General features: G+C 48.9%; 4 protein-coding genes and 3 pseudogenes across 4 annotated transcripts; 4 read left to right on the plus strand and 3 right to left on the minus strand.

Moving 5' to 3' along the window:
- Positions 1–25,839: 25,839 nt before the first annotated feature.
- On the minus strand, positions 25,840–26,887 carry LOC127309168 (RING-H2 finger protein ATL1-like; annotated as a pseudogene).
- A 1,718-nt stretch (positions 26,888–28,605) lies between these two features.
- On the plus strand, positions 28,606–30,239 carry LOC127309796 (uncharacterized; annotated as a pseudogene).
- A 9,323-nt stretch (positions 30,240–39,562) lies between these two features.
- LOC127309797 (uncharacterized) lies at positions 39,563–41,071 on the plus strand (annotated as a pseudogene).
- A 1,811-nt stretch (positions 41,072–42,882) lies between these two features.
- On the minus strand, positions 42,883–47,376 carry LOC139832715 (uncharacterized). Its single transcript, XM_071822534.1, has 3 exons — positions 46,332–47,376; positions 44,481–44,949; positions 42,883–44,266 (listed from the first exon to the last, which is right to left on the minus strand). The coding sequence occupies exons 1-3, from the start codon at positions 47,374–47,376 to the stop codon at positions 42,883–42,885; spliced, it is 2,898 nt and encodes a 965-aa protein (XP_071678635.1).
- Positions 47,377–50,363: 2,987 nt separating this feature from the next.
- Positions 50,364–50,990, plus strand: LOC139832716 (uncharacterized). Its single transcript, XM_071822535.1, has one exon. It carries the CDS (start codon positions 50,364–50,366, stop codon positions 50,988–50,990), a length of 627 nt encoding a protein of 208 aa, XP_071678636.1.
- A 162-nt stretch (positions 50,991–51,152) lies between these two features.
- LOC127309798 (uncharacterized) lies at positions 51,153–52,549 on the plus strand. Its single transcript, XM_051340522.1, has 2 exons — positions 51,153–51,818; positions 51,977–52,549. Exons 1-2 carry the CDS (start codon positions 51,153–51,155, stop codon positions 52,547–52,549), a joined length of 1,239 nt encoding a protein of 412 aa, XP_051196482.1.
- Positions 52,550–52,899: 350 nt separating this feature from the next.
- LOC127309799 (uncharacterized) lies at positions 52,900–54,036 on the minus strand. The gene has a single exon (XM_051340523.2). It carries the CDS (start codon positions 54,034–54,036, stop codon positions 53,209–53,211), a length of 828 nt encoding a protein of 275 aa, XP_051196483.1. The 3' UTR covers positions 52,900–53,208.
- Between the last annotated feature and the right edge of the window lie 17,057 nt (positions 54,037–71,093).

The following is a 71,093-nucleotide window of genomic DNA, read 5'->3' on the forward strand; positions in this document are numbered from 1 at the left end:
GCGCCCCTCGGCGTATCGCGCCCCTCGGCGTATGACACGCTATGCCGAGGGTGGCCCTCGGCGTATCGGCGGCCCTCGGCATAGGTTGAGGGTGCGACCCCGTCCCGTCGCCCCGCGGCCATGCCCTAACTGAACCTTGACGGCGTGAAGCCTATGCCGAGGGCCACCGTTGGCGTAGCTGAAGCCAATTTCTCCCGCCGAATCCTCCCGCCCCTCCCGCCAAAATGACGTCAGCTGTCTAGCCTATGCCGAGGGGCACCGTCGGCTTAGCATCCATCTTTTTTTTCCTTTTTCCCGCCCATTTCTCCCGCCCAATCTTTCCCGCCAATTTTTCCCGCCATTTTCTCCCGCCAAATTTTTTCTCGCCGTTTCAGCCCCTCGCCTCCCTATATATACCCATGTGTTCTTCTCCAACAAAACACCACCACCAGCATGGTGTGGTGTTGTTTGTCTAATGTTGTACCCCCGGGGTCTTTCGGCTACACGCACATGCGCTGACGGCACTTAGGCATGTCCTGGACGTATAGGGGCGTAACTCACCTGGGGTGAACCGGAGGAAAACCTTAGATAGCATGGATCCATACTTGCCACCACATGACCTAAAACAAAGGAAAAAGTCCATTGCTAACCCTAACTCTAACCCTAACCCTAACCCTAGGGGTAGATTTGCGGGTCCCCGCCCCTAGGGTTTCCCTAGATACAAACCACCTGAGCGTCCGAATCGCCGGAAACTCCTGCTACGGCTCATCCGGGGCCTATGTCATTCCAAACCTATGGTTTCCATGTGCATATGTCCTAAACAAAGCAAAGAAATTAAAAAAATCCATTGGTGAACCCTCGCACCAAAAAAGCTATAGGGGTAGATCTGCAAGGTCCCCGGCCTAGGGTTTCCCAAGATACAGATCACCGGAGCGTCGGAATCGCTTGAAAACTTGCATTTGTCCCTAACATATGTGTACAAGTGTGATGTAAGGTTTGTCTAACCTTGCATGTACCCCGCGTTGACGATTTCCGCATACATGGGCCGACACTTGGTAAAATCCAGGATTTGTATGTGGAAACTCCTGCTACGGCTCATCCGGGGCCTATTTCATTCCAAACCTATGGTTTCCATGTGCATATGTCCTAAACAAAGCAAAGCAAATAAAAAAATCCATTGGTGAACCCTCGCACGGAGAAAGCTATAGGGGTAGATCTGCAGGGTCCCCGCCCTAGGGTTTCCCAAGATACAGATCACCGGAGCGTCGGAATCGCTTGAAAACTTGCATTTGTCCCTAACATATGTGTACAAGTGTGATGTAAGGTTTGTCTAACCTTGCATGTACCCCGCGTTGACGATTTCCGCATACATGGGCCGACACTTGGTAAAATCCAGGATTTGTATGTGGAAACTCCTGCTACGGCTCATCTGTGGCCTATTTTATTCCAAACCTATGGTTTCCATGTGCATATGTCCTAAACAAAGCAAAGCAAATAAAAAAATCCATTGGTAAACCCTCGCACGGAAAAAGCTATAGGGGTAGATCTGCGGGGTCCCCGCCCTAGGGTTTCCCAAGATACAGATCACCGGAGCGTCGGAATCGCTTGAAAACTTGCATTTGTCCCTAACATATGTGTACAAGTGTGATGTAAGGTTTGTCTAACCTTGCATGTACCCCGCGTAGACGATTTCCGCATACATGGGCCGACACTTGGTAAAATCCAGGATTTGTATGTGGAAACTCCTGCTACGGCTCATCTGTGGCCTATTTTATTCCAAACCTATGGTTTCCATGTGCATATGTCCTAAACAAAGCAAAGAAAATAAAAAAATCCATTGGTAAACCCTCGCACGGAAAAAGCTATAGGGGTAGATCTGCGGGGTCCCCGCCCTAGGGTTTCCCAAGATACAGACTATCGGATCGTCGGAATCGCTGGAAAACTTGCATATGCCCATAACATATGTGTACTCGTCCGGAGTTCTATGGCTTTTAGGGGAAATGAGTAGGAAACGGCCCGTTTCACCACATAGTTTGTCGGAACGAGGCCATATTTGGCACGTGCGTGGGCCTTAGGATGGGAAGCAAGGCCCCGGTCGCGGATTTCCAATCCGAACCACGGGCGACGGTTTTTCCATTTTCGGGGTGCCGGAAGGGCTTTTTTTTGTGAAGCAGCTACATGGTGCGCATTTCAGTATCGCGCGGGACCTCTGCGCGGCGGTAGGATACCTCCTACGCACCACCTATCACATGCCATATGCGCGCGGAAGCCATCTGGGAATCCCACCCGCTTCCTGCGGTGCCCCGCCGAATCCGCTGGAAACTGTCCGGATTTGAACTGGGGCGACACTTTCCTTCGCTCAATAAATGGAGGGAAAAATGTTTTTAGGTCTAGGACGCGTCATTTTATGTGCTAAATGTTTTCCGTTTCGCGCGTTGCCGGACGGGTGCACGCGCGCGCCCGGTACGGCCATACCGCATGTCCCGGCGGCCCCGTTTTGCGCAGTTGGCAAAGCAAACGGAGCCAAAAAATCGAGCGGAGCCGCGTGGCGTCATTTTATGTGTCCTAGTGACCACTGCAAAAGACGGAACTGGGATACGGCAATTATCTTGGAGAACCCTTCACGAACAGGGCTATCTCGTACCGAGTTCTAGGGCAGTTAGCGGTAATGATTTGGAAACGGCCCGTTTCACCACATAGTTTGTCGGAACGAGGCCATGTTTGGCACGTGCGTGGGCCTTAGGATGGGAAGCAAGGCCCCGGTCGCGGATTTCCAATCCGATCACGGGCGACGGTTTTTCCATTTTCGGGGTGCCTAAGGGCTTTTTTTGTGAAGCAGCTACATGGTGCGCATTTCAGTATCGCTGCGGGACCTCTGCGCGGCGGTAGGATACCTCCTACGCACCACCTATCACATGCCATATGCGCGCGGAAGCCATCTCGGGAATCCCACCCGCTTCTGCGGTGCCCGCCGAATCCGCCGGAAATCGTCCGGATTTGAACGGGCGACACTTTCCTTCGCTCAATAAATGGAGGGAAAAATGTTTTTAGGTCTAGGACGCGTCATTTTATGTGCTAAATGTTTTCCGTTTCGCGCGTTGCCGGACGGGTGCACGCGCGCGCCCGTTCGGCCATACCGCATGTCCCGGCGGCCCCGTTTTGCGCAGCTTGGCAAAGCAAACGGAGCCAAAAATCGAGCGGAGCCGCGTGGCGTCATTTTATGTGTCCTAGTGACCACCGCAAAGACGGAACTGGGATACGGCAATTATCTTGGAGAACCCTTCACGAACAGGCTATCTCGTCCAGGAGTTCTATGGCTTTTAGGGGAAATGAGTAGGAAACGGCCCGTTTCACCACATAGTTTGTCGGAACGAGGCCATATTTGGCACGTGCGTGGGCCTTAGGATGGGAAGCAAGGCCCCGGTCGCGGATTTCCAATCCGAACCACGGGCGACGGTTTTTCCATTTTCGGGTGCCTAAGGGCTTTTTTGTGAAGCGGCTACATGGTGCGCATTTCAAGATCGCGCGGGACCTCCGCGCGGCGGTAGGATACCTCCTACGCACCACCTATCACATGCCATATGCGCGGAAGCCATCTGGGAATCCCACCCGCTCTCTGCGGTGCCAGCCGAATCCGCCGGAAACTGTCCGGATTTGAACTGGGGCGACACTTTCCTTCGCTCAATAAATGGAGGGAAAAATGTTTTTAGGTCTAGGACGCGTCATTTTATGTGCTAAATGTTTTCCGTTTCGCGCGTTGCCGGACGGGTGCACGCGCGCGCCCGGTACGGCCATACCGCATGTCCGGCGGCCCCGTTTTGCGCAGTTGGCAAAGCAAACGGAGCCAAAATCGAGCGGAGCCGCGTGGCGTCATTTTATGTGTCCTAGTGACCACCGCAAAAGACGGAACTGGATACGGCAATTATCTTGGAGAACCCTTCACGAACAGGGCTATCTCGTCCGGAGTTCTATGGCTTTTAGGGGAAATGAGTAGGAAACGGCCCGTTTCACCACATAGTTTGTCGGAACGAGGCCATATTTGGCACGTGCGTGGGCCTTAGGATGGGAAGCAAGGCCCGGTCGCGGATTTCCAATCCGAACCACGGGCGACGGTTTTTCCATTTTCGGGTGCCGGAAGGGCTTTTTTTGTGAAGCAGCTACATGGTGCGCATTTCAGTATCGCGCGGGACCTCCGCGCGGCGGTAGGATACCTCCCTACGCACCACCTATCACATGCCATATGCGCGCGGAAGCCATCCTGGGAATCCCACCCGCTTCTGCGGTGCCCCGCCGAATCCGTGGAAACCGTCCGGATTTGAACTGGGCGACACTTTCCTTCGCTCAATAAATGGAGGGAAAATGTTTTTAGGTCTAGGACGCGTCATTTTATGTGCTAAATGTTTTCCGTTTCGCGCGTTGCCGGACGGGTGCACGCGCGCCGGTGCACGGCCATACCGCATGTCCCGCGGCCCCGTTTTGCGCGATTGGCAAAGCAAACGGAGCCAAAAATCGAGCGGAGCCGCGTGGCGTCATTTTATGTGTCCTAGTGACCACTGCAAAAGACGGAACTGGGATACGGCAATTATCTTGGAGAACCCTTCACGAACAGGGCTATCTCGTCCGGAGTTCTATGGCTTTTAGGGGAAATGAGTAGGAAACGGCCCGTTTCACCACATAGTTTGTCGGAACGAGGCCATATTTGGCACGTGCGTGGGCCTTAGGATGGGAAGCAAGGCCCGGTCGCGGATTTCCAATCCGAACCACGGGCGACGGTTTTTCCATTTTCGGGTGCCGGAAGGGCTTTTTTTGTGAAGCAGCTACATGGTGCGCATTTCGGTATCGCGCGGGACCTCCGCGCGGCGGTAGGATACCTCCTACGCACCACCTATCACATGCCATATGCGCGCGGAAGCCATCCGGGAATCCCACCCGCTTCTGCGGTGCCCCGCCGAATCCGCCGGAAACCGTCCGGATTTGAACCGGCGACACTTTCCTTCGCTCAATAAATGGAGGGAAAAATGTTTTTAGGTCTAGGACGCGTCATTTTATGTGCTAAATGTTTTCCGTTTCGCGCGTTGCCGGACGGGTGCACGCGCGCGCCGGTACGGCCATACCGCATGTCCGGCGGCCGTTTTGCGCGATTGGCAAAGCAAACGGAGCCAAAAATCGAGCGGAGCCGCGTGGCGTCATTTTATGTGTCCTAGTGACCACTGCAAAAGACGGAACTGGGATACGGCAATTATCTTGGAGAACCCTTCACGAACAGGGCTATCTCGTCCGGAGTTCTATGGCTTTTAGGGGAAATGAGTAGGAAACGGCCCGTTTCACCACATAGTTTGTCGAACGAGGCCATATTTGGCACGTGCGTGGGCCTTAGGATGGGAAGCAAGGCCCCGGTCGCGGATTTCCAATCCGAACCACGGGCGACGGGTTTTACCATTTACGGGTTGCCGGAAGGGCTTTTTTGTGAAGCGGCTACATGGTGCGCATTTCAGTATCGCGGGACCTCGCGCGGTGGTAGGATACCTCCTACGCACCACCTATCACATGCCATATGCGCGCGGAAGCCATCTGGGAATCCCACCCGCTTCTCGCGGTGCCTCGCCGAATCCGCCCGAAAATCCGGATTTGAACTGGGGCGACACTTTCCTTCGCTCAATAAATGGAGGGAAAAATGTTTTTAGGTCTAGGACGCGTCATTTTATGTGCTAAATATTTTCCGTTTCGCGCGTTGCCGGACGGGTGCACGCGCGCGCCCGGTACGGCCATACCGCATGTCCCGGCGGCCCCGTTTTGCGCAGTTGGCAAAGCAAACGGAGCCAAAAAATCGAGCGGAGCCGCGTGGCGTCATTTTATGTGTCCTAGTGACCACTGCAAAAGACGGAACTGGGATACGGCAATTATCTTGGAGAACCCTTCACGAACAGGGCTATCTCGTCCGGAGTTCTATGGCTTTTAGGGGAAATGAGTAGGAAACGGCCCGTTTCACCACATAGTTTGTCGGAACGAGGCCATATTTGGCACGTGCGTGGGCCTTAGGATGGGAAGCAAGGCCCCGGTCGCGGATTTCCAATCCGAACCACGGGCGACGGTTTTTCCATTTTCGGGGTGCCGGAAGGGCTTTTTTTTGTGAAGCAGCTACATGGTGCGCATTTCAGTATCGCGCGGGACCTCCGCGCGGCGGTAGGATACTGTTATCACCAGAATTTGACCGAGTCGGAGGTGGGCCGTGATCAAGATGGACTTGAAGATTATTATTGAAGATTATACGTGAATCGGCCTTGTATATCAAATTTGGGCTAGTTTGCCCTTGTATCTGTAATATAGGAGGATACGTGTCGATTTAGCTAGAGTTGGGCCCGTGCCCGGTTGGGACTGTTCCCACGTTAGAAAGTCCGCTGGACTATAAATATGTATCTAGGGTTTATGGAATAAACAACAACACAACGTTCACCCCCAAAACAAACCAATCTCGGCGCATCGCCAACTCCTTCGTCTCGAGGGTTTCAATCAGGTAAGCGACATGCTGCCTCGATCGCATCTTGAGCTCTAGGCGGCACAAGCCCCTCGTTGTTCTTGCGTTTCCAGTTCTGAAGCGTCTTTGATGGCGGGCAACGTAGTTATCATAGATGTGTTAGGGTTAGCATGGCTCTTCGTATAAACATGCTTACGTAGTGCAACCCTTGCATATCTAGCCGTCCTCACGCCTATCTCAGGCGTGGGGGCGGCACCCTGCTTGTTCATCGTTTAGTGGATCTGATCCGTTGCGATTGCTCCTTGCTCTGCAAGGATTAGTTTAATATCCGCAATAGTTAGGCCTTACAAAGGGGTGGAGGATCCAGCGGCACGTAGGGTGGCGTTCGCAAGTCCTAAACAGGATGTTCCGAGGATCAACTTCATGTTGGTTTTTAGGCCTTGTTTAGGATCGGCTTATGAGCACCGTGCGTGGCCGCGAGGCCCAACCTGGAGTAGGATGATCCGATTATGCGGTGAAAACCCTAAATCGCCGTAGATCTCATTAGCTTTATCTTGATCAAGCAGGATCACCAGGTATTCGCGCACCCCGCACGGATCATGGGTGGATCGGCTCTTTGAGCCGATTCACAGGATAACCTGAGAGCCGATCGAGGCTCGTATTTAATGTTTACATGTATGCCCTGCAGGAACTAAGCGAGGCATCCCCATCACCTTCCTGACCAGGTATAGGTCAGGTGGCACGCCCTTGCACTTCGCATCGCCGCGTGTGACCAGAAGAGCATTGCGGGCCGTCGCTCGGAGGGGTCTCAGCCAGCCGCAGCTCTAGGCTCTTCCCGGCTCTACGGTGTTGACAGGCCGCTGCCCGCCGGTGGGTTTCGGACGTCAACACATTCTGGCACGCCCGGTGGGACTATCATCTACATCAACCACCTCGCCATCTACATCTGGGATGGCGGGCGGCACGCCAGTCACGTGCGATGAGATCAAAGCCATCCTTGAAGCTGAACTCATCGGCTCCTCTGAGAAGACCCGGCCACACGATGTCAAGATCGGTAGAGACCCACATCCGGGACCCGGCGTCGACGCGGTGGATCTCAGCCACCCCATAGGTCAGCCAAAGTTTTCCTTTGGTGACAATATGGCAGGGTCTGCAAGCCGCCATGACAGAGAGAAAACAGAAAGCAGCCACTCCCGCGGCAAGGATGAAGAGGGAGCCGATCCGCACGACCGACCTCAAGATGAGGATAGGCGGTACCTGGCAAGGGAGGGGATAAGAAGCATGCAGTATAAACACCCACTCTCCGGGCGCTTCCTCAACGAATACGAGCAACACCACGACCGACGTCGGCACTACGACGTAGATGACGAAAGGAATTTTCGGTCTGATACCGAGGTCAGAAGGTACTGCCAATATGGTAGAAGCAACGCCGGGTACGATCGTCGCGCTGAAGGAGGGCCAAGGGGGCAGGGTGACACGGATAAGCACTGGGACTGCCCGTTCTTCAAACATTGCTGGGACTCAGGAATGAGCCGATTGCCAACAATCGAGGACTGCCCAGAATGCAAACAAAGGAAGAAGGGTGCCGTTAACATGTCTGTGTTCAGCCGTCTAGGGCCTTTCCCGCCTCGGAACAAGCATGATGAGTCCGCTCAGGTAGAAGATCTCGAGGAGTTAGAGGACGGTGGTGAAGAATACAAATATCATCAGCCCAGGTGGTGCCCTGATGGGCTCAGCCGTTCCCAGAAGCGAAGAGTTCAGCGTCTGCGTGGTCTGGAAGAAGCTGAAAGATTATACCTGCACACGCTAAGGAAGGCGCGGCCGGATTTGGCCGCCAAAATCCTGCGAACCCTGGACAAGGAAAGTCAGCCACAAAGAAAAGAGTGGCGCCCCAAACAAAGGAGAGCCGATGATGAAACATCGGCTGGAACGAACATGGTGTTCATCCTCCCTTCAGAGTTCAGTGCCCCAGGGTTGGACGAGACATCCGTGGCACAACTTGACTGCGGCCCACGGCCGGTTATCTTTGAGAAGCCACGAGATAAGAGCTACAGGCATCTGAAGGCCCTATACCTACGAGGGTATATCGATGGGAGGCCTGTGAATAAGATGTTGGTAGACACCGGAGCGGCAGTTAACATCATGCCGTACTCTATGCTACGTCGGCTGGGACGTTCGAGTTCGGATCTAATCAAGACTAACGTAACATTGAGCGACTTCAACGGCCAAGCATCTGAAGCACAAGGAGTTCTGAATGTGGATCTGACCGTAGGAAGAAAAACTATCCCTACGACGTTCTTCATCGTTGATAGCACGAGCAGTTATGCTGTGTTGCTGGGAAGAGATTGGATCCACGCCAACTGCTGCATTCCCTCCACGATGCACCAATGCATAATACAGTGGGATGGTGATGAGGTAGAGGTCGTCCAAGCCGATGATTCGGCCGAAGTTTCAACGGCTGGCATGAACGTATGGGAAGCGGCAGGCCAAGAACCCCTCTCAGGCATCAACTTGGACGACTGCGAGCGCATCGATGTGACAAAGGGAAGGGTTAAGCTAGTTTTATCCACTGGCCTGACCATGTAGTTGAAGCCAAGCGATGTGCAACTTGGCGAGGCTAATCCTTGTGATCGGCCCCAAGGGTCTATGAAGGAACATTACAAAACCTTCACCGAGCAAACAATGTGGAGGCCGATTCCAGTAATCGGCCGTGAATATCCTCACCATCCATACTGCCTGGGTTCAACACATTCATGATCCAACAGGGCCGATATCATCAATTCTCTTGACAGAATCGGCTCGGTGGGGCGCCCAAGTGGATAAAACACGAGGATATGCAGTAGAAGCGTCCCATCCTGTGGCGATGGGTATTGGAGTATGGGGGCCGATACACAAATCGGCCGGAATTCAAAACAATTTTTAAGCATAAGCCGATGTGCAGACATCGACTTAAGGGTCAATGGAGCGTGAAATGGGTCTTCCTTTCAAGGGCCCCTAATTCTCATTGGCAAGCCCTCAAGATCAGCGGCGTTAGAAGGTCTGAAGGTCGTAGCTCCGGTTAAACGGCAAGTCGGGGTAGGGATGAGCCTTCCTAAGACTGCGAGAACAGCAACGAAGAGCCGATAGTTATTGGAGTCGGCTGATGCTGCATTACAAGTTGGAAGCCGAGGGTGACCGATGTGGTGGGCTCATTGTTGTTCTCGCCCGACTAAGGCCCGGGGGGCAGCTGGCCCCGAAGGATCCTTTGCTACGCAGACCAGTTTCGTTGGAATCGGCTAACTCTGCATCACAACGGGCCTGAAGAATGGTGCTGTTGTTACAGGAGTACCAGTCTCAGCTTCCAAGCCGATTCAGCGACAGTCCCAGGTTTGGTCTCGGGGTCTGTCGTCAGGGACCAATGCGTTGCCAACAATGTTGGAGCTTTGGTTAAGCTAACAGCCGACGGAGTCAGAAGAGGTATGTTGGCTTTCGAAGGAAGGAAGGTAATCGGCTTTTGGTGCGTCCTTTCGGTTATCCTCGCCTCGGTAAAGCTCGGGGGGCAGCTTGCCCTGAAGGATCCCTTGCTACAGAAAGCCGATTCCGTTGGACATCGGCTAACTCTGCATCACAACTTGTCTGAAGAAGGGTGCTAATGTGGCAAGGTTATTCAGTTTGGTAGGCAAGGCGATTCAGCGACAAGCCCGGGATCGTATCGCTCGACTATCAACGGATGAAGAGTGATCAATTGGTTGGCCCCGCACAATAGCACTCTCAGGCGTAGTCAGGCCCAGGCCTGTTTGCCTGGATTACGGGTCTTCATCTCCGTTTCCACCCCGGCTGAGGCTCGGGGGGCAGCTTGCCACGAGAGGTCCTTTGCTATAAGAAGGCCGAGTTCGCTAAAATCGTTTGGCTCTGCGTCTCAGTTTGATTTGGAGCAATGGTTGCTGAAAGAGGACAGAGCAGGATTATGAAACGTTACTACAGAGGTAATGCCTGTCCTGCAGAAGTGGCAGCTTCGGCGTTTAATTTGATCCGGCAACGATCTTAGGTCGCTTCTAGAGACAAAAAGGATCTGGAAGGGAAGGATGTGGCAGAGGAATGTCTAAAGGCCTAGGGTTTGCACGCTTATGGCTGGGCCCGGTTTGACCAAGAGCTTGGGTCCGGATGAATCTACCACAAGATTTATTGTGAGAGACCGATGCGATACCATCGGCTTGCTGGGTATCGTCCAGATGGGCAATCGGCAGAAACAGGGTGAAGGGCGATCGGCTAAATTATCATAGAGGGAATCGGCAAAGTCAAGTTGGGGAATTTCTTCATTGCTAAGCCAGATTTCTTACATGAAGAGCTGATCATTCTCAAAAGGGAAAATTGGGGGGATACATTGCCCCGTCTGCTACTACTAACCCTATGTTACTCCCTAATCTAAAGGCCGTCACCGCCCTCGTCGTCACCATCGTAGCTGCCGTCGGCGCTGCTACCGGCGGGCTCCTCGTTACTGCTGATGAAGCCGCCGGCAGGGGCTTCATCCTCCTCGCCATCGTCGTCGTCATCGGACCAGGCCCAGCCACGGAAGCGCTTGGCCGGCGGGTATCCCGCGGAGGAGGAGTCGTCCTCCGATTTCTCCGCCTCTTCTTCCTCCTCGTCGGAGGAGAGGGCTGTCGCCCATGGGAAGAGGTCGTCGTCGCCCGCCGGTACCAATTTCCCGTCAACGAGGAACTGGAGGTCCTCCCCCCCATCGGTGAGGGGTTTGTCGTCCTCCGACTCAATGGAGAAATCCCAATCCCGCGCGTCCCAATACTCTGGGGCGCGGGCCTCGTGGATGGCCATCAAATTGATCTCCTGCTCGAGCTCGCTGGAGGAGGAGGACTGGAAGGACAGGCTAGAAGAGGAAGAGGAATCCATGGCGGGCCGAGAAGGGTTTTTTGTTTGCCGATGGCTACTGCGGAACAAGAGGATGAAGAAGCAAGCCGCTCGACGCGGTTAAAAATAACGGGGACGGGGAAGTTTAATGCTGTGGTGATTTCCGAGGAGGTGGTGCCAAAACTGTTAATCGTGCAGAGAAGTTGGGAAGGTAAATTGTCATGATGAAAGCTGCTGCGACGGTTTTGCTCTGCCACGACATGACCCGACGAAAGAAAGGCGTAATGATTTTGGAAATGTCATTTCCAAAACCAGGGGGGCATGTGTTATCACCAGAATTTGACCGAGTCGGAGGTGGGCCGTGATCAAGATGGACTTGAAGATTATTATTGAAGATTATACGTGAATCGGCCTTGTATATCAAATTTGGGCTAGTTTGCCCTTGTATCTGTAATATAGGAGGATACGTGTCGATTTAGCTAGAGTTGGGCCCGTGCCCGGTTGGGACTGTTCCCACGTTAGAAAGTCCGCTGGACTATAAATATGTATCTAGGGTTTATGGAATAAACAACAACACAACGTTCACCCCCAAAACAAACCAATCTCGGCGCATCGCCAACTCCTTCGTCTCGAGGGTTTCAATCAGGTAGCGACATGTCGCCTAGATCGCATCTTGCGATCTAGGCAGCACAAGCCCCACGTTGTTCATGCGTTGCCCGTACTGAAGCGTCTTTGATGGCGGGCAACGTAGTTATCATAGATGTGTTAGGGTTAGCATGGCTCTTCGTATAAACATGCTTACGTAGTGCAACCCTTGCATATCTAGCCGTCCTCACGCCTATCTCAGGCGTGGGGGCGGCACCCTGCTTGTTCATCGTTTAGTGGATCTGATCCGTTGCGATTGCTCCTTGCTCTGCAAGGATTAGTTTAATATCCGCAATAGTTAGGCCTTACAAAGGGGTGGAGGATCCAGCGGCACGTAGGGTGGCGTTCGCAAGTCCTAAACAGGATGTTCCGAGGATCAACTTCATGTTGGTTTTTAGGCCTTGTTTAGGATCGGCTTATGAGCACCGTGCGTGGCCGCGAGGCCCAACCTGGAGTAGGATGATCCGATTATGCGGTGAAAACCCTAAATCGCCGTAGATCTCATTAGCTTTATCTTGATCAAGCAGGATCACCAGGTATTCGCGCACCCCGCACGGATCATGGGTGGATCGGCTCTTTGAGCCGATTCACAGGATAACCTGAGAGCCGATCGAGGCTCGTATTTAATGTTTACATGTATGCCCTGCAGGAACTAAGCGAGGCATCCCCATCACCTTCCTGACCAGGTATAGGTCAGGTGGCACGCCCTTGCACTTTGCATCGCCGCGTGTGACCAGAAGAGCATTGCGGGCCGTCGCTCGGAGGGGTCTCAGCCAGCCGCAGCTCTAGGCTCTTCCCGGCTCTACGGTGTTGACAGGCCGCTGCCCGCCGGTGGGTTTCGGACGTCAACAGATACCTCCTACGCACCACCTATCACATGCCATATGCGCGCGGAAGCCATCTGGGAATCCCACCCGCTTCCTGCGGTGCCCCGCCGAATCCGCTGGAAACTGTCCGGATTTGAACTGGGGCGACACTTTCCTTCGCTCAATAAATGGAGGGAAAAATGTTTTTAGGTCTAGGACGCGTCATTTTATGTGCTAAATGTTTTCCGTTTCGCGCGTTGCCGGACGGGTGCACGCGCGCGCCCGGTACGGCCATACCGCATGTCCCGGCGGCCCCGTTTTGCGCAGTTGGCAAAGCAAACGGAGCCAAAAAATCGAGCGGAGCCGCGTGGCGTCATTTTATGTGTCCTAGTGACCACTGCAAAAGACGGAACTGGGATACGGCAATTATCTTGGAGAACCCTTCACGAACAGGGCTATCTCGTCCGGAGTTCTATGGCTTTTAGGGGAAATGAGTAGGAAACGGCCCGTTTCACCACATAGTTTGTCGGAACGAGGCCATATTTGGCACGTGCGTGGGCCTTAGGATGGGAAGCAAGGCCCCGGTCGCGGATTTCCAATCCGAACCACGGGCGACGGTTTTTCCATTTTCGGGGTGCCGGAAGGGCTTTTTTTTGTGAAGCAGCTACATGGTGCGCATTTCAGTATCGCGCGGGACCTCCGCGCGGCGGTAGGATACCTCCTACGCACCACCTATCACATGCCATATGCGCGCGGAAGCCATCTGGGAATCCCACTCCGCTTCTGCGGTGCCCGCCGAATCCGGCCGGAAACCGTCCGGATTTGAACTGGGCGACACTTTCCTTCGCTCAATAAAGGGAGGGAAAAATGTTTTTAGGTCTAGGACGCGTCATTTTATGTGCTAAATGTTTTCCGTTTCGCGCGTTTTCGGACGGGTGCACTGGCGCCGGCACGGCCATACCGCATGTCCCGCGGCCCCGTTTTTATGCCAGTTGGCAAAGCAAACGGAGCCAAAAATCGAGCGGAGCCGCGTGGCGTCATTTTATGTGTCCTAGTGACCACCGCAAAAGACGGAACTGGGATACGGCAATTAGCGACCAAGCTGAAATGGAAGTCCGGTCGTTTTCTTTCGCATCTCCTGGCCCGCGAGCGAATACTCCGTACATCGCTCGGACACTTAATATAACCGACGTCCGCGTGCGTTTTTCTTTACGGTTTACTTTTGCGATCGCCGCGACACAATTTTTTTACCGATGTATGAGACGTACCACGGTCGCATCGCCATTTAATAGTAAAGATTATATTCAGAAAAATAAATGAAATGAAAAAAAAAAAAATTTGGGCTATGCCGAGGGCCACCGTCGGCGTAGCTCCGGCCCTCGGCATAGACACCTAAACCTAACTTAACGCACGCGGAGCTCCCCATCCCCATCCCGAGCCCGACCCCGACCCGCGCCCCTTTGCTCTCACCCGCGCCGCCGCCCCTGCTCTCACCCGCGCCGCCGCCACCCGCCGCTCCTCCCGCGCCGCCGCCACCCGCCGGCCCCCGCCGTCCCCACCCCTCCCGAGCCGCCGCCGCCCCCGGCCCCTCCTCCCGCCGCCCGTCGCCCGCCCCTCCCACAGCCCGCCGCCCGCCCTCGTGAGCCGCCGCCGCCCGCCCTCCCGAGCCGCCGCCGCCGCCCGCCGCCGCCCGCCGCCAGCCGCCGCCGCCCCCGGCCCTCCTCCCGCAGGCCAGCCGCCGCCCGCCCCCGGCCCCTCCTCCCGCAGCCAGCCGCCGCCCGCCCCCAACTCCCGCGCCGCCCCGGCCATCTCCTCCCGCAGGTATGTGTACGTTAGTGTTAGGATTTTTAGTTAGTTAGGTAGTTAGGATTAGTTAGTTAGTTAGTTAGGTAGTTAGGATTAGTTAGTTAGGTAGTTAGGATTAGTTAGTTAGGTAGTTAGGATTAGTTAGTTAGTTAGTTAGTTAGTTAGAAATAAAAATTTGTTAGTTAGTTAGTTAGAAATACAAATTTGTTAGCTGTTAGTTAGTTAGTTAGGATTTTTTTGCTTAGTTAATTTGTTAGCCTCCATCGGATCCGTAGATTGTGTAGTAGAAATATGTCTAATAATGTGAATTTGTAATAGGCCATGCCGTGACCGCCTCGTCGTGAGCACCCCGGCGTGACGATCCCGGATCTTGACGCGCTTCTCGCCAGTTGTTCCACTACTTCCTCTACAGCCGAGGGTGAGCAAAATTTCGAACTTCTTCTCCGCATTTTATTTATGTCACTAGATTCATTTTCCAAGTCAAGTTGCGTCACCTAGGTGTCACTTCCCGTCCTCAAGCGTTACGCGGATAAATATGCATTAGTGGTCGGCATATTTTCAACCGTAACGCTTGCGGCATTTACGGGACAGTCGGCGGATCCGTAGTTGGGTACGTTCTCCATGCTCTGCTCCGGTCCGAGTCAGGATTTCGGCAGCGCCTCACCGTTGTTCTCCGGATGCACATCCTCTTGTCTTTTTGGCGAGACGTGTATCGGGAGAGCAGCGGGGAGGTGCTGCCGAAATTTTGACTCGGACCGGGTAGAGCATGGAGAACGACTCAATCTACGGATCCGGCGGCTGCTAGGAGCCCACCTAGTAGAGATGTAGGTTGATGCATTCGTTTTGCCTGTTAAAAAAATTAAAATATGATGCATTTTCCTATTTGATATAAATGCTATGCTTGTCGTTTGGCTTCCAATAGAGCAGAGGATGGCTGATAATGGATGGATGTACACCGGCCGTGTTAGTGCGACTAATAAAACAGATGAGTGGATAAGGAAGACTTGGCATTTAGTGAAGGAGTTGGCGCGTGGTACAAAACAGAAGGTTCAGCCACTTTGCCCGTGCAATCGTTGCTTGAAGCATCACCGTCGTGGAAAGGATGACATGTTTAAACACCTTCTGCAATATGGGTATATGCCTCGTTACGTCACGCAGATCGACTTTGATGAGCACGAACGTGACAGAGGTGAGGTGATGCGGCAGCGGCTCAATGGCAATGAGTACGATGGGGTTAGAGACTTTCTAGATGATCTTGTCGATGCCCACATGCCGTAGTCGCCACCTTCACGGGAGGAACCGCCAGAACCGGAGGAACCTCCAAAACCGGAGGAACCAGAGCCAGCCGCGAAGGCCTTCTATGATATGATAGCCGCTGCTAAGACGCCTCTGTACGATGGCGCCGAGATTTCTCAGCTCGATGCCATCTCCCAATGTCTAGCCGACAAGACCCGGTACAACACCACCCGTGACGGCTTCGAAGCAAGTCTGAAAACAACTGGTAACATGTTGCCCAAAGGGCATTGTCTCGCCTAAAAGCCTGCACGAGACGAGGCAACTCATGTCGGCGCTCAACATGGATTATCAAAGGATAGACTGTTGTGAAAATGGCTGTGTTCTCTTCGAAACAGTTTGCGGAGGACAAGTACTGTCCCATTTGTAAGGCCTCTAGGTATGAAGAGGTAACGGGAAAGGATGGTCAGGTGAGGCAGTCAAAGATCGCAAAGTCGATTCTTCGGTATCTCCCATTCATAAAAAGAATCCAGCGGCTTTACTTGACCGAGGAGACCGCCAAACGGATGACGTGGCACAAGATGGGGACTCGAATAAAGGACAATCGAGGGCGGACGAAGATGGGACATCCATCCGATGGCAATGCATGGAAGAACTTTGATAGAAAATACCCCCATATGGCAGCAGATGCTCGGAATGTCGAATTGCGATAGCTACGGATGGCTTCAATCCATATGGTATGTCGAATTCCAATTACAGCTTGTTGGCCCGTGTTTGTAATTCCGCTCAATCTCCCTCCCGAGTCCTAATGACGAGGAAGACCATGTTTCGTCGCCGATCATTCCAGGGCCCCATTACCCGGGAAGAACTTGAGTGTCTACATGCAGCCGATTGTGGAAGATTTGAACCACTCTTGGCACCACGGGACGTTGACGTACGACCGAGCATCGAAGACAAACTTCTGCATGAAAGTTTGGTTGCGGTATACCATGCATGACATGCCCGGGTACGCCCTAACATGCGGATGGTGTACAGTGGTAAATGGCCATGCCCAGGTGTGCGAGCATCGACTTGAGTTCCTTTGGCTAAATAAGGGTCGCAAGTATGTTGCGTTTGACACGAATCGGCAGTACCTCAAACGGAGGCATCCGTTCGTAGAAGACAAAAAGAACTTCAAGAAAGGCAAAGTTGTGCATGAAGTAACAGAGGTGCCAAAGTTCGATGGTATAGGCTGTTGATGCCGAGCTACGTGCTCTCGTGCCAGCGGCATCGGAAGCTGGCCATCAATTTGAGGGATATGGTGTAACGCACAACTGGACTCACGAGGCAGCCTTAACGAAGCTCGAGTATTACAAGGACCTCGAACTTCCCCATAACATCGATGTGATGCACACCGTAAAGAATGTCGCGGAGTCCTTATTTCACACGTGCCTAAACATTCCCGGGAAGTCAAAGGATAATGTCAAGGCTAGAGTCGATGTTGAGAAGCTCTGTGATAGGAAGAAATTACACATGCAACGTCCGACGTGCCGTCGAAAGAATTGGTTCAAGCCGCACGCCGACTTCTGCCTTGATTCCATCCAAAAGAAGGAGGCATTCAAGTGGCTAAAATACGTTGTGATGTTCCCTGATGGTTATTGTTCGAATATGAGCAAGGGAGTCAATCTTTCGACGGGAAAAGTCACCGGGCTCAAGAGTCACGACTATCATATATGGATTGAGCGGCTGATGCCGGTGATGCTTCGAGGGTATCTCCCCGAGAAAATATGGCGAGTGCTCACGGAGTTGAGCCATTTCTTCCGCACGCTCTGTGCTAAGCAGATATGTCCTAAGGTTATTGAGAAGCTGCAAGTTCAAGTGCCGGAGTTGCTATGCAATTTGGAGATGATCTTTCCGCCAGGCTTCTTTACTCCGATGGCACATCTCATTGTGCACCTCGCAAACGAGGCACTCTTGGGTGGCCCAAGGTGCAGTTTCGGTGGCTTTGTATTGAGAGAGAGTTCAAGTATATTCGGAAGATAACTGAAACAAAGCCAAGATTGAAGCATGCATAGCTGAGGCAACGTGCCTTCGGGAGATGGCAGATGCCGCAACAACGTACTATCCTGATGAAGTTCCCACTCTGCATAACCCGGTCTCTCGTTACAATGTCGACGTGCCCATGAATGACCCCAAGCTTCAACTATTCCAATGTCCGGTGGCAAGGCTGGTAAAGGACAAAAATATAGATTGGAGAGGGAAGAGAAGGATTGCATAATGCTCTATGTGCTTATGAACATGAAGGAAGTGGTGGGGGGACGACGACGATGGCGGTCACGATTTCATTAGGTAACATGGTGTAATGCTTATTGTATCTAGTTTCGATCACCTACACTCAACTCGGTCTAATGCTTATTGTATCCTTTCAGCGAATTCACGGATGAACAGTGGTGGCTTCCGCGCGATCCCACAGGCGCGGAGTTGGAGACTCTACTGAAAGAGGGTGCTCCCGAAGTAAAAATAAACTTTGTGTCTTGGTTCATGAAAAAAGTAATGTCTAAGCTGTCCCTCTTACCTACCAATATGTGACTTGTCCCTGTTATTCCACGTAACTAATGCACACAACAAATTTGAACCGTGCTTGTAGGGAGCTGATGCAAACGTTGAGATGACAGATGAGTTGAGATGTGTTTCCCAAGGTTGTAACCGTGACGTCATGAAGTATGAGAAGTATGACGTGAATGGGTTTCGATTCCATACGAGACACACCGGAAAGGGCCGGCGAATCCAAAAACGATAAATACCGGTGTCTTCACTAAAGGATCCGATACCTTTGATTACTACGGGAGGTTAGAGAATGTATACGAGCTGACCTTCAACCGTACAAACAAACAACTCAATCTCGTTGTGTTCAAGTGTCATTGGTTCGACCCAAGAGGTGGACAGAGAATTACCAAGTCCATTGGGTTAGTTGAAGTTAAGCCTTCCACCACCTATACCGGAGCCGATGTCTATATTGTTGCTCACCAAGCCAAGCAAGTTTATTATTTGCCGTACCCATGCCATAAAGCGGCCCTCAACGGGCTGGGAAGTCGTGTTCCAGGTATCGCCACATGGTAACCTACCGATTCCCTCCGAGGACGATTACAACAACATTGACCCTGTAACATACGAGGGAATTTTCTATCAAGAGGAAGAGGACTTCGGGCACTTTGAGTTAGAATGTGTTCTTGAAGAGGACCTCGGGAACGATGCGTAAACTCGTGGTGAGTCGGTGGTGGATCTAAAGGACATAGATATGCTCGAGAAGTTACAAGTGGAAGATGATAGCGATGATGAGCCTCCACCCGTCTATCAAAATCCAACTTACTACTCAAAAGATAGTGATAGTGATAGTGGCAAGGAGAAACAAAATGAGATTGACGATGAGATTGATGACGGCTGGTGAGGGTCTTTTATGTGTTTATATTTCAACATGCTTCTTATTTGTTTAGTATCTTTATGCTTAGTATTTATATTTTTTTCAACATGCTTCTTTATTGTTTAGTATCTTTATGCTTAGTATTTATATATTCTTGAACATGCTTCTTAATTGTTTAGTGTCTTTATGCTTACTATTTATATATTTTTCAACATGCTTCTTAATTGTTTTCTCTTTCTCAATGCAGGTGATTGAACAATATGAGCGGCGGCAAGGAGGACTCGTCGAGCTTGCTTAAGAAGATGCAACAACGCAAGAACAATGTTAGAAGGAGTGAGAGGGAACCGCGTCGCAATCCGCGTTACGAGGACTTTGCGGTAGGAGGAGGAGGACGAGGACGAGGACGAGGACGGGGACGAGGTGGTGGAGCTGGAGGTGGCTTGGGAGGAGGTGGAGGTGGAGGTGGAGGTGGAGGTGGAGGTGGCTGGGGAGGACCGGACTTTGAGCCACCACCCTCGGCTTCAGGCGACGTTGCTTCCGGGTTCTTTTTGGAGGGGACGTCTAGAGAGGAGGCGGAGACGGAGTCTAGAGACGAGGAGGACTCTAGCCGCGGGTTTGAGACTCCGGAGGAGGATGGGCGGCCGAAGGCACTGAAGATTCGTGGGGAAGCGAGAGTCCCCGACGAGAGGAAGGAGCCTAAGACCCATGAGGCGAAGACCCTTATTATTCCTGCTGGCACTGAGTAAGTGTACTAATTTGGCAATTTCGATTTTCAAGTACTAATGTTTGATTTTCATGTGCTAATGTTTGATTTTCATGTGCAGCAATTGGATATTTCCTCCGGGGGTCAAGGGGCGCCTGCCTAGTAGCATGATTGGAGCTTTGCTTAGGAAGTTCTGCCGGGCAAGTACTATCCCCTCGGCATCTGTCCCGGTGGCGAGAAGAAGCTAGCCACTACTTGGACGGACTACGAGAGTGCCCCTGGCGTAGGCTTCCCGACGGCTGCTGAGGCCGTGATGAGAAAGTTTTGGGTAAGATATATTTTCTCGAGCTTCGTTCATATTTGATGACCCCAATGTTCTAACTCATGAATCTCACAATTGTTTTTTGCATGATTGAAGTGTTTTTATCGTGTGGCGCCCGAGGTTGAGGAGACGGCCGCGAACAGGACTTTGCGGGCGAGTTGTGAGAGGTTGACACCGCAGTGTGGTACAACCAAAGGATCACGTCCGCCGCCACTTACTGGGCAGAGAGAGGCGAGAGGGTCCATAAGCCGGACATTGTCGGTAAGAATGCTAAGGCCGAGTACGAGATGACGGTGGATGACTACATGTCGGTGAGTAAAATGTCAATGAGATTCTACATTGCTACTAAGTTGCGATTGCATTAGATTGAGTTGAGTATTGCATTTTCAGGTTATCCCCGATTGGGCCGAGCCGCATGCCGAGGCATGGGAGGAGATGGTTAGGACGAGGTGGCTCAAGATGGACGAGGACTTTGCAGCCGTGGCGAGGCGGAACGCGGAGAACCGAGGCGACGGTGGCACACACTGTGGGGGAAACCTCAGCTACGAGCGCTACAAGGGGAAGACGGTATGTATACATTTTATTTTCCTTCAGGTTCAAAGTTGGTACTCACAACATTTCCTTTCGCGATGCGAGAGGGCCGCGTTAGGACCCGAGGAGGAGATGTCGACCTCGAGATATACAACAAGATGCGGCTTAAGAAGCCCGATCTCTCGCAGCCTCAGCCCTCGCTCCCCGAGTACTTCGGCACCTACGCCGAGGACGTCGAGAACTCTTGCGAGATGGTGAGGCATCGTCACCCGGAGGTGGATGACCCCATGAGCGCGGAGGTCGACGAGGAGTCGTTGGTCCTGTCGTCCGAGGGTTGCCGCATGGCCGTCTCGCCATGCTGAACAAGGCCGTCAAGCATACCCTCACCACGACCTTCCACGCGTCTCAAGGCGGGACTCACCAAGGACAGCCCCCCTCTCCCGCCTCGTCGCCGGGCTCGGCAACAACCCGCATACGACGTAAGTTTCCCTCATTTCCATCCTCTTTCCGACTTTCGTTCATACATTGCTAAGTGCTAACGAGACATGAATTTGTGAAATTGTAGCCTGACTTCGAGGCGGCCTACGTGGTCGCTCATCAAGAATATCAGGTGGCCTTCAACCAGCACCAGCAGCAGTTCATGGAGTACATGGCATATATACATGTAAGTTCCAACCTTTGTTTTCGCAAATGATGACAAGTCCCACTTTCCCCTAGTTTGATGCTTCATTTCTGCAAAGACTGACATGTAAACTATCTTGCAGGCGTCGATGGTGGCCAATCAAACTGGACAGACAGCGGATTTAGGGCCGATGCCTCCCTTTCCGGGGCCGGCGCCAAACATGCCATCGAAGGAAAATTTCGCTGCGGAGTACTATGGGAGAACAACGGTAAGTTCTTCGCCAAACCGAATACTACGGCTTTCCTTTGCCTCGCAAATTGCTAACATCTCGGGAACATGTGTGTAGGGAACGGGATGTTCCGGAAATCAGGGTGGTGGGAGGGAGATCACACCGGTTCATCATGGTGGTCCTTCTCCCGGTGCTACACCCGGTACTTCTCCCGGTACTTCTCCCGGTCCTTCTCCCGGTGGTTCTTCCGCAGCTTCTACCGGAAGGAATCGGCCCGGGCCGGTGTCTAGCGGCGACGAGCTCCTCTAGTTGTCCCATGCATGTATCTTATCGACACGATACTATGTATCCGGAGCTATGTTATGAGACCATGATTTGTAGCTATTTGAACATCATGTGATGTCTATGTGCAAAGTCCTGTGAATTATGCAATATATGTGCTGTGAAAACTGTGAAAACTGTGAAATCTGTGCAAACTGTGAAATCTGTGAAAAACTGTGAAATCTGTCAATTTGGCATTTTGGCGAAATCTGGGTCGACGCTACGCCGACGGCCTCCCCCTCGGCATAGCCTCGACATGGACCAAATGGTCAGGGCTATGCCGAGGGCCTCCCCCTCGGCGTATGAACGGGGAGCTCCCAGCGCGCGCCACGTCGCCCGATGTGCCGAGGGCCTCCCCCTCGGCATAGCCCTCGATACGCCGACGGGGCCCCCTCGGCGTAGAGTCTGCGTAGACGCGGCCACGAGGCGCCACGTGCCTCCGTACGCCGACGGGGCGACGCTCGGCGTAGCGTCTGCGTAGAAGCGGCCAGGAGGCGCCACGTGGCTCCATACGCCGACGGGGCGACGCTCGGCGTAGCCCAAACGGACGTTAGCCGGACGGCGCCGGCCACCGTGCTACGCCGAGGGTTGCGACGCCGACGAGCGGTTCCAGCCGTCGGCCCTCTGCGGCTACGCCGACGGCGGCCTCTACGCCGAGGGCCGCGTGTGCTCTGCCGAGGCCTATCTTCCCCGAGGAGCTACGCCGAGGGGGCCCGTCGGCGTATCGTACGCCGAGGGCAAGCGCGTGCTACGCCGAGGGTCGAAGGCCGTCGGCATCTACCGCGATTCCTGTAGTGGATCTCTTTGCATCGCAGTATATCCACTATGGTTATAAAACTACATGAATCCTTAAGCAGTATAAAAGCTAGGGTATAGAAGATAACTTGATTAAAGAGAATTAATAAGTGACTAAGATCTATCATGCGGTTTTAGTTTTTGGGGTTAGATCTTGCAAATTTGTATATTCTAGTTAGTAGTACATGTAATTGTGTTGTTAGAGATGATTTGTAACGCTCCCAGTGCGTGTTCTTATCATACGAATGCATCCTCGGACACTCCGGACCCGCATAGTGGTCAATACAAAATAATTTATCTATTGTTCATCATGTATTTACAAGAGGAACTATTTAGTTTTGTTTTTTCTCCTCGATTGTAATCCATGTAAATATATTATTCTATCTTAGCAAGTATCGTTTTACCTTCCTCATCCATATGATGATTATCATTTTTGCTCGTACCTATGTATTTCCATGTTCTTGTGCTCCTGTTCATTGAGGCAAGAGGACCGCCTCCGAAGGTGATAGTTTATGCAGCTCCCCAGCAGTTGTCAAAAAGGGTAGCACAAAGTTTGTGAAGAAATCCAGCAAGAAAAGAAAATCGTCCAAAAGAGTGTCAACAATCGAAGATAACTACATAGCCATGCCACACAAGGAATGGGAACATAAGAGAGAAACAAGAATTCCGACGATACGAAGAGGAGTAGCATCAATAATCGTAACTTTTGGAATGATGTTAAAGAGAATATATATGATGATATCTTTGAGACCAATGTGCATCCCATGGTATCTCAAAAGGCCGTTGAATTTACATATCTAAGGAAAGCGAGGATTTATTTGATGGAGTAGTTGAAGCTTGCGAGAAGTATAACATAATGGCCATGAAGAATGGCTTTGATCTCAACTTATCAAACAATTTTATGCCACTTTTCACTTCCATGATGATGAACACAGGACAACGACATGGATGTCCGGGGTGGAGAAGCAAGAATCTACTTTCCAAGTTTTTGCACGTGCTTTGGGCTAAAAAGTTCGAAATGTGCATGGTAGTTGTAGCCTTCAAATTCATGAATTTGTCAAAGGAAGAAGGATTGCCTCACATATTTCTATCCTAAAGGAAATGGAATGATTGGCCACACTAGAGATCTCGTTCCTTTCTTTGATGTGATACACAAGATTTATTGCCAATCCATTGTGCCAAGGTTGGATACTCTACAAGGAGTCGTGGTCTCCTAATCAACCTCATGCACCACAAGAAGGATTGTCGCAAGATTAATGCCATGGATTATCTTTATAAGGAAATAAAGATGGTAGTCATTGATAGGGCGTGGGTTAACTTACGCTCCTTATATTAAAGCTCTTATCAACTCTGTGAGTTCTACTGGCTGATGAATTCTTATCGTAAGACGCACCACACCTTCTTCCAATCCTTGAAAGATGACAACACCAGAACCTACCCATGGAAGGAAGAAAAGGATTATGAAAGCTCTCAAGGCCATCTTTGATATTTGCAAGGGCTCGCAAGGGTAACGCGATATGGCACGAAAGATAGTGATTTCCAAGATATTGGCTTTCCTGGTGCCCCCCCCCCCCCCCCCCCCAACACACACAGACACATGTTGATGGTGAAGACAATGAATCTTTCTCGGAGTCTGAGGGTGCAGGTGCTTGGGGAGCAATTCTACGGGATGATCTGGGAGAAGTAGTCATGTCCGTTTGGGACCCAATACCGCACTGCCCTAATGCAGTGACAGCAGAGGCTCTAGGAATGTTGTTTGGTTTAAGGGCGACCTTGCCAATCTACCCTGACCCGCTTCAGATTGAGAGTGATAATGCATTCCTGGTAAATGAGGTGAAGAGCACGGTGTGCAGCAAATCCTTAATTGCAGGCTCCGTAGGGAGACATCAAGCACATCAGTGCTTCGTTCCAGGAGTGTCTCATGTCAAAGATAAATAGGACGGCAAATGGGGTAGCTGATGGTCTAGCTAGAGAAGGGCACAATGTGTTGAGTGAGTGTGTGGTGTTGGGTCGTGTTCCTCCATGTGTGGTGGAAACGCTTAAGCATGATTGTAAGCAAAACTTTAATCCTTAATTAAATATAGTGCCCAAGTTCAAAAAAAAAAGATTAGTTATGCCATTCATGTGTGTATGGAGTAAACTGTTGTTTGAATATCTCGTTGTTATATTGTACTCATAATTTGTTTTTTGTTTGTATGGAATGGATGAACTTGAAATTTTTGTATGTAGAAGCCCCAGCTGGGGCTGCTGGGAGGCAGTGCCGCTGAGGCTGCAGTTCAAGCAGGGATTTTTGGCTGAGCCACGTCGGTTCTTTTAACCGGAATACAGCCTGGAAACATGATCCGGAGCCTCTGAGTTCTTTTAACCAGAAGACGGCCATACTCCATACACTCTGTGCTTCGGATGCACGAACCAACAACGATAGGTGACAAAAAACCGCCCGTTAGCGTTGTGGATTTCCTCTGTCAGGCTTCTTGCTCGTTTGTGTCCGAAAGTCACTCACTAGTTGGAATGCATGTTAATGCAAGAACTGCTTCGGTAAAGATGGTTGTCAGAGAGGGTGTGCTGTACATGGTACAGATTGTTCACGTACTGTACTATGCTCCTAACTTATTGGCTATTGCGGCCTCGTGGGGCATAATATAGTTCAGTTTAGGCGTGAAAGGGAACCCGTTGACGCTCCTAACTTAGGCAGAAATTTAATGGTCTAAGATAATTTGCATATAAGTCTGCAAGCAGTTTTCTTGTGTGCAATTTCTTTTGCCCATTAGCTACTTTAGACGTGTAATGAGAATGCATGTGAGTACTGCAAGAAATGCTAATATAAAGATGGTTGTCAGATACGGTATGTTGTACAAAGTACAGGGTTTTCAAGTATTGTAGTATCTGTATGCTCCTACCCTATTGTTTGTTGGGCATCGTTTTGTTGAGGCAGCACAGTGGATTCATTTTATAAGCGCAGACTTCAGATATGCTTCTTCAGAATATATTGGTTTCTGAACTTCAAATAGTATACATGCAAAACATGTTTTTCCATTGTTTTTGTGGACTCTGAAGTGTTGTTTTTGAACTTCAAACAGATACGGTATGTTGTACTGTACAAAGTATATGGTGTTCACGTATTGTAGTATCTGTATGCGTCAAAAAGATGAATAAAATATGTCAGTCTGTTTTGCACGTAACATGTCCCGAGAATGTGTAAGCCTCCCGTGTGATCAAACTGAAAAAACACTCACAACCTACAAATTACTTCACTGCTGCCACTGCCACTGCCACTGCCATCTCCATGGAAGTGAGCGTCGGTCTTTGTGTTCTCCTTGCCGGCTTGCTCATATGCAGCGTCACCTTCCGGTCCGTCGGCTTCTTCGTCAGGGCTGGCGACCTGCACCTGGATGAGTACCTCCTCTGGTCTCTGGCTATGGAGCTCAAGATCTGCTGTTGGAACCTGTGTGGTGCTGGTAATGGCTGCCCTGCAGAGTGGGCAGTTTGCGTTGCCCTGGAGCCAGGTGTCGATGCATTCCGCATGGAAGACATGGAGGCAGCTCGGGAGGAGCTTGATCCTCTCCTCCTCCTGGAACTCGCCCAGGCACACCGCGCACTCGCTCGTGTCACTGCCAGTGTTGTCGTCGTCCTTCACGGCTTTGCTGTACCTGAACGCCGGCAGCGCCCGGATGGCCATCTCGGCGAGCCCGTGGTGCGCCTCGTCAGGCGCCGGCCCGTGCACCACCGGGAGTTCGTGGGTGTTGCTGTGGCGCCTGCGGCGGCGGGACAGAGAGATGATGAGGCGGCTGCCGGATTCGGGGGAGGTGGTGGTGTGCCAGGTGAGGCAGCAGCGGATGACGAGGACGTAGTAGGTGAGGAGGAGGGCGGAGATGGTGAGGATTCCCAGCACGGTGAGCACCAGGAGCGGCATGCTCGTGATCTCGAGCGAAGCGTGGTGGTGAGACGCCGCCAACGCGGACGACGCCGGAGAAGAAGTTGAAGGGGCGAGTAGTAGCGGTAAGGTGCCAACGGCGGCGGGAACAGCAGCGCCGACGGCATTGGGAGGACAGGATCCGTGCCTGCTGCATCCATGGATGGAATGGATGGATGGATGGATGGATGGATGGATGGATGCTATTGCTAACTGAATCAGGCGGTGGTAAACAAGAACCTGCAGAAGCAGAATGCACCAACAACCATGGAAAGGGTTGATCGATGATGGCGTTGGCGCGATGCGACATATGTAATGGTGTGCTGCGTGGATTCGTGTTTGAATCGGATGGGTCAGGTAGATAGGTAGGCGGGAAGAAAGAACGGGACAGTTAGGAAAAAAGATGCACTGATGAATTGTTGCGAAAGATACAGAATTGGAACCCAGAAGAAACTATTGTACTAGTACTGAATTTCAGCTAGTGTAGAAGCCTAGTCGTGGTCGTAGACAGCGATCATTTCCCAACAATGAGACGCGAACGCTGGACAGGTCCTGGAAAATCATGTCCCCGTCGTGGTTTCCAAAGGGGCACCGCGAGGAAGGGAGGCAGCCATGGCGCTGGAGGGAGAGTGGCAGCGCGTCAAGCTCAGACTGAGCCGTGGAGGTGAGTCTGGGACTCTGGGTTGAAGAGGTAGAGCTAGCTGGGCACCACGGTGAGCGAGTGGTTGGTGCAGTGAGAGAGCAGAGCTGGGACACGCGCGAACAGGGGGGCAGCGGCGTGTCAGTTGTCGAACCAAAACGACGTTGCGGCCCCGTGGCCAACACGCACATTGGTGAGGCCTCGGCGCACGACGAAGACGCGCTTGAAGGAGCGCCCGACAGGTGTACCGGATGGCGACGGCGGCTTTCTTTTTCTTTACATATGTCTGCGCCTTCTGAAATTGTAGTATTAGCAAACATCCTCCGTGTCCGTCTCCTCCCCAGGAGGAGGATCGGAGGAGGCTATAATAAGCTCAGCCAAGGCGTCGCCGATTGTCCGCACACGAGCGGAGCATCAGTTCAAGAATAAATTTTGCTAGCGCTTTGTTCACCGACGCAAGTTTCCTCCGTTGTTCTTTTTTCGAGATCGGATCACCATGAAGTCCAATACGGGTCGTCGCCGCCACCGACGTGATGTAAGTCGTTACCTGTGTTTTATTACTGTTATTTTCCTTTGATGCAAATCAATTTATCAATCTATCACCGATGACTAAGTTTTTACCCTGCCTAAATGCAGTTGCAGAAAGCAGCTGTTATTGGGGACGCGCTAAGGGTGTGTTCGGTTCCAGAATTTGGTGGAACGGAACCGGTCCGTTCCGTGCCTAGGACAAGTTCCTGTGTTCGGTTTGGTCGGAGGAACGGAACCGAGTAGTTCCTAGGAACGGCATATTCCTCAGATATGCGGAATGTACCCATCCGGCCAAATCGGTAGAACGGCGAGGAACGGATCGCTAACCAGCCAAATTAATCCTTCATTAGCACGCGGTAGGCGACGGGAGGCGACGGCGGCGCGCGTGCAAGTGGCGGCGGCGGTGCTCGCAGGCGGAGGCGGCGCGCGTGCGGCGGTGGCGGCGGCGGTGGCGCTCGCAGCGGAGGCGGCGTCGGCGCGCGCAGGCTGCAGCGGCGGCGCTCACAGCGGAGGCGGCGGCGCGCGCGGAGGCGGAGGCGGCGCTCGTAGGCGGAGGCGGCGGCGGCGGCGCTCGCAGGCGGAGCCGGCGGCGCGTAGGCGACGGCGGTGGCGTGCGCAGGAGGCAGCGGTAGCGCTCGTGCAGTTTCCGATTTGATGTTCTTTTTCCTCCATTAGCCAGTTTTGAGTCAAATTAGCCCGTTTTGAGACAAAAGACAAAGTTTAAGTATAATTATGGCTATTCCGTTCCGCTCCGAATTCCCCCAACCGAACAAAAAATGGAACCGTTCCGTTCCTCAATTTTGTCTAAACCGAACATGGGGTCGGAACCGTCCCGTGACCTCGGAATGGAACCGTTCCGTTCCATCCCCTCCGGTTCCAGAACCGAACACATCCTAAGCGAACCGCCCAATGATAGGCTAAGCGAACCGCCCAATGATAGGCTAAGCGAACTGCCCAATGACTTGCTACTCAACATCCTGGAGAGAATGGACACGCTCGACGCCCTCAGAGCATGCATCGTCTCCAAGCAAATGCAGAAGCTCCCCGCCATGCTCTCGCAGATCGCCATTGTTCTCGGCAACTGCGAGTTGGTCCGAAAGAACGGCGTCGTGGCTGATGTGATCGACAAGATCCTGAGGAAGAGGTCTCCTGAGATCACCATTCGCAAGCTGAAGGTCAAACTATACTTTACTCCGAATGACTGTCGCTCAGTTGGCAAATCTGTTGGCCACGCCATGGTGACCCAGAAACTGGATGCAGCTGAGTTTGAAATTTTGACACCCAAGAATTCTTTTCATTGCAAGGATGCAGACCTCCTGAACTTTGCTAAGGAGTTCAATACGTTCCTTGCTGATTGTCCTGATGCATTTTCTGGTCTCACGCGACTGCAACTGCAGAATCTGAGGTTTGGTGAAGCAGACATATCCAACATCCTTGGCACCTGCAAGCGGCTGGAGTCATTGTCTTTCTTCGAGTGTGACGCAATCGGTGCTGCACGTAGAACATGCTCGACTCGTTGAGCTTGGTATTACCTATGGGCAATTCAAAACAGTGCAGCTCGACTGTCTACCAAGCCTCCAACGGGTGACCTATAATTGGCTCCGTGATGAAAACCCCTTGGTTCTTGGTTTTGTCCCTCACCTTTCGAAGCTAAGCCTCACTAATACACGTCTTTCAGACAAGACAATCATGCTAAGCCAACTGCTTGCAAATGTCCACACTGTACGTGAGCTGTATCTGGATTTTCGAAGTGAAAAGGTACTCAACTCCAATCATCTATCTGTTCTTGTCACCGTTTATATGCAGCAGTAGTTCTATCACTTGAAGGTGCAATTCATGTACAGCTTGTACTCATTATTACTTTCTTTTACATGATCCAGATTTGGCTTCGACCAGAATGCCGTTGGGTGCTCGGCCCTGTGCTCGCTGAACTACACACAGTTAATCTTAATAATCTTCCTGAAGACTGTGATCTCGCTTGGACAATGTTCTTTCTTGAAGCTGCACCAATCCTGGAGGAGCTTTGCATCACGGTATGGGATCACAAGTGTTGTAGAGAGTCGCAGAAAAGTTTCTCCAAGAAAGTGGATGTGAAGTGGGTGCCATCTTCTATTGGTTTCAAGCACAAGAATCTGGCCAAGCTAACCATATATGGCTTCCAGCCCGACAACAACTTCACGGCATACATAAGGCGTGTCATGAAAACTGCAGTAAACATCCAAGAGATTTCTCTGTACGATAGGAAGGTGTGTAAGATCTGCGCTGAGAAATTTCCTCATGTCAAGGTCCGTCCTTCAAGCTATCCGCAAACAGACAAGGAGAAGGATTCATTGAGGAAGAAAATCACCGAGGCATCGGCGATGATGGCTTCCCCTTCCGTGATTCACTTCCGGTCATAAGTTCTCTCTATATAAAAGTCAATAAATATTTCGTGGCATCGCCACGATCTACTCTCCGTGTGGTTTGAAGGAGTCCCACTCCCACTCTCACTAACTTTTGGTTTCTGAGCTCATATGTGAACAGTAAAGTCCAATAAAATAGCAAACAAAATAAAGGAAAATCTGATTTTTTACAATGAACATGAATGTGTGTTCTAACTGCACGCGGAATTTCGCAGAGGAAAGACGTGTAGCGGTAGTCTGTGAAAGGAAAACAAAACTGAGTGCTCTAAAAAGCTTTTCTTTGAGCACTGAATTTGTTCGTTTTGCAGAGACCACCACACGGCTTTTCTCAGTGACATTTTGTATGTTAGAACACATTTTAGTCGCAGACGTCAGTAGCGGAAGACCTCGTCGTCGGAAGTTTAGGTTGGACCAGCGGGTGGGAAGCGATTAGAGATTCTAGTTGTGTATTCTTGTATAACTGTAAAACAAAGATGTAAAAATAATGTATTTGAGCTTCTCGAGATCCACTGTGCTGGTTTAGGCCTGTATTTTAGTGCGCGTGTAAGGGTACATTGCCCCTATGTGTGGTTTCGGTAATTAATGACAACCCCTATGGACTAATGTTTTCATTGAGTTTATATGAAGGAATATTCCATAGGTACTACTTGCTCTCCATGTGTTGGATTCAAGTATGGATGCCATGAAGATAAAGATATACCTTGTGATTTGGCATCAAGATCATCGGTATGAAGATATATTTGTGATATGATCAAGAAGAAGAAATGAAGATGGAGTTCTTATGTGGAACTCAATATTAGCCATGCTCTATCTCAAGTGAGTATGAGAAGATACAAGGTTGAGTTGGGCAAGTTCAAGATGAGCATCTTGAGTGGATCACATGCTTGAAGCTTGCCGTCCATTTGGTGATAATGGACATGTGAAGATGTGCATCAATGTGGCTTTCCCATCATAGTGTGTGGGGGAGTATTTGTGAGTCTTCACGAAGCAACATTGATCAAGTAAGGCATTCCGGCTTGAGTGAAGCTTGAAGAGTTATCATCAAGATCAAGTGGGATGCGCAAGGCAAAGGTATGACCTTGATAGGTTTTCCTTTTACCGGTCTCGAGGTGGTTGATGGGAGACCGGATTATAGGATAGATAGCCGCACTATTAAGAGGGGCTTTCGGTTGGGTAACTTGATCACATCGTCTTAGGGAGCTCAATCCTTGCATGCGTTGCATATTCTTATTGCTTCTTGGTATTTCTCGGTGTGAGGTTCTTGAGCTTGTTGCTAGCTTTACAACAAGCCCAAGTTCATCGAAAACGGAGTTCACATGCATCTTCTATTGCGTTTTCGAGGTTGGGTGATTTTACCGGTTATTCATGAAGTAAGGTTCTACCTTTTATATTCATGATAAAATCCCCTCCTACAGATTCTTGGGTTTTCACTTTTCATAAGATAGCATTTGTTGTTATCTTCCAAACAAAATTGGTTTCATGCGATTCGGAGTTCGGGAGCATTTGTTATTAAAGAAAAGGGAAAAAGAGAAAAAGAAAAGAAAAGAAAAAAAGGAGGGCGTGGCAGCCGGCCGGCCGCCCGGTCTGCCGGGCCGAGCGCCGGCCCACCCGGTCACCGACCGGCCTGGTGACCGGTGCCATCCGGGCGACATGCAGTGGCCATTGGGCCCGTGACCGGTCGGAGGCCCGGTGGCCGACCGGCCCGCCCGCGCGCTCCCGGTCCAACCGGCGCCTCACTGGGCCGCCTCCGCCCCACCGGCCCACCACGGCCTCCCCAGCCTCCGCGCCGCCCGCGCGGTGATGGGCCGCCTGCCCGCCCGCGCGCCGCGGCCGCCTGCCCGCCCGCGCGCCGAAGCCCTGCTGGGCCGCTCGCCCACATGGCCTCAGGCCTTATCCGCCGCCCAGCGCGGCCGCTGCCCAGTCCGGTTGCTGGGCCGGTCGGACCGGGCCGCCGACCGGGCTCCTCAGTGGCCAGGCCGGTCAGCCGGCCTGGCAACCGGCTGGGCTGTTTTTTAGCTCGTTTTTAATGCGTTTTTCTCCTGGTTTTTTCCCCAACAGCTCTATTTCTCCCTTTACTATAAATAGGCTTCTTCCACCTTGAGCCAAAGTAGTTCTTCCCATTCTCTCACCTCCATTGTTGCTATTTGAAGAACTTGCTCTCCCCCTTGATTCCTCCAACCATTCTTGCTCATATTTGAGGATTTGAGAGAGGAGATCTAGATCTACACTTCCACCAAACCGTTTCTTCTCTAAGTGAGGGAATCTCTTGGGATCTAGATCTTGGAGTCTTTGGTTGACTTTCCCCCTTGTTCATCCTCTCCAATCTCATCCTAGCATTCGTTGCTTTGGTGGGATTTGAGTGTGAAGGACTTGAACACCTCCGGTGTTCTTGCTTTGCATCATTGCATAGTGTTGAGCTCTCCACCACGATTTGTTCGAGTGAGAGACCGTGAGCTTGTTACTCTTGGAGGGTGACCTCCTAGTTGGCTTGGTGATTGGTGCTCCGGTGATCTCTTCAAGAAGATTGTGAAGAGGCCCGAGCTTCTCCTTCGTGGAGCTTGTGAAGTGGTTGTGGAGCTTGCCATCTCCGGAGCGGAGGAAAAGCTAACCATAAGGAAAGGGCCATTATCCTTCGTGGGTGTGGTTCGGAGAATAGGGTGAGCCTTCGTGGCGCGGGGAATCCTTCGTGGGACCTCCACTCCTCCAAACGTGACGTACCTTGTTGCAAAGCAAGGGAACACGGGAATACATCCTCGTCTCCGCGTGCCTCGGTTATTTCTATACCCGAGCTCTCTTTCCTTGTGATAGCCATCGTGCTTGAAGTACATATATCTTGCTATCACTTGTGCTACATATATCTTGTGCCTATCTTGCTTAGCTCTAGCTGCTATTGTTACACTTAGTTGAGCTTAGCATATTTAGGGTTTGTGCTTGTAAACTAAACGATAGTTTAATTCCGCATTCATACAAGACAAATCCGCAAGAGTTTGTAATTGCCTATTCACCCCCCCCCCCCCCCCCTCTAGGCGACATCTCGATCTTTCAGCGCGAGTATAAGTCTCTCGGTTTACAGGCGCGCGGCTGCTGTCTCGTCCAGGCCCGGTTTCGGGGCGTGACAGACATTCTCCTACCTAGACGACACGGATATGAGCGTCAAGGTGTTCGACCACACGCGCTGCCGCCGACACGACGACGACAATGAGGAGGACGATTGAACACGTCGAGTGTTCTTTCTTCGCAGCGAAAATAGGCACGAAGATTTCTGGATGTTCTTCCTCGAAAGGACCAACATAGCTATAATTAGCAGCTGGATTTTTCAGTTTGGGTGACTGAGAGTGCTTGGGAGTGTTCTTTCTTGACAACGAACATACGAAATCTGCCGATGCCAACACTAGTTAGGTTTCCTCATTTTCCAATGTTTTAACTATGTATTAGTTTGTGGAAACCTTGTTCCAAACTATGTCTTAGTTTGTGTACACCATATTCCCAATTATGTATTAGTTGTGGAATGTTCCTTCTCTCTATTGAAATAAAAATGCAAAAAAACAAAAAAAGAGTAATTTAATGTTAAAAAAGTTTGAGGGCAACGTTTGGGGACGCGGCTGAGGAGCGACGTCTCCAAACGCGACATGAATAAAACACGTCCTTCAACCAGTGGCGGAGCCATACTATAGCTGTGTAGTCATATGACTACACAGATACATACACAGAAATCATGTAAACAATTACAAAAATTATATAAATACACGTATTTGACTACATAATTTGAACTAACTACACAAGGTTTATGTCCCGGCTCCGCCACTGCCTTCAACGCTTGATCCGACGCCGTTTGCAGACGCGGTTGGAGATGCTCTTAGCTACATTTATGTCCTATAGAATGAACATGGATACCGGGAAGTAAATACAATTTTCAAGATACGCGGCCCATGCTGAAAGCTGGACTGGGCTTTCAGTTTTTGTTTCTTCTTTAGAACTAGAACGATACCCGCGCATTGCAGCAGATATCTCTTTAAGAAATCTAATAAAATACATAAAATTTGCTTTATAGAAAATGCAATATTTAGTTGGTCATAGTAGGTGAGACACTAAATTTAATAGCCACGAAACAGATAGGTATTTGAAAATTTAAAGATCGTTATATTCTAGGGTTGTACGTGATTGATTTAGATAAGATAAAGAACCAAATTATATTGATGGCTTGCATGAAAAATGCATGCACATTGCCGCATGTTTTTGAAAATGTCATATATGGTTACATATAAGAACACATAATTAACATTGAGTTTAATTCGCAAAGAGTTTATTTGGTTGCCAAAGTATTTTTGTGTTCAAGTTGCACATGACTTAACTATGTATGATATAATAGGAGGGTGCGATATTATCAATCGAGCGGAAAAAAAGATGGCATTGCTAATTTAATGGTTAAAAATAGGTAATATAAATATCTTGCATGTAGAGATAGATAATAAATAAGAACTATTAGTGGGATAAGGTGGACAAATGATTGGCTAAGGGAATATGTGATATAGATAGCTTGCATGTTAAGATTGACAAATATTAATTACACTTAGTGGAGTTTTATTTTATAAGAAGTATAGATAGACTGGGCTCAGGTATTGGAAAGCCAGCGGAATTGACGGAATAGGAGGAGGTTGAACCGAGGTAAAAGAATCCTTGACGGACTTAATTTCCGACTCCGATCCAGTGAAAGTGTATCCTAGGGTTCCAGCCCGTGTATATAGATCGGGACGAGCCGGCAGCCTCGACCGCACCCAGCGATTCCCCAATCCAACTTCGAACGAGCGCAAGATCTTTCGATGGCCTGCAGGGAAGGTCAGATGGAGAGCTGCGGCGGCCCGGCACCGGCACCGGCGGCGACGGGAAAGCCGTCCAGACGCAAAGCGGATCAAGAATACTCTTCCTCAGAGGCTACAGATCATCAGAAGGCCGACAAGACGGTGGCGAAAGCTGTGCACCAGAAGACGACGGACGCGGACGCCAGTTGCGACTTCGAAGATCGGCCCGACGACGAGGACGTGATCAGAAACTTCAATAAGATGGGCAGGATGAAGCTGTTCACGCCCGAGTTTATCGAGGATTTGAAGAAGGAGCACCGCATACACACCGCACTCTGTCTGAAGCACTACGAAGACGTGCTCAAGGACGAAGAAGAGGAAAGCAACGCTGCTGCACAATCGTCAAGCTAATGCGCATACTAGTATCCCTGACAGGAAGAAGAGGAACGCGAGGAGTCTCCTGTGCTGTTAAGCTGTTTGCAACTGCTATTCTAGCTCCAGTGTTATCTGGAGTAGTACGTATTATTTTTTTTTTTTTGAGGGGATCGGAAGGGGAAAAAACCCCTACCTACATTTTATTAAAAAGGAGCTAAGGCAGCTCAAGGAGTTACAAAACCAGAGGATACAAGGGTGGACCGGGAGGAATATTTACAAAGAGAGGGACACCCAAACGCGCTTAAGCATCAAGCTGCCCAACCTAAAAACCAGAAAGAAAGTGCAGATTTCTCATCTTTCCTAGCTCTATGAGACCAGAGTTTACAAGTCTCCCAGCATTGCTTGGCTGTAACTTGAATTGGAGCATCGATATTGTCAAAAACCTTCCTATTTCTTGAAAGCCAAATGCTCCACAAGGATGCAGTGATCACCAAGTCCGAAGCTTTCTTTTTCTGAACCACACATCTATCCCTGGCAATGTCAAAAATATCCGATAGCTCGGTAATACCGGCCAGGTCAATCCCTAGGAGAGTTAAGATTTGGGTTGTGTGATCACAATGCAGTGCAAAATGCTCAACCGTCTCCCTGGCGTTGCATCCAAAAGGGCAACTATCATCGGTAACAATATTCTGTCGTAATAACACCGTCCTCACTTTGATCCTTCCTTTGATGAGAAGCCAAGCAAAAAGTTTACCTTTTTTCGGTGCAGCGCACTTCCAGATCGAGTCTGCACTCACATGCCTTATTCCCCCCCAATTGATAATCTTGTACAAATTGCGGACGGAGAAAGTGCCAGATTTATCGAAACGCCATCCTCTCTTATCAACTTCTGAGGGCCGAAGAGTACAGGAATGTAGGAAGGGCAAAACCACATCCCTTTCTTGTGCTGCCCTCTCAGAGGTGATATGAAGTAAAGGAATGGTCCAAGAGCCATTTCTCCAGCAGTCTGCGACTGAAATGTTTGGTCTGGTGGCATGTGAGAAGAGGGCTGGGAACTGAATGTAAAGAGGTCCATCTGTTGTCCATTTGTCCTTCCATAAGGAGGTACTTTTTCCATCCCCAAGCTGCACACAGGTTGTGTCTCTATATGTGTCTATCCGCCTATTGATTTGTTTCCAGGCTCTAGTATGGTTTACCGAGTCGTCTCCAAAATCTTTATCCTTTAAGTGGGCAGCCTTAACCCAATTGGCCCAGGGAGTATTGGGTTCTGTCAAAAAACGGTGGACAAATTTTGACAGAAGGCATTCATTCTGAATTTGTAAGTTTTTGATACCGAGACCACCTTCTTCAAAGCTTCGGCAGACATAATCCCAAGCCACTAAACAGTCGCTACCATTGGTAGTACTTTTACCTTTCCAGAAGAAAGCTCGCATCAGTCTCTCCAACTCGTCTAAAACCCAACGTGGGAGTTGGATACATGACATAAGATATGCAGGTAAGGCGGTTAAAACTGACTTTGTAAGAGTTAATCTCCCTCCATGAGTGATAAAGTCCAGTGAGAAACCTATTCTTTTTTCAACAGAAGAAATATAAGGGAGGAAAGCCTCTTTTGGGAGCTTAGAATCCGAGAGAGGTAAACCCAAATAAGTTTGGGGAAAAGAAGCCACCTCGCAGCCAAGAGCCTCGGCAATTTGTTCACTTTCTTGCAATAGTACGTATTATTATCACAAGCTTTGATTGTACTTAAAATTGTTGTATCTGACTATCCTGTACCGCGGGCTATTCCCCTTTGAATATACTACTTCCTGCGGTCCGATTTAGTTGATGCGATAGCACGTTTTGCAAAAAACCACCTCAACACGTCTTCCTCGGTCGTTCCTCTTGCTACACTGGCTCCCTCTCACGCTGCCCAGCCCCCGCCCCCCACCTCCATCCGAATTCGCCATCTTACTTACCCCTGCTGGGCTGCCGCTGCCTTGCTCCCAGTGCTTATGCCGCTTGCGAAGAAATCGCCATCGGGAAAGGTTGAATTTTTGGCCTCCCGCATTTTTCCGGTAACTGCTCGGGCCGCGATCTACGCCCGGTACTACATCATGGCGGTTATTTTCCGGTATCGGGCTGGATGGGGGTTATGTTAGAGTTGCACATTTCCAGTTCGCTGCATCACTTCAGAACGGTTGGCGGGAAGGAATCTTCAGCTCAGAATCTATCCATCCTCGCCACCAACTGCCGGAGACTGATTTTGGCCATCCCCACGTGCCAGCCCGCCAAGAGAGCCATCATCATAGAGACGTTCTCGGTATAGGCAACGCTATGCTGACGGCTACCCTCGGCGTACTCCGGCCCGTCCGCGTAGGCCTGGACACGCGTCCCTCCAAAGTAATGTTCTCTTGATAGGAATTGGTTATCCTCGTGTAGTTGCTCAATTAGTATCCAGTGCATGCCTAAATCGTCAGTTTGTGTTATGAAGTATTCATGCTTCAGTTAGTTGAGAAATGGGGGTTGCTTGGTGTTCCGGGCATCACAGCAGTGCTTTTTGCCTGTGGAGTCGCCGGTGGAGGGTTGGAGTGGCCAACTCGGGATGGTCGCCGACGTGGGGGTCCGACCTGAATAAAGGCGGTGGTCCTAGGTTCTCTCTTGCGTGAAGACGAAGACCTACCGGAGGCCTGGACTCGTGATCTAGCCGGAGTGTTGAGTTCCGGAAGGCTCCGCCGGCGAATGTAACAATGCTTTTTGCCTGGAGTTTGCTGGATCGGTGGTATTCGGTGGTGCGCACCCATGCTTTTATTCCGACCGATTGGTTCTGGAGGGAGCGGCGCGAAGCTCTTTTTCTGTGTTGACATCAAGTGACTATGGATCCATGATGAAAGTCGGAAGAAGAGAAGTTCATGAAGGCCGGAGGGGAGGACTAGCTAAGGGAGGTTCAAGTCTCCGCGTTGTTGAGGGACTTGCTTGGTGTTCCGGGCATTACAACAGCGGTATGAAAGTGGGGGCGACAACACAGGTGAAGTTCAGAGTCCTACCTTTCAGGGTGAAAACCCAAGGTCTGGCCTTAACTGGTTGTGCCTGGCAATGACCTTGTTGGAGGCATTGTTTTGAGAGCGGGGACTATCTTCAGGGTGAAAACCTAAGATCGTTGATCGGGCGACGATGGTGTTCGCGCACTGTTCCCTTCTTGGAGGCGTCGTTTTTGGAGATTCTGTATTTCAGGTGTTGTCTTGGCGGTGGATGTATTGCTGTTGTTAGGCCCGAGATACTGTAGCGGGACTTTTGTTTCTTAGTTTTTTTTTGGCTGTGTGCATCCGTAGTGCCATTAGGGTGGTGCGTTGTTGCAGAGGCTGGGTGTAATTGGTATCGTTTTGATATTAATATATTCCCTTTATCGAAAAAAAAAGTTAGTTGAGAAATTAAGATATGAGACTGGTCTTATGCTTGCTTGCTGCTGATTGTAAGATCATGCCTATCAAGCGAACCAATTATTAGCTCCTGCCAGCGGTAGTTTGATTTTCAGTGCATGTATTCTTTTTCGAAATGGGGATATTCTTGTCTCTGCATCAATTGATGCATACGGTCTCATTTATTTCATCATTTAGTGCAGGTACTTCTATATGTTTGCATTCTTTGCGTCATAATAACTTGGGTACATGCATCCACAATAGTGAAATATGTTTTGATTTGATATCCTTCCCGTAATAATAAGGGCAGTGCTTGGAAGAGAACAGACGATGCGTTTGCAACAACAAATTCTGCCTCCCATTTTCACTGTCGACGCAACCTGCCTGTGTACTTGTGCGTACACGACAGACGAGGAGCCCAGACGTTGGTGCTCGACCGAAGCGGACGACCAGCGCGTCAGGGCGTTGTAGAATTCGCAGAAAAAAGGGATCAAGTCCGGTTCACATTGAAACCAGCGCTGTCTCTAAAACTACAGAGTCGTGCGAAAAAACAGGAGCAAATCAGGCGATCCCTAGTGGAATAGGATTCGTAAACCTTCGAATCGGAAGGGCCATAAATAAGAAGTTTTTGCCCAGTTTGTTATTTTGTAAGATTGGATCACTATGAAGCTCAATAGGGTTCGGCGCCGCCACGGCCGTGATGTAACTGTAAGTGGATTGCTTGCAAATTGTGTGTTCCGTTCTTGTTTATTCCCGGTTTGATCTGTCCCCGATTGACCTTTTTTCTTCTTCCCCGGTTCGATGCAGATAAAGGAAGAAGCAGCGGCCAACGGGGACATGCTAAGCAAACTGCCCAATGACGTGTTGCTTAACATCCTGGAGAGGATGGACACGCTCGACGCCCTCAGAGCATGCGTCGTCTCCAAGCAAATGCAGAAACTACCCCCCATGCTCTCGCAGATCGTCATTGTTCTCGGCAACCTCGAATTGGCCCGAAAGAATAGTGTGGTGGCTGACGTGACCAACAAGATCCTGAGCAAGAGGTCTCCACAGATCACCATTCGTAATCTGAAGGTTAAAGTATTCTTGACTCCTAATGACTGTCGCTCCATTGGCAAATCTGTTGGCCTCGCCATGGCGACCCAGAAACTGGATGCAGCTGAGTTTGAAATCGTGACGACCAAGAATTCTTATTATTGCAAGGATGCCGACCTCCTGAACTTTGCTAGGCAGTTCAACACGTTTTTTGCTGATTGTCCCGATGCATTCTCGGGTCTCACGCGACTGGAACTGCAGAATCTGAGGTTTGGTGAATCAGACATACCCAACATCCTTAGCACCTGCAAGCGGCTGGATTCATTGTCATTCTTCGAGTGTGACGTAGGGATTCATGGGGACATTCAGTACTGCATGTAGAACATGCTGGACTAGTTGAGCTTTGTATTACCTATGGAAAATTCAAAACAGTGCAGCTGGAGTGTCTACCAAAGCTCCAGCGGATGACCTATAGTTGGTTCCTTGATGATAACCCTTTGGTTCTTGGTTTTGTCCCTCAGCTTTCGAAGCTAAGCCTCAGTAATACACGTCTTTCAGACAAGACCCTTATGCTAAGCCAGCTGCTTGCTAATGTCCGGACTGTACGTGAGCTGTATCTGAATTTTCAAAGTGAGAAGGTACTCACTCCAATCATCCATGTGTTGTTGCCACCGTTTATATGCATCATTAGTTACTTAAGTGGGTCTTTTCATGCAGAGCTTGTACTCATTATTACTTTGTTGTTACATGTTCCAGATTTGGGTTCGGCCAGAATGCCGTAGGGTGCTCGCCCCTCTGCTTGCTGAACTACGGACCGTGAATCTTGACTATCTTCCCCAAGAATGTGATATTGCTTGGACAATGTTCCTTCTTGAAGCAGCACCATTATTACAGGAGCTTTGCATCATAGTATGGGATCATAAGTGTGGAAACGAGTCACAAAAGAGTTACTCCAAGAAAACGGATGTGAAGTGGGAGCCATCTTCTCGTAATTTCAAGCATAAGTATCTTCGGAAGCTAACCATCTACGGCTTTGAGTCTGACGGCAACTTCATGTGGTACATCAGGCATGTCATGGAAGCTGCGGTGAACATCAAGGAGGTTTCTCTGCACGACAGGAAGGCCTGCAAGTTCTGCGCTGAAAGGTTTCCTCACATGCAGGTTCGTCCTTCGACCTATCGAAGAAGCTCTGAGGAAAAGGATTCATTGAGGAAGAAGATCACAGAGGCATCGGGGACGATGGCTTCCCCTGCCGTAATTCACTTCCGGGCATAAGTTCAGCATCGTCTGTATGGTTGAAGGAGTCCCACTGCCACTGCTCCATAAATTACTAGTTAACCCGTGGGGACAAGGAGTTTTGGCCTCTGAGTTCATCTGTAGTGCTAGTCTGTGAAAAAAATAAGATAAATCTGAGTGCTCCAAAAAGCATTTCTTTGATCTCTGAATTTTGTTTGTTTTGCACAGACCACAACACGGTCTTTTCACGTTGAAATTTTGCATCCATTCATGTCTTTTCTCTGCGAAATTTAATCTTTTCCTGACAGCGAGCTCTGTTTCACCATCAGTTGTACCTGATGGCAATGCTTCTCTACGCCTCTATTGTCAAAAAAAATAAAAATACCCAGCATTATTTTCCTACTATTCCCTGGAGCAGCTCTACGCCTCTACCACTGACTCTTCTCACACCCGTACTCAACATCGTTGAGCTTTCTTCTGGAGATTTCTCTTCCATAGATTGTTTTGCTTGTCCTAAGATACATCGTGCTTACTAGATTAAAGAGATAAAATTGTTTGACTGTTTTCAGATCATAAAAATGCAACACGTCCTGCAAGAAATTCAGTGGAAACAAGGGTACATGGGTCATTTACGTAAACCAAGCTAAGATTTCGTGGTGTCTGTATTCTTGGTATCTTTCATATGCTTGCAAGTCACAACTAATACTTGGTTGTCTTGGGAGTAAATTTCTTTTGGTTACAGAAAGAACCCACATGTATGTAATACTCCTTGTCTCCTTCATACTTCTTTGCTAGGAGATTCGTTCAGCATTCTACCAATAAAGAATGGGTTAATTAGATAAACGCCATTAGAGCTACGCGTTTTAATAAGCCAAGTGATCGCAGCTAACCTAACCTAACCTAACCTCCCTCCCGTGGCGCTCCCCAGGGCGCCGCCGGGGGCCAAGCCCAACCACCGCACCCTCCCTCCCTCGAGCAGACTCCCACCCGCCGCTGCGGCCGGTATCTGCCACGGTGGCGGCGGCCCCTGGCGCCGAAGGTGCTGGGGTGGAGGAGCGACGACGTTTCTTCGGTGCGGCTGGCGCGGCATCGACGACTTTCGGCGTTGGCAGAGGTTGGGGTGGCGTCCCCAGCCTGGCGGCGGCGGCGCTACTCGCTGGATGGCGGTGGCTTTGCTGCGGGTCTAGGTCCCCCACCTAGGCCCGTCGTCCTGTGGCAGCGCGGAGGGGCGTAGGGTAGTTGATCGGTCGGTGGAGGGTTGCGGAGAAGGCGCTACGGCAGCGGCGGTCCTCGGTGGTTGCTGCCGGCGGCGGCCTCAGTGCAGCTGGTGGCGGCGCGATCAGGGCTGATCGCGGCTATGTAGCCTGCTGGTTCCCGCACCCCAGGGTCATTCGTCTTGCCGAATCTTCGATGTGACAGGCGGCGAGGATGGCCGTTTGCTTGGGGGCTCGGCCTGTGTAAAGGCGGTGGTCCTAGGGTTCCTCACGCGCCAAGACGAAGACCTTCTGGATGTTGATCTTCTTCATCGAGCCGGAGTGATGAGTTTCGGAAGGCTCCGCCGACGAATGGAACAGTGCATCTTATGTCTGGAGTTCGCTGGATCGGGTGGTATTTATGATCGTATGAGGTTTTGGGTTGAACGATGCTTTGAGCTGCATCAGCTTCGTGTTAATATAGCCAACAACGGCGAGGATAAGTACATAGGTTGTTAGCAACGTACGGGAGAGAGATCTATCGTTCTATCCTTATAAATTGGATAGGAACGATCACAAGGAGTCCTTAGTATCTAAACTACCTCTCCCGTACGTGACAACAAGGATTACAACATATTCGCTAACACCCCTCCTCAATCACACCTTCCTTAGGTTGAGATTGTGTTTAAACTCTTCAAGTTGCCGTGTTGGTAATGCTTTGGTGAAGCCATCTGCTACCTGATCCTGTGAAGGAATGAATCTGATTTCTAGCTGTTTGCTTGCGACTCTTTCTCTTACAAAGTGAAAATCTATCTCAATATGCTTGGTTCTGGCATGAAATATTGGATTAACAGAAAGATAAGTTGCACCCATATTGTCACACCATAGACAGGAAGTTTGATTCCTCTTGACGCCGAGTTCTCCCAAGAGAGACTCAAGCCAAATTACTTCTGCTGTTGCATTTGCTAGAGACTTGTATTCAGCTTCTGTACTTGATCTTGACACGGTTGCCTGTTTTCTAGCACTCCATGAAATCAAGTTAGGCCCAAAATACACAGCAAAACCACCTGTAGACCTTCTATCATCTACACATCCTGCCCAGTCAGCATCTGAGAAGGCACTTAACAGAGTAGAAGATGACTTTCTGAAGGTTAATCCAAGATTCACTGTTCCACTGACATACCTTAAAATTCTTTTAACAGCTGTCCATTGCACAGTGGTGGGTGCATGAAGAAACTGGCATACCTTGTTAACTGAGAATGCAATATCCGGCCTAGTGAGTGTCAGATATTGAAGTCCCCCGACTATACTCCTGTACCTTGTACTATCTTCTGGTCCTAGGAGTTCTCCTTCTGTGACAGAGAGCTTTTCTGATGCTGATAGTGGTGTTGGTAATGGTTTGCATTCTCTCATTCCAACCCTGTTAAGCAAATCTGAAGCATACTTCTCTTGGGTTAGTGAAATGCCCTGATGAAACTGTTTTACTTCAATTCCCAAGAAGAAACTCAAATCACCAAGATCCTTTAGTGCAAATGCTAAACTAAGATCCTGAAGGAGACAGGCTATTGCTTTGTTGGAGGAGCTAGTAACAATGATGTCATCAACATAAACTAGCAAATATATAATGATACCTGACTTGTTATATATAAACAGTGATGTATCTGCCTTGGATGCCAGAAAACCAAGCTCTTGTAACTTGGAACTCAATTTAGAGAACCATGCCCTTGGCGCCTGCTTGAGTCCATAGAGTGACTTGTCCAATTTACACACATGATATGGTGCATTTAGATTTTCATAACCTGGTGGCTGCTTCATATATACCTCTTCTTCCAGAACACCATGGAGAAACGCGTTCTTCACATCTAGTTGCCTCAAACTCCAGCCCTTAGAGACTGAAACAGCTAAAACAAGTCTGATAGTAGCAGCTTTAACAACAGGACTAAATGTATCTTCATAATCTATACCATATCGTTGTTTAAAACCTTTAGCTACTAATCTAGCCTTATATCTATCAATTGTCCCATCAGCTTTCCTTTTGATCCTATAGACCCATTTACAATCTATAAGATTTCTTCCTTGCTTATGAGGTACTAAGTGCCAGGTTTTATTTTCCATTAATGCCTTATACTCCTCATCCATAGCATTTTTCCAATTTTTATTTTTAAGAGCTACTTGCAGATTTTCAGGTTCACTAGTTAGACAAGACAGACCGTAACGAATAGTGCCATCGCTGTACATTTTTGGTTTAGAGTTACCGGTTCTGGATCTCGTTCTGTAAACTGGAGGCGGTGCAGGTGCTGCAGGCGGTGCAGGCTGGTCTGCAGTTGACGCGGATGTAGAAGATCCGGATCCACCTGATCCTGCTTCTGCTGACGTACGAGCAGAAGATCGCGCGGGAGAACCCACGTCGGGATCCTGGCCGCGTGAGGACTCTGGCGTTGCTGAGCCTGTCGGCCCGCGCCACGTATCCTCGCCCGCGTCGCTTGAAGCGTTCGAAGCGGCGGGTTCCTGGGACGCGGCACTGCGCGTCTGACGAGCGACAGGGGACTGTCGCGTAGCTGTCGTGGTCCCGCGCGTGGTCCCTCGCGACGTGGCAGTTCCAGACTGCTGCGCGTCGTGTCGATGCTGAGCGCCTGGCGCGCGCGTGGATCCCGGCGCAGATCGCCTGCTGTCCGAGGTTGCAGGCGTATCCGCCTCGCTCCGCGTGCCATGACTGCGTGGCTGCTGTTCAGGGCTGTTTGGCCTTGTTTCAGCATCAAATCGCACCGAATTTTCTTCTGCTGGTTGCTGCATCTGAGAGGAAACCAAAATACCAGGAATTACAGAGTCATTAGGTGTTAGCTCAGTGCAACGTTTTTCCCCCTCATGAGATGACACGGATGGGTTTTGGAGAGTCTCTGGTAGAAGTAGGATTTCTTGACGAAGACCAGATCCAGCGTTGGGATGAAGAGTTGAAAAAGGAAACACGGATTCATCAAAGACGACATCACGTGAAATATAAACACGGCCAGATGTGATATCAAGACATTTAACCCCTTTATGCATGTTACTATAACCAATGAAGACACATTGTTTGGAGCGGAAGGCAAATTTCCGTGAATTGTATGGTCGAAGATTGGGCCAACAGGCACAACCAAAAGTACGAAGGGAGGCATAATCAGGGGTTTTGTTAAGGAGCCTTTCCATGGGTGTCTCATGATTAGTGACTTTGGAAGGCAACATATTTATCAAGTGTGTGGCAGTGAGGAAAGCTTCATCCCAAAATTTTAATGGCATAGATGCATTTGCAAGAAGAGCAAGGCCTACTTCTACAATATGGCGATGTTTGCGCTCAGCTGAGCCATTTTGTTGATGGGCGTGAGGGCAAGAGACATGATGTTCAATGCCAATTTTTTGAAAAAAGGAATTGAGTTTCTCATATTCACCACCCCAATCAGACTGTATGGCAAGAATTTTCTTATCAAATTGGCGTTCAACAAGATTCTGGAAATTATGGAAGACCTGAAATACATCAGATTTCTTCTTAAGGAGATAAATCCAAACATATTTGCTAAAATCATCAATGAAGCTTACATAGTATTTGTATTTGCCAACAGAATCGGGGGCAGGACCCCAAACATCTGAGAACACAAGTTGCAAAGGGAAAGTGGATACACTAGTGGATCGCTCATAGGGTAGTTGATGACTTTTAGCTCTTTGACAAGAATCACAAATAGACTCAGGACTAGACTTAGTAGAAAAAGGAAGCTCATAATTGCTAAGAATTTGTTGAACAATGCGAAAGGACGGATGTCCTAGACGATCATGCCACCGTGATGCTGAAGGCTTGGTGACACTGAAGGCTTGTTTATTCTTGATTGATGATGATGATATGAAGGGATAGAGGCCTCGTATGCATCTACCCTTAAGCAGAGTTCTCCTCGTTGCCCGATCCTTAACATAAAAATACCAAGGATGAAATTCAATGTAGACATCGTTATCAAGAGTAAAACGATGAACAGAAAGAAGGCTTTTTGTAGCATGTGGAGCATGAAGAACATTTTTAAGGTGTAATTTTTTCGAGGGGGTGTTAACAATTGCATGACCAACATGACTAATGCTCATACCTTGTCCGTTGGCCGCGTGGATTTGATCGCGGCCTTGGTACTTCTCCTTCATTGTGAGCTTGTTGAGCTCACCGGTGATGTGATCGGTGGCACCGGTATCGCCGTACCAGTTGGTGTCCACGCCATAAGACGCCGAGTTGGCGCCCTTCTCCTCCTCTTCTTCTTCGTCGTCGGAGTAGCTGTGCCAGCACTTCCAGGCACCATGCCCGGCCTTGCCACAGATCTGACAGGTGACGATGTCGCGTTCTTTTCCGCCACCCTTGCCACCGCCACGACGAGGGTTGCCGTTGCCACCACCGCGGCGTCCATGCCCGCGGTTGCCATAGCCACGGCCTCCACGGCGACCACCGTACTGGCCGCGTCCACGTGGTCCTCCTCTGCCACGTGAAGCCGAGTTGACGGAGGAGCCTCCCACAGCACCATCAGTGAGGAGCTCTATACGGCTGTCATAGGCCGCGACCTGAGAGTACAGATCGGCCACAGTGAGATCTGCGGCGCCGTTGGCACCGATGGCTGCGAACAGTGGGTTGTACTGGTCATCGAGCCCGGCGAGGAGGTACTCCACAAGCTCTTCTTCATCAATGGGGCGACCTGCTGCTGCAAGTTCGTCGGCGAAGCCCTTCATCTTTGTGAAGTACTGGGCCGCCGTCATGTTCTCCCGCTTGGTCCTGGCGAGGGCGACACGAAGGTTTGACACCCGCGTGCGTGACTGGGAGGCAAACATTGCCTTAATCGCCCCCCAGACCTCAGCTGCCGTGTCCATCCCGATGGTGGAGACGAGGATGTCCGGCGACAGGGTGTTGACGAGGAACGAGAGGACCTGTTGGTCCGTGGCCAACCACGCGTCGTAGGCGGGATTGGGCTCCTGGCTTGGCTTCCCGTCTTTCTCAACGGTGATGGTCTCCGGCGGTGCTTCTGCCTTTCCGTCGAGGAATCCGAGCAAGCGGGCGCCACGAATCGGAGGGAGAACCTGGGACTGCCATAGCAGGAAATTGGTGCGGGTCAGCTTCTCACTCACGCTCAAGCCGGCGAGGGGATTTGTCATGGCGGCGGAGGAGGAAGGGGCTGCGCACATAGAGAGGCTAGATGTGTTTTTGGAAGACTAGCTCTGATACCATATGATCGTATGAGGTTTTGGGTTGAACGATGCTTTGAGCTGCATCGGCTTCGTGTTAATATAGCCAACAACGGCGAGGATAAGTACATAGGTTGTTAGCAACGTACGGGAGAGAGATCTATCGTTCTATTCTTATAAATTGGATAGGAACGATCACAAGGAGTCCTTAGTATCTAAACTACCTCTCCCGTACGTGACAACAAGGATTACAACATATTCGCTAACAGTATTCGGTCGCGCGCACCCATGCTTTTATTCCGGTCGTTTGGTTCCGGAGGGAGCGGCGCGAAGCTCTTTCTCTGTGTTGACATCAAGTGACTATGGATCCATGATGAAAGTCGGAAGAAGAGAATTTCATTAAGGCTGGATGAGAGGACTAGCTAAGGGAGGTTCAAGTACGCGCTGTTGAGGGACTTGCTTGGTGTTCCGGGCTTCACAGCAGCGGTATGAAAATGGGGGCGACAACACAGGAGGAGTGCAGAGTCCTACCTTTCAGGGTGAAAACCCAAGGTCTGGCCTTAATTGGTTGTGTCTGGCAATGACCTTGGTGGAGGCATTGTTTTGAGAGCGGGGACTATCTTCAGGGTGAAAACCTAAGATCTTTGATCGGGCGACGACGGTGTTTGAGCACTGTTTCTTTCTTGGAGGCATCGTTTTTGGAGAGTCTGTAATTCAGGTGTTGTCTTGGCGGTGGATGTATTGCTCTTGTTAGGTCTGAGATACTGTAGCGAGACTTTTGTTTCTTAGCTTTCTTTTTTTGTTTTTAGCTGTGTGCATCCGTAGTGCTATTAAGGTGGTGCGTTGTTGCAGAGGCTAGGTGTAATTGGTATCTTCTTGATATTAATATATTTCCTTTATCGATTTTTTTTTATTTCGACGCACTACATGTATGAATTTGCCGTGAGTATGTGTCATGGCAAACTGACGGCTCACGGAAAAACAGGACTCCGTCTGCGCACAGCTGCTCACGGCAAACTATTGCAACTCCGTAGTACTACATGTTGCGATCGAAGCGAATTTTCTGTTCCGTCTGCGCTCGACTCGGAAACACTAACGACTCGCAACCCCGTGTATATAGATCGAGACAGACACCGTCACCTCGACCGCACCCAATCCAACTTTCGATCGAAAGCGCAGGTCCAGATCTTCTCCCACCCTGCTAAGTCCTCGATCCTTCATGATTTTTTCAAAAACCTTCTTGGTCAGCCTATTCACACTTCCAGCTCCCTCAACCTTTTCGCCCTTGTGGCGTCTTCTTCCCTCACCTCGGCCCAAGCTGCCTCTTTGGTCCGGCCTTTCTCTCTTGACGAAATTAGGGTCGCTCTTTTCTCTATGAACGATACCTCCAGCCCTGGTCCGGATGGCCTTGGTCCGGCCTTTTACAAGCGCCATTGGGACTTGGTGAAGCATGATCTGCTTGAGTCTCTCACTGCCTTCCACTCTCTATCCACTGATCTCAGGCCCATCAACAAGTCCCACATTGTCCTTCTCCCTAAAAAAGAGGGCGCTAACAAACCTGACAACTTCCGTCCCATATCTCTTCAAAACTGTTGCCTCAAGGTCCACACCAAGTGCCTCACTCTTCGCCTTTGGGAGCTTATCCCCTTCTTGGTTCACCCAGACCAGACGGGCTTTATTTCCGGACGCTCTATTGCTGAAAACTTTGTCTACGCTGCTGACATCGTCCAAGCTTGCCATAAGCGCAACGCCCCTGCTGCTGTCTTTAAGCTGGACTTCCGTAAGGCCTTCGACTCTATCTGCTGGGATGCTTTGGACAAAATCCTTCTGGCAAAAGGATTCCCTGAAATCTGGCGCTCCTGGATCCGGATGCTCAATGAATCCAGCCAAACCGCTGTGCTTCTCAACGGCATTCCTGGACGCTGGATCCAATGCCGCAGGGGGCTGCGACAAGGTGACCCCCTCTCCCCCTTCCTCTTCAACATTGTCGCGGATGTTCTCCAGCAAATGCTCCTCCAAGCCTCTAGGGAAGGCTTGCTCCTTCATCCCCTCGTTGATGATCTGCTGTGCCCGGTGCTTCAGTACGCTGACGACACCCTTATCATCATCAGGGCCATTCCTGAACATGTGGCCCACCTCAAGGCGGTGTTGGATTCCTTTTCGGCCGCTACGGGTTTGGTCATCAACTTCCACAAGAGCACCTTTGTCCCCATTAAGACCGACGATCAATCTGCCTCTCACATGGCTTCCACCTTCGGCTGCGCTGTCTCCTCCTTCCCCCAGACCTACCTCGGCCTTCCGCTGTCTACTCACAAGCTTCGCCTTGCTGACTTCGCTCCCATTATGACTAAAAGTGACATGCGGCTGTCTGGATGGCGAGGTCGCTGCCTCCCCATTGGCGGTCGCCTGCTTTTAGTCAACTCGGTTCTGACATCTATGCTTGCTCATGCTATGAGCGCCGGCATTCTGCCTGCTGGGGTGGTGGAAGCCATCGACAAGCGGCGTCGCTCCTTCCTCTGGACGGGTGAGGAGACTTGCAATGGAGGGCAATGCAAGGTGGCTTGGACCGAAGTCTGCACCCCCAAAAAATTCGGGGGCCTTGGAGTGCTCTCCCTGCAGGCTCAGAATGCCGCGCTTCTGTCCAAGTTCCTGACTAAGATGCACTCAACCTCCTCTGCGCCTTGGGCCTCCTGGTTCCGGCGTAATTATGGATGGAGCGCCTCTAGAGACCTTGGAGACCATCACTACCTCGACACCCCCATCTGGAAAGACATCGTTGCTGGCCTCAACACCTTCAGAGATATCTCATCTCATCTGATCTTTGGTTCGAGTCATCCCCCCTCAACCTTCGTTTCCCCCACCTCTTCTCCCACACCACCCGTCCCAATATTAGTGTAGCTACCGCTCTCTCCTCTAGCCTTAGTCTCTCCCTCGTGCCTCGCCTCACTGAGGTCGCTATGACCGAGCTTCGTACCCTCACCACCGCCCTAGGCTCTGTGGTGCTTCGCCTCGACGTCCCGGATTTACGTGTTAGCCGCCTCACTAACAACTTGCTTACAAACAAGAATTTCTATTCCAGTTTTTTCAGCAACCTGCAGTTGGACGACATTGCGACGAAGGTTTGGAGGAGTGCAGCACCCCTAAAGTGCAAGATCTTCTGCTGGCTTGCTAGGAAAAAGCGTCTCCCCACCAATGAACGGCGCTTCCGCCACCACCTTGGCACCTCTGCTACCTGCCTCTCGTGCCCCGGAGATGAAGACACTGACCACCTCTTGCTTCACTGCCCTAGGGCCAGTGAAATCTGGAGGCTCTTCCACCGCGACTTCGACGACCATGACTATGCCACCTTCCCTGACTTCTGGCTTCTACGCTGCCGCACTTACGAGGAGACGACCATCAACACCGCCATCGCTTGGAGCATTTGGAAGCGGAGAAACGCCCTCACCTTCAACGGCGTCATTGAGGACATCTCCATGGTTGCCCAGCGCTGCCTCGAGGACATCCGGCTCTGGGCTTTTAGATGCACTACCCCTGCTTCCTCTCATCTTCTTAATTCTTGGTGTAACGGCTATGATCCTCCCTGAGATCCTCCATCCCCCCCCCTCTCTTGCTCCCTCCCCACCCCATACCTCCTTTGCTTGCTTGTAATGTTCCCCTGTACAACTTTGCCTTGATGATATGAAAGTTCAGGCTGGCGTAAGCCCGCCGTAGTCCAGGTCAAAAAAAAAAAAAAAGATCTGCGTTGGATGAACGATGACGTGGCTGGTGCGATCGAAAAGATTCTGAGGACGAGGTCTGCGCAGGTCCCCATCCGCAAGCTCAAGGTCAGGTTCCTCCTGAGGATCCGCGACTGTCTCTCCATCGGCAACTCCGTCGCCCTCGCCGCGGCGACCCAGAAACTCGACGCCGCCGAGTTCGAAATCTCGACGCAGGAAACTTGGTGCAACGCTGACGAGCTCGTGTCCTACGCGAAACAGTTTAATGCTTTCTTCGGCGCTTGTCCGGATGCATTCGCTGCTCTCACGCGGCTCCATCTGCAAGATATGAGGCTTGGGGAATCGGACCTGCGCGGCATCCTTTGCACCTGCAAGCGGCTGGAGTCCTTGGGTTTATACCAGTGCGACGCGGGGATTGGTTCAGTGCTGCAAATAGAACACGCCACGCTCGTTGAGCTCGACATCAACCATGGGTCGTTCAGGACGGTGCGACTCAACTGTCTACCAAAGCTCGAACGGTTGACCTATGCTAATTGGCTCTCTAATGAAAATCCGTTGGTTCTTTGTTCTGTCCCTCGGCTCTCGAAGCTAAACCTCAAGCATATATGTCGTTCCGACATGACCATCATGCTAAGCGATGTGCTTGCCAAGGCCCCTTCCATAACGGATCTGCTTCTTGATTTTCGAAGTGAAAAGGTACTCACCCAAATCATCCCTATCTCATTCTTACTTCTTATTGTTTTGGCGTAGTCTCATTCCCATTCTGAGTAGAAACTTCCTTTCTATCATTTAATTGAAGGTGTCATTTATACAGAACGTGCACATGTGTTATTAATTTGTTTTGTCTGTTCCAGATTTGGGTTCGACCACAACACCCAGAATTGCTCGCACAATTTCTCAGTAAACTACGGACCGTGAATCTCGACAATATTCGCGAGGGGTGTAGTATTTCTTGGACAAGCTTCATCCTTGAAGCTGCACCATCCCTAGAAGAGCTTAGCGTCACAGCATGGGAACATAAGTGTCAAGTGAAGTCACACCACAGTCACCCCCAAAAGACAAATGTAGAGTGGGAGCCATCTAGAGCTGATTTCAAGCACATGAATCTGATCAAGCTAACTATACATGGCTTTGACTGCATGAACAACTTCATGGGATACGTCAGACGTTTCTTGGAAGCTGCGGTGAACATCAAGGAGGTATTTCTGCATGATAGGAAGGTTTCCGAGATTTGCACTGACGACTTGGATGGTCCTGAGGTTGAGGCACATCTGTCGAGATGTCCACGAAGCAGTGAGGAGAAGGATTTGTTAAGGAATAAGATTTTAGAGGGTCTAGTGATATCTTCTTCTGTTGTGATTCACTTCCGGCCCTCATGCTATGTTTCACTTCCGGTCATGAGGTCTCCTAGACGATGTAATAGATGATGTAACTATTCTTGCAATTAAATAAAGTGCCACAAGCTATTCCCTAAAAAAAACATGCGACAGAAATCAACAATTCCTGCGTTTTATAATATGTTTGTACTTTGCTCAAAAAATTAAATCAAGTCTAGAAGCAGTTACACGCCTGCTGCCGAATTACCTATACTCTCACAAACAATACCGAACTAGACATCTAAATTCCATGTGTAGTTGTTGGCACTAGCTAGCTCTTCTCTCTCAGTGCTCACGGAGAGAGGTAGAAGAAAGGAGCTACACAGAGAATTTCAGCGCACATACGCCTCTTTCTTTTTCTTAATTAGCTAGCTCATCTTACAAGCAGTACAGCAAGTACGCAGGCGCACGTACGCCGCGCTCCACTCACCCACGCGCCCACAACGCGCTGCACGATCCGCTCGCCAGGCCGCGCGCACGGCGCGCCACCACGCGCACTACACGGTCAGCTCCAACAGATCGCTCAGCTGCTCCCCGCTACTCTCGCTAACGACTCCGACGCGGCCACATACCAGCATCGAACCTAAACCAGAACACACGCACGCACACTGGCACACCAGCCACGGCTACGTACAAACTAGACACGCACATACATGCTAGTCCACATGATGTCGTGGCTTATTTTTAACATACTCCCCCTAAGCCACGACCTAGAGAAGGGCCGGATCGTCATCGACGTCGACGAGGAGCGCCTTCTCCTTCCTCGGCTCCGGGCAGTCACGGGAGATATGGCCGCGAACGCCAGAATTCCAGCCCTTGCCGCGCCGTCCTATTGCGCCTGAGTCTGTGCTGCTCCCGCCGTCGTCGTGACCACCGCCACGCTTACGGCGTCGTGCTTCCCACTGAGCAGCCGTGAGCAGAAGCTGGTCGCCACGACGCTCTCCGGCAACAGCCGCCTTGCGCCGCTCCGTCCGCTCCTGGAACGCCTTGAGACGCCCGAGCACCTCGTCGAAGCAGACGGTCTCGACGTCACAGAACTGCTCGATGCCGGCCACCGCCGCGAACAGCGAGTCTGGAACGGTGTCGAGCAGCTTCTTCACCATCGTGGCGTCGCTCGGCGTCCTGCCGAGTTTTGCAAACCTGGCGGCCATGCAACTGATCTTGCCGGCGTAGACGTCCAGCTCCTCGCCGTCCGCCATGATCAGCCGATCGAACTCGCCGCGGAGCGTCGACATCCGAGCTGCCTTGACGCGATCCGCGCCGACGAACCGCGCCTTGAGGCACTCCCAGATCGCCGCCGCCATCTTTTTCGACGATACCTGCAAGAGAATGTCCTCCGAGAGCGCACCGAGCAGGTACGCCCTCGCCCTCTTGTTCTTCTCTGGATCGACCGTCGCCGTCGGGTCCGCTGGAACCACGGCCTCCCAGACGCCCTGCACATCGAGGTTCGCCTCGACCTTGATCGCCCAGACGGTGTAGTTGTCGCGGGTGAGCATCGGACAGGAGAGCGGCACCACGCTCCCCCAGCGCCACGCCATTGCCTGGGCTCTGATACCAAATGTAGTTGTTGGCACTAGCTAACTCTTCTCTCTCAGTGCTCACGGACAGAGGTAGAAGAAAGGAGTTACACAGAGAATTTCAGCGCACAAACGCCCGGCGCACAGAACGCTTCTTTCTTTCTCTTAATCGGCTAGCTCATCTTACAAGCAGTACACAGGGAGCTTTATACAGCAAGTACACAGGCGCATGTACGCCGCGCTCCACTCACCCACGCGCCCACAATGCGCTGCACGATCCGCTCGCCAGGCCGCGCGCACGGCGCGCCACCACGCGCACTACACGGTCAGCTCCAACAGATCGCTCAGCTGCTCCCCGCTACTCTCGCTAACGACTCCGACGCGGCCACATACCAGCATCGAACCTAAACCAGAACACACGCACGCACACTGGCACACCCACCGCGGCTACGTACAAACTAGACACGCACATACATGCTAGTCCACATGATGTCGTGGCTTATTTCTAACACCATGTGCAAAGGGACAAACGGAGCACTAGAAAAACAATGGACAACAAAATGACCAACATGCACCATTCTACGCTAGAAGCCGAGAACTGTAGCAAGAGTGTAGGCCATTATAGCAAACACCCTAGCTGCACGGAGAAGCCTCCCACGCGTTGCTCAGGGCACGGGATCGCCAAGACCGCACCCGCGCTGCTTGACATCGAGAAAGGAAGCGAGAACATCTGGCTACTGCCGGAAACGTGAAACGCCACTGCCGGACATGACGGGTGAGAAGACTGACTCGCTGGCAAAATCTGCCTTCGCCATCGTAACATCAACTTCGACAACGCCATCCACCATTGGCCGCTTGCGACTTCAAAAGATAACATGAATAAAGCGGCGAAGCTCCTGGCCTAGGACAATGATCAGATCGATCTCGAACATCTAAGAACGATCGTTGCCACAACCCTCAAACAGTAGAGTAAGGCGGATACTTCGCACAAGGTAAAATCTACCCCGGATGCTTGTGTATCCACAGCGCAGAACCGCCCCTCCGGAAGAGAAAAAGGAGCACCCTGGCGACCAATCACACACCAGATCTTCGGAGCATCGGAGAAAGACCAGTGAGCACCCAAATCTGATCCCCATATCTTCGGATACTCCTAAGGAGAAGAACAATGGGAAATGATGCGATGTACTGTGGCAAAGACAAATACCGAAACCCATCTCCCCCGAGGAACTAGCCCGCGCCTCCGCCACCTCGCCAGCGAAGTCTTGATGAAAACACCAGGCCCCACGGGCCTAGCGAAATCAATATCCACGACGACGTTGAGCCACGAAGGAGCCAGAATGAAGATCACGCGCCTGAACACAGGAGGAGCCGGAACAACGAAAGAGCACCTGAGCCTAGGCCACCTCGGCGTGATGGAGGCTGCTGTCACGATGGTGGCGGAAGCCACCGTAGCCGGAGTCGCCACCATCAGGAAGGACTAGGAGATTCTTAAGGCGGAAGCAAGAGGCACCCAAGGCCCCCGCATGGTTCTCCGTCACCACCCCCTAGTAAGGGAGCTGGAGGCGGAGGCAGAAGATCTCGCTCCCGCTCAAGATCACCTGGCCACAGGGAAAGCTCAAGAGATGCGCGAGAGCGCCTGAACGAGTAAAAAATCGGCTACATCGACCCAAAGTGCTTTGAAAAGAGGATCCGCGAGGAGGCAACGCCAAAGGGCTTGAACCTCAAGCTACCCGAAAACTTGAAGCATTATGATGGTAATGAGAGGCCCGACACCTGGATTGATGACTACTTTAATGCAGTCAACTTTGCCGGAGGGGCCCCAAATATGGCTTGCCACATGCTCCAGTTGAACCTTGTAGGTCCAACCCGGATCTGGCTAAATGACCTCCCGGAAAACTCCATCTTTTGCTGGTTTGATCTGAAGATAGTCTTTGAGGCACACTTCTGAGGTACCTACAAAATACCATCCACGGCCAGCGACCTCCAGGCATGCATCCAAAACAAGGGCTACATTATTCTCTTTAGCAAGTTTTTCTTCTCTTTCCCACCTAGCATGCAATTCAGCCATCATTCTAATATTTTCATTAATTCAAACTTGTATAGCGTTTGCTGTAGCAAATGACTTAATATCTTTAGTTTCATTACGCATAACTTTCAGTTTTAAAAGATCAACATCAGCAGCAAGAGTATCAATCTTAGAAGAAAGAACATCAATTTTACCAAGCTTTTCCTCAACAGATTTGTTAAAAGCAGTTTGTGTACTAATAAATTCTTTAAGCATGACTTCAAGACCATAGGGTACACTCCTACTATTGTTGTAAGAATTACCATAAGAATTACCATAACCATTACCATTATTAGAAGGGTATGGCCTATAGTTGTTACCAAAATTATTCCTATAAGCATTATTGTTGAAATTATTATTTTTAATGAAGTTCACATCAACATGCTCTTCTTGAGCAACCAATGAAGCTAAAGGAACATTATTAGGATCAACATTAGATCTACCATTAACAAGCATAGACATAATAACATCAATGTTATCACTCAAGGAGGAGGTTTTTTCAACAGAATTTACCTTCTTACCTTGGGGAGTCCTTTCAGTGTGCCATTCAGAGTAATTGATTATCATATCATCAAGAAGATATGTTGCAGCACCCAAAGTGATGGACATAAAAGTACCTCCAGCAGCTGAATCCAATAGGTTCCTCGAAGAAAAATTTAATCCTGCATAAAAGGTTTGGATGATCATCCAAGTAGTTAGTCCATGGGTAGGGCAATTCTTTACCAAAGATTTCATTCTTTCTCATGCTTGGGCAACATGTTCGTTATCCAATTGCTTAAAATTCATAATGCTACTTCTCAAAGATATAATTTTAGCAGGAGGATAATATCTTCCAATGAAAGCATCTTTAAATTTAGTCCATGGATCAATATTATTCTTAGGCAGAGATATCACCCAATCTTTAGCTCTTCCTCTTAAGGAGAAAGGAAAAAAAATTCAGTTTTATAATGTCCCATCTACATCCTTATACTTTTGCATTTCACAAAGTTCAACAAAATTATTAAGATGGGTAGCAGCATCATCAGTATTAACACCAGAAAATTGCTCTCTCATAACAAGATTTAGTAAAGCAGGTTTAATTTCATAAAATTCTGCACAACACAATCAAAATACTTTGCCCCAACTTAACAGTGAGGTTGTCAATCTCACCGGTTTGCTGTATACAAATGATTAAACGTATGGTGTGGAGAATGATGTTTGTTTGCAAAGAACAGTAGAGTAAAATGATTGCAGTAGATTTTATTTCAGATGTAAAAGAATGGACCGGGGTCCACAGTTCACTAGTGGTGTCTCTCCAATAAGATAAATAGCATGTTGGGTGAACAAATTACAGTTGGGCAATTGACAAATAGAGAGGGCATAGCAATGCACATACATATCATGATGACTAATATGAGATTTATTTAGGGCATTACGACAAAGACAATAGACCGCTATCGAGCATGCATCTATGCCTAAAAAGTCCACCTTCGGGTTAGCATCCGCACCCCTTCCAGTATTAAGTTGCAAACAACAGACAATTGCATTAAGTATTGTGCGTAATGTAAACAATACAAATATCCTTAGACAAAGCATTGATGTTTTATCCCTAGTGGCAACATCACATCCATAACTTTAGAACTTTCTGTCACTGTCCCAGATTCAATGGAGGCATGAACCCACTATCGAGCATAAATACTCCCTCTTGGAGTCACAAGTATCAACTTGGCCAGAGCCTCTACTAGCAACGGAGAGCATGCAAGATCATAAACAACACATATATGATAGATCGATAATCAACTTGACATAGTATTCCATATTCATCGGATCCCAACAAACACAAATGTAGCATTACAATAAGATGATCTTGATCATGATAGGCAGCTCACAAGATCTAAACATGATAGCACAAGAGGAGAAGACAACCATCTAGCTACTGCTATGGACCCATAGTCCAAGGATGAACTACTCACGCATCAGTCCGGAGGCGGGCATGGTGATGTAGAGCCCTCCGGTGATGATTCCCCTCTCCGGCAGGGTGCCGGAGGCGATCTTCAGAATCCCCCGAGATGGGATTGACGGCGGCGGCGTCTCTGGAACTTTTCTCATATCGTGGCTCTCGGTACTAGGGTTTTCGCGACGGAGAGATTATATAGGCGACGGGGCAGAGTCGGGGATGCTCGAGGGGCCCACCCCATAAGGCGGCGCGGCCAGGGGTGGGGCCGCGCCCCCCTAGGGTGTGGCCGCCTCGTCGCCCCTCTTCGTATCCTCTTCGGACTTCTGGAAGGCTCCGTGGAAAATAAGACCGTGGGCTTTTGTTTCGTTCAATTCCGAGAATATTTCCTGTGTAGGATTTCTGAAACCAAAAATAGCAGAAAACAGGAACTGGCGCTTCGGCATCTTGTTAATAGGTTAGTGCCGAAAAATATATCAAAATGATATAAAGTGTATATAAAACATGTGAGTATTGTCATTAAACTAGCATGGAACATAAGAAATTATAGATACGTTTGAGACGTATCAAGCATCCCCAAGCTTAGTTTCTACTCGCCCTCGAGTAGGTAAACGATAACAAGGATAATTTCTGAAGTGACATGCTACTATCATAATCTTGATCAATACTATTGTAAAGCATATGAGATGAATGAGGTGATTCAAAGCAATGGTAAAGATAATGACTAAACAACTGAATCATATAGCAAAGACTTTTCATGAATAGTACTTTCAAGACAAGCATCAATAAGACTTGCATAAGAGTTAACTCATAAAGCAATAAATTCTTAATAAAAGGTTTTGAAGCAACACAAAGGAACATATAAGTTTCAGCAGTTGCTTTCAACTTTCAACATGTATATCTCATGGATAATTGTCAACACAAAGTGTAAGGGTACATTGCCCCTATGTGTGGTTTTGGTAATTAATGACAACCCCTATGGACTAATGTTTTCATTGAGTTTATATGAAGGAATATTCCATAGGTACTACTTGCTCTCCATGTGTTGGATTCAAGTATGGATGCCATGAAGATAAAGATATACCTTGTGTATTGGCATCAAGATCATCGGTATGAAGATATATATGTGATATGATCAAGAAGAAGAAATGAAGATGGAGTTCTTATGTGGAACTCAATATTAGCCATGCTCTATCCTATGAGATAAGCAATGAATGATCAAGATCTTGAGAGCTTGATTCCAAGTGAAGAATTCTTTATACACCTCAAGATAGTATGATAGAGTATGAGAAGATACAAGGTTGAGTTGGGCAAGTTCAAGTTGAGCATCTTGAGTGGATCACATACTTGAAGCTTGCCGTCCATTTGGTGATGATGGACATGTGAAGATGTGCATCAATAGAGCTTTCCCATCATGGTGTATGGGGGAGCATTTGTGAGTCTTCACGAAGCGACGATGATCAAGTGAGGCATTCCGGCTTGAGTGGAGCTTGAAGAGCTGTCATCAAGATCAAGCGGGATGCGCAAGGCAAAGGTATGGCCTTGCTAGGTTTTCCTTTTACCGGTCTCAAGGTGGTTGTTGGGAGACCGGATTATTGGATAGATAGCCGCACTATCAAGAGGGGCTTTCGGTTGGGTAACTTGATCGCATCGTCTTAGGGAGCTCAATCCTTTGCATACTTTGCATATCCCTATTGCTTCTTGGTGTTTCTCTGTGTGAGGTTCTTGAGCTTGTTGCTAGCTTTACAACAAGCCCAAGTTCATCGAAAACGGAATCCGCATGCATCTTCTATTGCGTTTTCGAGTTTGGACGTCTTTACCGTTTCTTGACGGTGGGAGACTCCCTCTCTAAAATCATCTAAAATGTTCTGTGAGGAGTCTCCATATTTCCAGTTTTTGTTGGGGTTCTATTCGTCGTTATCTTTCCAACAAAATTGGTTTCATGCGATTCGGAGTTCGGGAGCAATAGTTATTAAAGAAAAGGGAAAAAGGAAAAAGAATAAAAAGAAAAAGAAAAAAAGGGAGGGGCAGCCGGTCGGCCGGCCGGTCTGCCGGGCCACGCGCCGGCCCACCCGGTCGTGATCCGGCCCGGGCGCCATTGCCATCCGGGTGGCAACCAGTGGGCTTGGCCACCTCATCCGGCCCAGCACCCGGTTACCAACCGGGCCGCCCGGTGGAGGCCCCGGCCGGACCGGCCTCTCCGCCGGCTGGGCTTAACGCCCAGCGGCCCACCCGCCCGCGCTCCTCCTGCTTATCCGCCGCCCAGCGCGGCTGCTGCCCAGTCCGGTTACTGGGCCGGTCGGACCGGGCCACCGACCGGGCTCCTCAGTGCCCAGGCCGGTCGACCGGCCTGGCAGCCGGCTGGGCCGATTCTAGAGCTGTTTTTTTGCCCGTTTTTCTTGTCTTTTTCCCCCCAACAGTTTTATTTGCTCCCATGCTATAAATAGGCTTCTTCCACCTTGAGCCATAACACTTCTTCCCTTTCTCTCACCTCCATTGTTGCATTTGAAGAAGTTGCTCTCTCTCTTGTTCCCCCCCATGATTCTTGCTCATATTTGAGGATTTGAGAGAGGAGATCTAGATCTACACTTCCACCAAACCAATTCTTCTCTAAGTGAGGGAATCTCTTGGGATCTAGATCTTGGAGTCTTTGGTTGACTTTCCCCCTTGTTCTTCCTCTCCAATCTCATCCTAGCATTCGTTGCTTTGGTGGGATTTGAGTGTGAAGGACTTGAACACCTCCGGTGTTCTTGCTTTGCATCATTGCATTGTGTTGAGCTCTCCACCACGATTTGTTCGAGTGAGAGACCGTGAGCTTGTTACTCTTGGAGGGTGACCTCCTAGTTGGCTTGGTGATTGGTGCTCCGGTGATCTCTTCAAGAAGATTGTGAAGAGGCCCGGGCTTCTCCTTCGTGGAGCTTGTGAAGTGGTTGTGGAGCTTGCCATCTCCGGAGCGGAGGAAAAGCTAACCATAAGGAAGGGGCCATTATCCTTCGTGGGTGTGGTTCGGAGAATAGGGTGAGCCTTCGTGGCGCGGGGAATCCTTCGTGGGACCTCCACTCCTCCAAACGTGACGTACCTTGTTGCAAAGCAAGGGAACACGGGAATACATCCTCGTCTCCGCGTGCCTCGGTTATTTCTATACCCGAGCTCTCTTTCCTTGTGATAGCCATCGTGCTTGAAGTACATATATCTTGCTATCACTTGTGCTACATATATCTTGTGCCTATCTTGCTTAGCTCTAGTTGCTATTGTTACACTTAGTTGAGCTTAGCATATTTAGGGTTTGTGCTTGTAAACTAAACGATAGTTTAATTCCGCATTCATACAAGACAAATCCGCAAGAGTTTGTAATTGCCTATTCACCCCCCCCCCCCCCCCCCTCTAGGCGACATCTCGATCTTTCACAAAGTAATATGATGAATGCAAATAAGCAAGTATGTAAGAATCAATGCACACAGTTGACACAAGTGTTTGTTTCCAAGATAGAAAGAAGTAGGTAAACTGACTCAGCATAAAGTAAAAGAAAGGCCCTTCGCAGAGGGAAGCAGGGATTACTCATGTGCTAGAGCTTTTATTTTAAAAACATGGAAACAATTTTGTCAACGGTAGTAATAATTCATATGTGTTATGCATAAAACATCATATAAGTTGCAAGCCTCATGCATCGAATACCAATAGTGCTCGCACCTTGTCCTAATTAGCTCGGATTTCCATGGATTATCATTGCATTACATATGTTTCAACCAAGTGTCACAAAGGGGTACCTCTATGCCACCTATACAAAGGTCCAAGGAGATAAATCGCATTTGATTTCTCGATTTTGATAGATCTCAACTTGAGGACATCCGTACCGGGACAACATAGAAAACAGATAATGGACTCCTCTTTAATGCTTAAGCATTCAACAACAGATAATATTCTCATAAGAGATTTGAGGATTAATGTCCAAGCTGAAACTTCCACCATGATACATGGCTTTGGTTAGCGGCCCAATGTTCTTCTCTAACAATATGTATACTCAAACCATTCAACTCATGGCAAATCTCCCTTACTTCAGACAAGACGAACATGTATAGCAACTCACATGATATTCAACAGAGGTGTAACAGTTGATGGCGTCCCCAGAAATATGGTTACCGCTCAACAAGGAACTTATCTATACCTAATAATAAAGGAGCTAACGTTTCCGTGATTTCGTCCGTCAAAAGGCGCTTTTGTCCGTTTTCCTGTCCGTCTTCGTCCGTCCACCGTGTCATGTACAAGCTAGCTATAACAAAAAGAGGATGTCCGAGGCTCCGAGTTATGCACGAGTCCTCCCTATCTTCGACAAGAGAACCCGGATGTCCTACGTATTCTCGATTGTTTTGCCTGCCCTGATGCATATACTCCGCTCACGCCCACACCGATCGATCTATAGATCACATGTTTGCACCTCTATTGAACATGGTGTCAATACCCTCCGCCCAAGCTCCGCTCGTCCACGTCCTGTTCAGCGGAGGCGCTCACGTTTTCTCATGCGACGGCTCCGTGCTGGTCGACCACATTGACTACAGATTACAGCTGCAACGCAAGTCGCCTCCGGCCGCAGAGAGGCGACCTGCGCCGAGCTGCTCATGCTGTCGAACCCTGGTCGTAGTGATCCAGAGGCTGATCGCCGCCGACGGCGCACCCGACGTCTACCCCATCCAGTTTTTGGACGATGCGCGGCAGCAACCAACACGGCCTGTGCTTGGTGGAGCCTGACGCTGTCCCAGCTCACGGCGCCGGCCGCATCCGCGACGAGGCCTGATTTAGGTATGTCTACATGCCACGTCATCTTGACATCATCATGACGTCGTCGTTATCTGGAAAGTATACACATATAACCTAAGTTGAATTAGGACGGGTTACAATCATGTACGGAAACATCATCAACATATAAATATATGAACAGCCCACGCGCTGCCGAGGGTCGAGAAGGACGCCGTTCAGATCTGCCGGAGCGGCAAGTCGACATGCAAACGCGCGAGCGAGTGTGCCGTGCATCGCACTGTCGCGGCGTGACGGACAGCTCCTCATCAAAGCCAGCAGCAAAGGAACGCTCGCGCGTCTCTTCAGCACCGTTGACGCCTCCTAGCTCCAAGAGGTACACACCGTTTCTCAGGCCGACCGTGTCACAAGATCCAACCATGGTCGATTGATCGGGGTCATCTCGTTTGCTTCGTTGTACAGGTGTTCTGCTCAAAGTAGCTAGCACTGCAAGTGTTTGAAAGGATGGACTTGGACAGTGAGACCTGATCCTCACTTTCGACATGTAGAGAAGAGCTTGCAGCCAAGAATTTTCGCTCGTAAGCAGCCCCTGCCAAGGCAGTTCTTGTGAGTTGTGACAACGTGAGGAATACTCTTGGTATGTACCGGATCAACACAATCATTGATAGTATGTTGTTGGTGTGATTCAACGAGGAGGTGCTCACAGCTTCTGTGCAAACACGATAATCACCTGCAAGAAAAGATCTATTCAGCTTATCACATTTTTTGTATATGCAAATCTAACAGCCCAGCACAAAGTATGACTGAAGACATCAATCAATCTACTAATTGCCTAAATCATGGCATGCACTGATGCACATGGAACACGGCGGTTACAATATCTCAAACAGATTTTGATGAAATCCCATTGTAGAGAAAGGTAAGAGTTTTTGATATATCAAGCTTGGAAATATCCATCAGATGGGGCCTATTCTATAATACCCAATAGCTTGGTCTTTTTTTGTGATTAAGTATGTTCTTTTCTTGCTATCCTGTTAGATGGTTTGGGAACCTATGACGCGTGTAGTATTTGAAACTACACTTGAAGCTGACAAAACTTGTGCTATTATTCTATTCCTAAATCAGGTTGATCAGCTATCAATTGTAGGCAGGACAATGATTAATTTGCATTTTATCTTCTCCCATGTTTTCCGAAGACAACCAATGCCCTCTATACTAACTTTGAACTGTGCATATTAGATACACTTCTAAAAATTACTACATAACGTTGTAGCATTTCTAAATTATGGAACTCACTGGAGATAAATATGGAGGCAATGGAGATGCTACTAATACTACACAGGTTCACATATAAAAGACAATGTAAGAATATCTTTTCGGAAGCATTGCCCAATTGTTTGCTTATTGTATTTTTCCGGTGCAACGCACGGGCAATTTTACTAGTAAGAAATAAGATACATAAGCGACATATTCTTTACCACAATAGTTTTTAGGCTACTTTTCCATGAGGTATGTATTGCAAAGACAAGGAATGAAATTTTTAAAGGTTGCACGCAAGCAATTTACTTGGAATGGCAGAAAAATACCACATAATAGGTAGTTATGGTGGACACAAATGGCATAAGTTTTGGCTCAAGGTTTTGGATGCACGAGAAGCATTCCCTCTCAGTACAAGGCTTTGGCTAGCAAGGTTGTTTGAAGCAAACACAAGTATGAACCGTTACAACTAAACTTACATAAGAACATATTGCAAGCATTATAAGACTCTACACTGCATTCCTTGTTGTTCAAACACTTTTACCAGAAAATATCTAGACTTTAGAGAGACCAATCATGCAAACCAAATTTCAACAAGCTCTACGGTAGTTCTCCACTAATAGGTTTAAACTACATGATGCAAGAGCTTAAACATGATCTTCTTGAGAGCTCAAAACAATTGCCAAGTATCAAATTATTCAAGACCATATACCAATTACCACATGAAGCATTTTCTGTTTCCAACCAAATAGCAATGAATGAAGTGGCTTTCAACCTTCGCCATGAACATTAAAAGTAAAGCTAAGAACACCAGTGTTCATATGAACAAGCGGAGCATGTCTCTCTCCCACAAGGATTGCTAGGATCCGAATTTATTCAAACACAAACAAAAATAAAAACATGCAGACGCTCCAAGTAAAGCACAGAAGATGTGACGGAATAAAAATATAGTTTCACTAGAGGTGACCTGATAAGTTGTCGATGAAGAAGGTGATGCCTTGGGCATCCCCAAGCTTAGATGCTTGAGTCTTCTTGAAATATGCAGGGATGAACCACGGGGGCATCCCCAAGTTTAGACTTTTCACTCTTCTTGATCATATTATATCATCCTCCTCTCTTGATCCTTGAAAACTTCCTCCACACCAAACTCAAAACAATCTCATTAGAGGGTTAGTGCATAATCAAAAATTCACATGTTCAGAGAGGACACAATCATTCTCAACACTTCTGGACATTACCCAAGGCTACTGAAATTTAATGGAGCAAAGAAATCCACTCAAACACAGTAAAGGAGGCAATGTGAAATAAAAGGCAGAATCTGTGAAAACAGAACAGTCCGTAAAGACAAAAAATTTCGAGGCACTTAACATGCTCAGATGAAGAAGCTCAAATTGAATTAAAGTTGCGTACATATCTGAGGATTACTCATGAATTTTCGCAGATTTTTTAGAGTTTCCTACAGAGAGATCTACTCAAATTCGTGACAGCTAGAAATCTGTTTCTGCGCAGAAATCCAAATCTAGTATCAACCTTACTATCAGAGACTTTACTTGGCACAACAATGCAATAAAGTAAAGATACAAATGTATTGCTACAGTAGTAACAAGCACCTTGACTCAAATACAAAAAAAATTGCAGAAACAAAATAATGGGTTGTCTCCCATAAGCGCTTTTCTTTAACGCCTTTCAGCTAGGCGTAGAAAGTGTAAATCAAGTAACATCTAGAGAAGAAGCATCAACATCATAATTTGTTCTAATAATAGAATCAAAAGGTAACTTCATTCTCTTTCTAGGGAAGTGTTCCATACCTTTCTTAAGAGGGAATTGATATTTAATATTTCCTTCTTTCATATCAATAATAGCACCAACAGTTCGAAGAAAGGGTCTTCCCAAAATAATAGGATCAGATGCATTGCATTCAATATCCAAAACAACAAAATCAACGGGGACAAGGTTATTGTTAACCGTAATGTGAACATTGTCAATCCTCCCCAAAGGTTTCTTTATAGAATTATCAGCAAGATTAACATTCAAATAACAATATTTCAATGGTGGCAAATCAAGCATATCATAGAGTTTCTTAGGCATAACAGAAATACTTGCACCAAGATCACATAAAGCATTACAATCAAAATCATTGACCTTCATTTTAATAATGGGCTCCCAACCATCTTCCAACTTCCTAGGAATAGAAGTTTCAAGTTTTAATTTCTCTTCTCTAGCTTTTATGAGAGCATTTGTAATATGTTTTGTAAAGGCCAAGTTTATAGCACTAGCATTAGGACTTCTAGCAAGTTTTTGCAAAAACTTAATAACTTCAGAGATATGACAATTATCAAAATCAAAACCATTATGATCTAAAGCAATGGGATCATTGTCCCCAATACTCTGAAAAATTTCAGCACTTTTATCACAAACAGTTTCAGCAGTTTCAGGCAATTTTGCATGCTTTGTATTAGAAGTAGAAACATTGCCAACACCAATTATTTTACCATTGATAGTAGGAGGTTTAGCAACATGTGAAGCATCAACATTACTAGTGGTAGTAATAGTCCAAACTTTAGCTACATTATTCTCTTTAGCAAGTTTTTCTTCTCTTTCCCACCTAGCATGCAATTCAGCCATCATTCTAATATTGTCATTAATTCGAACTTGTATAGCGTTTGCTGTAGCAAATGACTTAATATCTTTAGTTTCATTAGGCATAAGTTTCAGTTTTAAAAGATCAACATCAGCAGCAAGACTATCAACCTTAGAAGAAAGAACATCAATTTTACCAAGCTTTTCCTCAACAGATTTGTTAAAAGCAGTTTGTGTACTAATAAATTTTTTAAGCATGACTTCAAGACCAGATGGTACACTACTACTATTGTTGTAAGAATTACCATAACCATTACATTTATTAGAAGGGTATGGCCTATAGTTGTTACCAAAATTATTCCTATAAGCATTGTTGTTGAAATTATTATTTTTAATGAAGTTCACATCAACATGCTCTTCTTGAGCAACCAATGAAGCTAAAGGAACATTATTAGGATCAACATTAGATCTACCATTAACAAGCATAGACATAATAACATCAATGTTATCACTCAAGGAGGAGGTTTCTTCAACAGAATTTACCTTCTTACCTTGGGGAGTCCTTTCAGTGTGCCATTCAGAGTAATTGATCATCATATCATCAAGAAGCTTTGTTGCAGCACCCAAACTGATGGACATAAAAGTACCTCCAGCAGCTGAATCCAATAGGTTCCTCGAAGAAAAATTTAATCCTGCATAAAAGGTTTGGATGATCATCCAAGTAGTTAGTCCATGGGTAGGGCAATTCTTTACCAAAGATTTCATTCTTTCCCATGCTTGGGCAACATGTTCATTATCCAATTGCTTAAAATTCATAATGCTACTTCTCAAGGATATAATTTTAGCAGGTGGATAATATCTTCCAATGAAAGCATCTTTAAATTTAGTCCATGAATCAATACTATTCTTAGGCAGAGATAGCAACCAATTTTTAGCTCTTCCTCATAAGGAGAAAGGAAACAATTTCAGTTTTATAATGTCCCCATCTACATCCTTATACTTTTGCATTTCACAAAGTTCAACAAAATTATTAAGATGGGCAGCAACATCATCAGTATTAACACCAGAAAATTGCTCTCTCATAACAAGATTTAGTAAAGCAGGTTTAATTTCATAAAATTCTGCTGTAGCAGCAGGTGGAGCAATAGGAGTGCATATGAAATCATTATTATTTGAGCTAGTGAAGTCACACAACTTAGTGTTCTCAGGAGTATTCATTTTAACAACAATAAAAACAAGTAAAGCAAAACCGAATTAAATAAAGTAAAACAAGTAACTAATTTTTTGTGTGTTTTTGATATAAAGAAAGCAAACAAGACAGAAAATAAAATAAAGCAAGACAATAAACAAAGTAAAGAGATTGGATGTGAGAGACTCCCCTTGCAGCGTGTCTTGATCTCCCCGGCAACGGCGCCAGAAAAAGTATTTGATGGCGTGCAGTTGACGTGGGAGTTAGAAATCTCTGTGGTGTAACTTTTCTTCAAGTCCCCGGCAACGGCGCCAGAAAAAGTGCTGCTGCTGCTGGCGTGCAGTTGATGTGCAACGGTACCAGAAAGTAGCTCCTTGTGATGGTAAAGCACACGTCCGTTGGGAACCCCAAGAGGAAGGTGTGATGCGTACAGCAGCAAGTTTTCCCTCAGTAAGAAACCAAGGTTTATCGAACCAGTAGGAGATGAAGGCCACGTGAAGGTTGTTGGTGACGGAGTGTAGTGCGGCGCAACACCAGGGATTCTGGCGCCAACGTGGAACCTACACAACACAATCAAAATACTTTGCCCCAACTTAACAGTGAGGTTGTCAATCTCACCGGCTTGCTGTAAACAAAGGATTAAACGTATGGTGTGGAGAATGATGTTTGTTTGCAAAGAACAACAGAGAACAATGATTGCAGTAGATTGTATTTCAGAGAACAAAGAATGGACCGGGGTCCACAGTTCACTAGTGGTGTCTCTCCAATAAGATAAATAGCATGTTGGGTGAACAAATTACAGTTGGGCAATTAACAAATAGAGAGGGCATAGCAATGCACATACATATCATGATGACTAATATGAGATTTACTTAGGGCATTACGACAAAGAACATAGACCGCTATCCAGCATGCATCTATGCCTAAAAATTCCACCTTCGGGTTAGCATCCGCACCCCTTCCAGTATTAAGTTGCAAACAACAGACAATTGCATTAAGTACTGTGCGTAATGTAAACAATACAAATATCCTTAGACAAAGCATTGATGTTTTATCCCTAGTGGCAACAGCACATCCATAACCTTAGAACTTTCTGTCACTGTCCCAGATTCAATGGAGGCATGAACCCACTATCGAGCATAAATACTCCCTCTTGGAGTCACAAGTATCAACTTGGCCAGAGCCTCTACTAGCAACGGAGAGCATGCAAGATCATAAACAACATATATGATAGATCGATAATCAACTTGACATAGTATTCCATATTCATCGGATCCCAACAAACACAACATGTAGCATTACAATAAGATGATCTTGATCATGACAGGCAGCTCACAAGATCTAAACATGATAGCACAAGAGGAGAAGACAACCATCTAGCTACTGCTATGGACCCATAGTCCAAGGATGAACTACTCACGCATCAGTCCGGAGGCGGGCATGATGATGTAGAGCCCTCCGGTGATGATTCCCCTCTCCGGCAGGGTGCCGGAGGCGATCTTCAGAATCCCCCGAGATGGGATTGACGGTGGCGGCGTTTCTGGAACTTTTCTCGTATCTTGGCTCTCGGTACTAGGGTTTTCGCTACTGAGATTATATAGGCAAAGGGGCAGAGTCGGGGGACGCTCGAGGGGCCCACCCCATAAGGCGGCGTGGCCAGTTGTGGGGCCGCGCCCCCCTAGGGTGTGGCCGCCTCGTCGCCCCTCTTCGTCTCCTCTTCGGACTTCTGGAAAGCTCCGTGGAAAATAAGACCATGGGCTTTTGTTTCGTCCAATTCCGAGAATATTTCCTGTGTAGGATTTCTGAAACCAAAAACAGCAGAAAACAGGAACTGGCGCTTCGGCATCTTGTTAATAGGTTAGTGCCGGAAAATGCATCAAAATGATATAAAGTGTATATAAAACATGTGAGTATTGTCATAAAACTAGCATGGAACATAAGAAATTATAGATACATTTGAGACGTATCAACGACCCCAAGAGCAGCGGATCCGACATGGTTGCCATGATATTCCAGCACGGTGGTCAAGGAGGCGGAAGAGGTTGCGGCCGCGGTGGCAGAGCCGGCAGGGCCAGTAGCGTGATGATGAAGTCACGGCTGCCGGATCCCGCACTCCCCAAACCTATGAAGAATATAGGGATATGCCGTGTCTAGCCTGCATTGATCCGGCTACAGGAAAATCCTCTCACACCAATCGCAACTGCAAATGGGTCAACGATCTCAAGATGGATCCAGAAGCAGGATACAAGCGTGCTAGGAAACATCGCCCACGCGGCAAAGGAGGTAAGGGCAAGAACAAGGATAAGGATGAGGACACTTCGGAGGCGATGGATGAGGACCAAGCTTAATCGGATCCCAAAGAGGGCACCACAGCTAAAACCTCAGACCCCTTCGGAAAAAGAGTGCACGTGCATACCACACCTTCCTCGGAACTCCAACAGTTTGGGGAAAGAAAAGTGTCATCCGGACCCTGAACGTCACGCTTCCGGCCGTGCCGTAGTACGTAAAGTGGTCGGAAAAACCGTGTACATTTGACAGAACCGATCATCCGGTTGTCATCCCAAAAGAGTGCTACGCTTTGGTTCTTACTCCCGCATTGACGGGCATGACTTCTTGAAGTGCCTCATAGACGGCGGAGCCAGCCTGAACATCATGTACCTGGAAAACATTGGAGAAGATGAACCTTACCAAGGAACAACTCACGGAGTTCCACGGTGTAGTTCCAGGTAAGAAGGTGAACTCCCTGGGCAGCATCAAACTTTCTGTGGCCTTCGGTGATGTAAACAAATACCGTGAGGAGATGATCGCATTTTAGGTTGTGCCCTTCAAAAGTTTCGACCATGTGATCTTCGGCAGGCCAACATACCACAAATTCCATGCAAGGCAATTCTACATCTACAACAAGCTCAAGATTCCGGGTCCTAACGGCATGATAACCGTATCCAGAGACTACAAAAAATCTCGAGACTGTGAGGAGGGCGAATCCGCCTTTGCAGAATCAGTACTATCTAAGGAGGAGCTGCAAGGTTACAGAGCCGCGGTGGATCCATACCACCAAGAAGCAGATCTCCGATCAGAAGACCACGTTCAAGGATGTGATAGAAACCAAAAAGGTCGACCTCAAGGAAGGCGATGATTCCAAGCAGGTTTCAGTTGGAGCCGACATGGAGCCCAATTAGGAAGACGCGCTCGTCGAGGTCCTGCGTGCAAACATGGATATCTTCGCATGGCAACCTTCTGACATATTCGGAGTACCAAGGGAACTCGCCGAGCACTATCTCAACATAAATCCGGGAACAAAA

This window comes from Lolium perenne, chromosome 6 (assembly GCF_019359855.2).
Source record: "Lolium perenne isolate Kyuss_39 chromosome 6, Kyuss_2.0, whole genome shotgun sequence".
Lineage (NCBI taxonomy): Eukaryota > Viridiplantae > Streptophyta > Magnoliopsida > Poales > Poaceae > Lolium > Lolium perenne.

What these genes read in the sequence shown, in the direction of transcription:
- LOC139832715 (XM_071822534.1), bottom strand. Translation starts at nt 47,376, where the DNA reads ATGACAAATCCCCTCGCCGGCTTGAGCGTGAGTGAGAAGCTGACCCGC. An exon ending in CCACGCGGCCAACGGACAAG is followed by an intron (nt 44,950 to 46,331) that starts GTATGAGCATTA and finishes AGCCCTGAACAG; the next exon opens with CAGCCACGCAGTCATGGCAC. An exon ending in CAGAACGAGATCCAGAACCG is followed by an intron (nt 44,267 to 44,480) that starts GTAACTCTAAAC and finishes ATGGGTCTATAG; the next exon opens with GATCAAAAGGAAAGCTGATG.
- LOC139832716 (XM_071822535.1), top strand. Translation starts at nt 50,364, where the DNA reads ATGACCGAGCTTCGTACCCTCACCACCGCCCTAGGCTCTGTGGTGCTT.
- LOC127309798 (XM_051340522.1), top strand. Translation starts at nt 51,153, where the DNA reads ATGAACGATGACGTGGCTGGTGCGATCGAAAAGATTCTGAGGACGAGG. An exon ending in TTGATTTTCGAAGTGAAAAG is followed by an intron (nt 51,819 to 51,976) that starts GTACTCACCCAA and finishes TGTCTGTTCCAG; the next exon opens with ATTTGGGTTCGACCACAACA.
- LOC127309799 (XM_051340523.2), bottom strand. Translation starts at nt 54,036, where the DNA reads ATGGCGTGGCGCTGGGGGAGCGTGGTGCCGCTCTCCTGTCCGATGCTC.